General features: G+C 37.6%; 1 protein-coding gene across 1 annotated transcript; it reads right to left on the minus strand.

Moving 5' to 3' along the window:
- Positions 1-40,621: 40,621 nt before the first annotated feature.
- LOC129927830 (reticulocyte-binding protein homolog 2a-like) lies at positions 40,622-43,903 on the minus strand. Its single transcript, XM_056039356.1, has 2 exons — positions 41,195-43,903; positions 40,622-41,089 (listed from the first exon to the last, which is right to left on the minus strand). The coding sequence occupies exon 1, from the start codon at positions 43,901-43,903 to the stop codon at positions 42,800-42,802; it is 1,104 nt and encodes a 367-aa protein (XP_055895331.1). The 3' UTR covers positions 40,622-41,089; positions 41,195-42,799.
- Between the last annotated feature and the right edge of the window lie 28,186 nt (positions 43,904-72,089).

Genomic DNA, 72,089 nt, shown 5'->3' on the forward strand with positions numbered 1-72,089 from the left:
TTTTATTTGACTAAAAAATAAGATTCTACACATCCAAACATTAAGCCATTTTATTTTTCAAGACAAACAAAAACTAAAACACGAAATCTTTACTTCAGCACTGAAGACTTCCACAGGACACACATTTGGGAAAGAAGGAAGGACGTTAAAATCAGCACTTAAGGAGAAAGACCAGGAAAATAGGAAGGAAAAAAACTTAGAGAATGGATTTAAAAGAAGGAAAAAGAAAACTCAGACGTTGGTGACGATGGAAGGTCGGGGGGGGGGGGGAGGGGAAGGACAGTAGATTTCACTTCATACTTTCGTCTTCCACTCCCCACCCGTTCGCCCTCTTTCCGCTGTGGCCCATTCAGCTCCCAACATCTTTAAGAGACCTTTTCTCTCTTCCCTGATAGTGATGAAATATACGAGGTGAATAGATATTAGGTGTAATGAATAGTAACACATGTTAGACAGATACAAGGATAAACCATCTAGCCTATATACGATGATGTTATACAGACACAAGGATAAACCATATAGCCTATATACGATGATGTTAGACAGATACAAGGATAAACCATATAGCCTATATACGATGATGTTAGACAGATACAAGGATAAACCATATAGCCTATATACGATGATGTTATACAGACACAAGGATAAACCATCTAGCCTATATACGATGATGTTAGACAGACACAAAGATAAACCATCTAGCCTATATACGATGATGTTAGACAGACACAAAGATAAACCATCTAGCCTATATACGATGATGTTAGACAGACACAAAGATAAACCATCTAGCCTATATACGATGATGTTAGACAGACACAAAGATAAACCATCTAGCCTATATACGATGATGTTAGACAGACACAAAGATAAACCATCTAGCCTATATACGATGATGTTAGACAGACACAAAGATAAACCATCTAGCCTATATACGATGATGTTAGACAGACACAAAGATAAACCATCTAGCCTATATACGATGATGTTAGACAGACACAAAGATAAACCATCTAGCCTATATACGATGATGTTAGACAGACACAAAGATAAAGAATGACCATTAGCCAGGGGTCGCCTAACACCATTGGAAATTGGGGGGGGGGGCAATTTTTTTTTCGGAATTTGTTTTTTTTTCTAATGTGTTGTAACAAGCATATTTGTACCATAGTGGATATACTTTTACATTAGTGGTGGTAATAGAATGGGACATTACTCAAATTACATTATTACCAAACAAATTATGAAAAAAAGAAAAGTGGGGGTGACAAATATAAACAAAGACATACTGCCAGAGGATACAGCGGGCACTTTTAGTGAATGTTACACCTTTGTTTGAAAGTATACATGTTTTTTTTTTATTGTTCTTCTTTTTTTGTAATTTTGTCATTCAGACCACATCTCCTTTGTTGCAGAATAATTTGTTCAACAAATGAATTTACTGTCCATCATTGCGTCGAAACACCATTTTTTTGCGGTATAGTTTTACTTCAAGCAGGAATTCAGAGACCCCGATGCAGCATTTGTAATGAAGTTCTCTCTGTCGTATGTATTGAGGCCGAACAAACGTCCGAGCTTTGCCGATAACGTCATCCAGTAGTATAGTTTTGAATCCTGATGAAGTTCAGACTTTACTTAGATAGCCAGTACCATAATTAAAACATATCAGCCTATGAAGCTTCTTATTTTGAAGGCTCCCAGAGATCTGAAATCTCACACCATTACCAAGGAGTTCTTGTCAGCGGCCAAAGACATTGCTCGTTATGATTAATAATTTTAGTGCAGTTTGCATACCTGATGACTCTATTCACAAGGGATTGGTTAACATGTCTTCTGATATTAAGGAAATGATGTCTCTTCTTTTACAATATTTAGCATCCAGCTTGATAAATACACAGGCGTTGTAGATTGTTCACAATTACTAGTTCCGGTATACTTAAGATGTATACATAAAAGCGATTTTAAAAATTAGTTTATATGCAAACCTCTATCAACGACCTCTACAGCGCCTGATGTAATTGACAAAGTTGGTTAAATTTGAAAAAGTAAATTGGGAAAATATTTGTGGTGTCTGCACAGATGATGCTCTAAGTTTGCTTGGATGTCGGTATGGATTTCAATGTTTGGTACAGAATAAGTCATCATAAGAATCCATTGTAACTCATTGTATGATTCATCGACATATATTAGTAACGTCAATAGCAATGCATCTAAATATTTCTTTTCAATGTCAGTTACAAAACTCTGGATCAATTGTTTGCAGTCATTCTGTACTATATGAGTTTTTTTCTAGACTTTCTTTTCCATTTCCAACACTGTATCTTTGTGAAACATGTTTTTTTTCTGCCTGTCAGTTATCAATTCTTAATACAGACATAAACTTGATGTGAATTCCTAATCTAGTGAAATAAAAAAACAAGCTCAACCTTTGCACTAACTTTGGCGTGTTTGAAAATACTGTCCCAAAGTTATCCTGGATTAGTAATACTTTTTAAATTGTAAATTTTGTATGTAATGTGAATATTATAAACACGCAAAGAGAAGTAAATAAATAAAAATCATAAAATCTGCTTATAAAAAATTAAAGCACAAATTTATTTTACACTAAATAAATAGGATACGTTTGTAACAATTAAATTAACATCATGGATATTAGTTATATACATTTTGATAAACATTTTATATCATTAGCTAAATCACATTTACCTAGACCTATGCCAAAAAAAATTTACTAATGGGGGTCGCCTCATAGTGAAAAATTGTATTAGGGGGTCGCGGAGCTATAAAGGTTGAGAACCGCTGGTGTAGACATTATTCTTTAAATTGTTAATAATAAAAATGTAATTTAAAACATATTTATTATTACTTGTAATTTATTATATAAACATAATAAATGGGTATTTAAAAAATAATACTTAATCGAGGTGCATCACGTACCCCCTTCAAACTCTTCCCGTACCCCTGTGGGTACGAGTACCCCACTTTGGGAAACACTGATCTAGTAGAACAATTCTGACCTCTATTTCTTTTTCTCTAAAATAAGAAATAACAAGTTAAATATAACTCAATAACTACTTTTGTTTTTTTACATTTCCTCTATTTAGCTCGCAAATTCATAGACAAAATATCTAAAAAGCTAAAACCTAGGTGGGCACGGATCTCGAAAACGGCTCTAATGATTTCCCTAGAAGTATGACACTTGATGTACATATTTGGGGAATGAATTACTAGCTAATAGGCCATACTGGGTAAACTCTTTTTTGATCGTTATAATTTTTTAAAAGTGTAACAAAAAAGTTTATTTTAATTTGACTTAAAAGTCTATTATCTCACTTGTAGGCCTGGTATAGAGTTTACTATAACAACTAGACGTACAAGAACATTTAGCCCACCGTCTTCTAAGTCTATTATCTATTGGCCTATTTTTAGACTTATATATTATATACTCGGATTACATTTATAATTCGCTTAACCGGGATTTTTTTTTTCGCAGGGGGGAGGGAAATTTGGCGATTAAGAAATGGTCCATTGTTTTTTTAAATCTTTCGATCGTAAGTTATTAAGAATAAAATGTTCGCTTTTAGGAAACAGTCTTCAGCTTCATAAAGGAGGAATTGTCTTTAAAAAAAAAATTTCTATAAATATTTTACTTGTTTAAAATCGTTTATGTTGAGTGAACTCGAATCAATTACTTGAATTAATCGTGTCATCAATCATCTGGGAGGTTTTCATGCAGTATTTTCAAAAGCAATTTATTTATTTTTTAAGAAAAAAAGGTCTGCTCTAGTCGAGATTCGAACTTGGTCGTCCATGATGGAAGACAACGTGTTTTGTCACTGACCAGTTAAAAGACAAACAAAAGGAGAAGGTTTTATTAGTCTATTGTTAGTTTAAAATTATAACGAGCAACCTAATTCTCTACATTATTGTGATTATTGTCACGGGTTGGTTATTTATTATTATCAAAATCGTTGGACTAATCTTGGCAAAGCTTGGCATAAAATAAATAGAACCGGAGGATCCTAAAAATAGACAAAAGGTACCTAATTGTATCTCTATTAAAGAACGAAACTTTTTAACAAATCGGATAAACCCGTTTTCACAGTATGTTATATTTGATATGTATATGCCTGCTCAACGGGGAAACCCATTTTCGCACTCTTTTATTTTCGTCGCAAACATTCTCCATGTTTGACAGATCTTAATTCACTCCAGTAGATACGTAATACCCAAACTAAGGCCCGCAGGCCGTGGGTCATACCCAGCCAGTACCTTTTAAAGTAGTTGTGTATTTCTTTAAACGAAAACCTTCCAGTAAAGAGAACTGAAGTGAAAAAATTGCTGTCATACTATTTGCTGATATATAACCAATCAAACAACGCCAAGTTAATATCCTTAGACGGTAGGTTGACAGACACAACAACCGCGCAACATTTGTTGTCATGGAAGCTGACGAGAAGACCAGCCTATCGTCTGCTAGCCCGTCATCATCCATTTGGCGCTCAATATCGGGCATTTTCTCAACAAAGTTTCAACACTAGAAAGTTTTTTTTTTTTGTTTTATTGAACAAGTGGAGCAAACTAAGTAGGTACACGTAATGGAGCTGCTGAGTAGTTGTGTTAGCCAGGCAAGACATGGGATCTAGTTTAGTAGATAGACATAATATTGACTTGTATTAGCATATGAAGTCTAGTAATACAGAGTCTTATAGTGACTTGATTTGCCATTTCATTTCTTTCCATAAGATATAAATATTAAAGGTTTTTTTTACATGTCTGTGTGTTATGGGTGGTCGTTGACTTGTAGCGCCCAATTGCTGAAAACTAAGCTATAGGCGTATTGTATCTTAACCTATAAAAATTGAAATAATTTGAATAACTAATATATAGAACTTTATTACAATATATACAAAATCACATGATATGAGAATAAATAAATGTACTAGACTTAAGTATTAATAATTTTTTTAACAAAATCTAACTCACTACAATAACAGAACCTTTCAGTCTCAGGTTCTGGAGTCGACTGTCCTAAGGCCAATGACGACAATGCCGCCTATCTAGAACCAATCGCCAACCTTCTCCCATCATCATCATAGATACACACACACACACACACACACCATAACATTGGGATGTTCCTTTAGATATGAATATAATTACATCCTAGCCCAAACCTTCTGCAAGACGATAGGGAATGTCGGCGGATGGGGTTCTAACAGGGACACACGACCACAAGACCAGGCAGCCATCAAGTGTATATGAAATGTAGTACATGTTGTCATGTCTTCAACTCCGAAGATCAAAGCTGTGTTCAGTATTTCACATGGCTATGCAAACCCCCGACCTACATATTTTCCCGTATCTCTTGCAGACCGCCGACAGTGTATTTAAGTTTTTCTTTTCGTGTTAAGTCTTACTTCAGTAATTATATCAAGTTATTATCTAGACTTACTGTATAGTGTATACGTCCTATGTCCTGCTACGATTGATTTTGTTGACTTGTTAATTATTAGCTGGAACATGATCTGATGAACGTGTATTTAGTAGGTGTGTGCATGACAACTCTGTGTGTGTGACACCAAAAGGTCATAAATCACTTGCCTTTAATGGATGACGATGATTCTTTTAATATTAAATTTAGAGTTGTCACTACTAAAATGTTAAATTCAGAATATTTTTTTTAAAAGCTAAGTTAAAACGAGATTTTTTGGTTATCTGCTATCAGAGTTAGTTTCAATTTAAAAAAAAACACTTCTCCAAAATAAAAGTCTAAGCAAGATCACACGAGATAATGTTTGACAAGACAATGTGCTCTGTTCTGGGGATTTTCTTCCAGTGTGCTTGACTATTAAAAAAAACATTGAAACAAGCAAAATAGAAAAAAAAAAGTTTATATTAGAGGAAGAACCGCACAACTACTTCCATGTATATCAATGCTGCAAGATTTAACTCATATTTTGCTACATAAATATTAATTAAATAAAACCAATAAATTAACTAGATGTTTTTGTTTTATTTATGTATTGTCATCGACAAGGAATAATTATGCAAAATTTCAAATTGATCCGAGAATCATAAGTGGTAGAACTAACGTATACTACATTTGTACCCGACAGGCAGAGTGAGTTGATATATGGTTTGTAATAACAAGTAATAGAGAAAAAAAAGTAAAAAAAATTCAATTTCACTTGTATAATTCACACAATTTAAATACTAAGAAGATTAAAGGGGTGGGGCCTGACGAAACTTTCAAGGCACTTTCTGTTCACGAAAATGACGTCATTAAAATGGTGGTTATCGAACGTTACTCGGGAGAAGTGTTTCCGTTCTGACATGAATCTAGTAGACCCATAAATTGCGCTGAAAATGCTAGATGAAAAGAAACTTTTCAATTGATTTTATTGTTTATGTTTTTCTTACCACCTGCGAACAATGGTTATACTTGCCCTAGATATGGCAAAATATGCAGGTCACAGCTAGGGGTGCGCAGCCACGGGAAATACTGCATTCCTCACTAATCTGCGGACTCGAAGACAAGCCTTATTATTATTACCTTACCTGTCCCTTAGTCTGATGGACCGTTGGGGCACCGTGCAAGATTGGTCAACCGTCTTTCTCCATTCCTCTCTGTCTTTTGCCTATTTCAATGGCAGGGCCGTCCATCGCTTTCTCTGTCTGCCTCTTCTTCTTTTTCCTGGTACTGTTCCCTGAAGGAAGGTCTTCGCGAGACCCGAAGATCTTGTAATATGGCCATAGATTTTTAGCTCAATCGCTGCCGTAACCCTGTCTCTAATCTCCTGGTTTGTATAGCGGTCTTTAAATGTGATACCTAGGATCCTTCTGTACCATCTCAGTTCCATTGCTAGGATTCTCCACTCTAGCTCTGCAGTCAGCGTCCAAGACTCACAAGCATATAAAAATGTGGCCATGACCAGGGTGCGCATCAGTCTGATTTAGGTGCCGAGGGCTAAGCCTTTGTCTTTCAAAATTATTTTAAGTTTTGAAAGGGCTGCTGTGGACTGTGCTATTCGGGCCAGTAGTTCAGATTTCGTTTCCTCATCTGAGACAATAGCTCCGAGGTATTTGAAGCATGTAAGAATGTGGCCATGACCAGGGTGCACATCAGTCTTATTTTGGTGCCGAGTGTTATGACACCTAAATGTTTTTCTTAAACAATGGTAATAATGTCGTTTTGGGTTAATCAGACCAGCTTAACGTTATATACCGAAACAAATCCTTTTATATAGGTAAATATATTATATATATATCCGCTTATTTAAACAAAAACTACTTTAAGCTGACCTAAAAGAGAGGATAATTTTTTTTAAAAGCCCAAATTCGCATATGTGGTACTTCAACAGGTCGGAAATTCCGAAGAATTTGTATCCATGGATAACGAAATTTAATGAATCGATGAACATATAGATTGCGACCATTAAATCGCTGCTTGAATTGCATCTGGAAACCAGAAAAACGACGGTGATTCCGCCAATAAGTTGATTATCTATAATATAAAGTAGAGGACAAGGGGTATGTACGTATGTATGTATGGGTGTATATTCCGCATAGAAATCAAAACCGTTTCAACAATCTTGATAAAATTTGGCATAAATTTTCCTTGCGTACTAACTGGAACCGTGACATATGTATAGTAGCCCTAAAACAAACTAAAGACCCTCAAAAAAAAGTTGCCAAACTCTACGAAAGTATTAGTACTTCATTGATCTAGGCCACATGACAATACAAAATATAGTTTGTTGACTTCATTATTTAATAAGATTTACCTTCAAATTTGTGTTTCAAAAGCAATTTTACATAAATTCGTTCCTTATATCTGCGAATGTAGAATTCCTGACGTTCATTAGACAAGACTGAAATGTTACACATCTCTGTATTCCTAGGTCTAAAACTCTAATTCAACTCTAAGATGATAGAACTTCTCTTCGCAAAGATACCCTTATACTTTAACAAATGAACATACTAATTATAGTTCCTTCATTTCATATTTTGATTTAAGTAACATTCAAATTTGTTTTTCTAAAGCATTTTTCATACAATCGTTCGCTTTAGCTGCGAAGCCGTGTTGAGATACATTTTAATAGTTCCATTCATGAGTCGCGTAGATCTAGCAAAAAAGGTCAGGCATGCGCAAAGCGAAGCCTTCACGCACGCGCACAATGAACTCTATCCAAGCCAATATTTAACTCTAGATTAGTCTAGATCTAACTCAATATCCAATTCAAAGATGATATATCTACTTTATACTTTAACACATGAACTTACAAAATGAAGTCTATTCTTTTCATATTTTAATCAAATATATGTATGCCTGCAAGCAAATGTTTTTATTTGAAAAAAATGGATTGTGGTCGATTAGCTATTTTTAAGCTCCATTCATATTATTGTTACATTCACGCATTCGCTTTACTTATAACATTATTATTTCGTTCCATTGTTTACAAAACACTCTCAGTGACTATATCGACAGTGATATGCAAATTAATAGCCGCATATTTATTTATTTATTTATATAAACCTTTACATTTAACTTTCTTCTACTTTTAACGTTTGACACATTTATATATCGGTTGTTAAAAAAGAAACCTATTTTCGCTGGCGCCAAATTGACTAAGTTCTGATAGTATCGTACTCAATTTCTTTCTACCATTTTCTATCCCCAAGTTACATATAAACACACTAGCACTTGTCGTCTGCCAATCTACTCACTCAAACACTCAGCCAAGAAAAACACGCGCACTTAAAAGATCTGACCCTCTAATGTTAATCTAGCCTAAAAGTCAGCTTTTCGAAAAAAAAATCCGGCCAAGATGGCAGTTTGTTGAATATTTTATTCCGCTTGTCAAGTTCATCTCTTCTCGGGAATTCTAGCAGACGAGATTGTAAAGTCATTTTGGTAGGTAGTGGGTTAATGGCAAGAAAGAGGGGGGGGGGGGGAATTTAACACCTGTCAGTTGTGTACATATGTGTACAAGACTATTAGGACTATTTAACACTGAACAAATGTGTACAGCAAAGACTATTAAACTATGTACAAATTTGTACTACAAAAAAAAAGTTAAAGGAAAGAAACTTAGAATTTCAAATAAATACATCAAGAGAGAGAGAGAGAAAGAGAGAGATTTACCAAGGATAAAGAAATTAATTGTATTTATCGTTTACAGACAATTACTTCTATTGGCTAATACTTTTTTTCTGGAAGGAAAAGTAAAAAAAAAAAAAGAATTAAGATATAAAAAAAATTAAAAAAAAAAAGATTATCTAAGGGTAAAAGCTCCGCACTGCCGCACTTACAACTATAGTACTCAAGAATGTAGAAATTTGAGTAATAATTTAATGTTCTTACTGAAATATGCATCAATTAAAAATTAACCAATGAACTTTGTTGCGCTTATGCGTTTCGTTTCTTTGGTTTAAAGCACTAATTATAAATTGGGTCGGAAGTACCTTTTTCCTTATACATTGAATATCTTTTGTATTTTTTCAGTACTCTTTTTAAATTAAACTGACATTTTTATGCTATAATTTTAAGTGTGCCTGATAGAGAAAAAATTCTGCACAACAAATAAGAGAAGTTGGGATAAAACCCGTTAGAGGTTATAGAAATGAAAAGACCTGAAACAAGCGCTTGAAACTACACATTTACAGTACTTTATTTGACAAGTCTTTTACCCAAGATCTGTGTATTTTTTTTAAGACTAGCTTACTTCAATTACCCGGCATTTTCCGATACACAATTTCACTTACAAAAATAATGGTGGAAATAAAATTATTTGTGACTTTAAAAAATTTAAGGATTTTTTAAAAGGTGTTTTTAAAAAGGTGTTACTGTAATAATTTGGAATATTCGTTTGCTATTAATTTCACTGACTATTTTGTGTCTGTTTTAATTCCTTAATGTTTTCTTGAGTTAAGGGGTCTTGTTTTCTCCTGATGTTTATACCTGATTTCTCTTATCAGCCGTTGTGAGACATGGAACCAAAATAATGCTAAGCTTATAAATATTAAAAAATATGAATGAACTTGTTTTAGATGAAGACACATCTAGAGTAATCTATACTGTTGCTCCTTCCACTTTTCCTAGGGTCTGTGTTTTCATCTGCCAACTAGCCGTATATGACCTGCGGCATGCGGGCCTTAGTTTGGGTATTACTGATTAACTGGATTGAATTTAGAGTCATGTAAAACATTGGGAATGTTCCCTCCACATTTGTTTTTTATTTTGCCATGAAATTAAAAGTAGAGTAGAGTAAGAGTAGTGTTTACCCGTTCAGCAGACATATTCATAACAATTCATAACAAAACAGTTTCATTCTTTAATAGAAATACAATTAGGTACTTTTTGTCTATTTTTAAGGCCCTCCGGTTGTCGGCAGGGTTTTTTTTTTTTATACACTACGGTCTCCGCCATGATCTAAGGAGCTTTTATGTCAAGTGTTATCAAGAGTGGTAAAACGTTTTGATTTCTATGCGGGACATACATACATACATACATACATACGTACATACATACAAACATACATACATACATACATACATACATACAAACATACGTACATACATACATACATACATACATACATACATACGTACATACATACATACATACATACATACATACATACGTAAATACATACATACATACATACATACATACATACATACATACATATATACGTACATACGTACATACATACGTACGTACATACATACATACGTACATACGTACGTACATACATACATACATACATACATACATACATACATACATACATACATACATACATACATACATACATACATAACTACATACATACATACATACATACATACGTACATACATACATACGTACATACGCCTTACTTTGTGCTTTAGATTATAGATATCACAGAAAAACATTTATGAAAACTTTTAACCAGAAAACATTCAGAGTGTTATCGCTTGATACTTTCTAACACTCTCTCTTTATTTCTCTCTTTTTTAAATATCTTTATCAATATTTTATGAACTTTCAGGAGATTTGGAATTGTAGAAGACGATTTACTATTGACGTCCTCGTGAAGTGGTCAGTTTTAAGACTAAGACTAAGACTAAGACTAAGACTAAGACTGCTTTATTGATCCTTACGGAAATTTGTTGTGATTACAAGGACTCGTTTCTCATATAAAGACAACACAACAGAAAAATACACATAAATACAACAGACAACATAAAGAGTTCATTCAGCGACTACACACAGGTATCTTGGTGCATTTCATGTTCCCTGATCAATGAGTGGCGGTGATAGAGTCTGACCGAGTGAGGTACGAACGAGTTTTTGTACCGCTCCGTTCTTGTTTTGATTGACAGCAGTCGCCCACTTCGCGACGACCTGGCGTAGTTCTGATGGAGCGGGTGGCCGTTGTCTTCCAAGATTTTTTCGATTTTTCTTAGGCACGTTTGTTCAAAAAGTTCCTTTAAATGTGGTAATGTTGTGAGTGTAATTTTTGATGCTTTTTTAATGATGTTTTCTAGACGTTGCAACAGTTTAGATGAGGCGTTGCCTTGCCAACAACTTATTCCGTATGTTAGCAGATTTTGTACAGTAGCGCCGTAAAATGTCTCAAGGATCTTCTTATTTAATTTAAAACTGTTGAGTTTGTATAGAAAAAAGAGTCGCTGGGCTGTTTTCTTTGTCAGAGTTCCAAGGTGGTCTTCCCATGAAAGCTTGTTGTTGATGATAATGCCTAGATATTTATATGCCTTTACTTGTTCTATAGATGTAGTGTTTATTTGCAGTTCACGTATAGTTTGTTTTTTCTTTCTAAAATCTATTATAAGTTCTTTAGTTTTTGTTACATTCAGTTCTAGAAAGTTGTCGGTGCACCAGTTTGTAAACTCTTCTATCGAGCTTCGATACTGAGTTTCGTCTCCTGAAATAAGACCGACTATGGCAGTATCATCAGCGAATTTAATGAGTTTAACTGAGTCATAGATGCTTCTTATGTCATTAGTGTAAAGAGTGTATAGCACAGGAGAAAGTACACAACCTTGTGGAGCACCCGTACATAGTACTCGAGTTGACGATTTGGTGTTGTTGACTTTAACATACTGGGGCCGTTGGGTTAAAAAGTTTAGAAACCATGCTTGCAAGTAAGGGCTTACATTTAAGTTACTCAGTTTGTTTATCATTAGATGTGGCTGTATGGTATTGAAAGCCGAGGAGAAATCTACGAAGAGGACTCGTGCATATGTTTTGGGTATATCGAGATGCTTATAAAGCTGGTCCAAAAGCAATAGAATGGCATCCTCAGTTCCTCTAGCTGCTTTGTATGCAAATTGGTGAGGGTCTAGGCTGTTATTGACTTTTGCTACAAGTTGTTTAAGAATATATTTTTCAAAACATTTCATAACAATAGGTGTTAGTGCTACTGGGCGGAAATCATTTAAGCAATCTATTTTTGGTTTCTTAGGCACTGGTATGATTTCTGAAGTTTTCCAGATGTTTGGAATTACGCACGTTTGCAATGACTGGTTAAAGATATGACAGAAGATAGAAGAAATTTGCTCCGCACATAGCTTGATCAGCTTGCCACTAATTTTGTCCGGTCCACAAGCTTTTGTTACGTCTACTCTCTTAAATAACAATGTCACTTCATCCTCCGTTACAAAATTGACGTAGGGCTCTTGTTTTCCTTTGGACAGAGTGTTGAAAAGTTCTTTGTGTAGTTCAACAAAATCTTCTTTGTCAAAACGAGAATAGAAATAATTTAGTTCGTTGGCGAATTTCTCATCATCAGCCACTAAAATTTGTTTTCGTTTTGAGGCGCAGCCTGTTATTTTCTTTAATCCCTCCCAGCATTGTTTTGAGTTGTTCTTTGCAAAGAAATTCTCAATTTTTTCTTTGTATGTTTTTTTCCCTTCAATTATTGCTTTTCTCAGTTTATTTTTAGCATTTATAAACTCTTCGTTGCTAGCCTTATACTTTGTTTTCTTTTCAGTAATAAGGTGTTTGATTTTTTTGGTCATCCAGGGCTTATTGTTTCCATAGACTTGTATTGTTTTTGTTGGAATTGTTAACTCCTCGCAGAATGATAGATATGAGGTAACAGTTTCTGTTAGTTCGTTAATGTCTGGACAGTTCTCAATAAAGATTTCCCAGTTAGTTTTCTCAACGCATCCTCGTAGTTTTTCTACAGCCTCTTCAGACCACATCTTGACCGTTTTTATAACTCTCTTTGTAGTTTTAAGAGTAGGTTTGTAATTTGGTATAAGATGGAGTAATACATGGTCAGATTCTCCAAGTGGGAACAAACTTTTACATTTGTAAGCCTGCTTAATGTTTACGTAGCATTTGTCGAGCGTTCTGCCCTGCCTTGTGGGGAGGGAGACATACTGGCAATAGTTTGACAGTGTGTTGTCAATATTTAGGTTGTTGAAATCTCCAGTTACGATACAAACAGAGTCCGGGTGTTTTGATTGTACATTGTGTAACACATCAAAAATTATTTCCGACGCAGTCGCTGTGTCAGCCGTCGGTGGTATGTACACAACAACAACACACACCTGGGTGAATTCTCTAGGCAAGTAGTAGGGCCTAAGTGTGACACACATAAGTTCAATGTTAGGGTCACAAATTTTATTCCTGATGTTCACATTATTGGCGTTGCAGTATTCCTTGTTTATATAGATTGCGAGTCCTCCTCCTTTTGACTTTCCACTATTAATTGTTCTGTCTGCTCTATAAACGTAAAATTTATCGAGATCAACAGAAGAGTCGGGTATCGTATCATTGAGCCAGGTTTCAGTGAAACACATTAAGGAACACTCTCTAAATTGATACAAATGTTCACAGCAACCTGTTAATTCTTCCATCTTATTTTGTAAAGACCTAACATTGCCTGTTACGATGGGTGGTAGGAAGCCTCTTTGTCCTCTTCTTCTACACTTAACTCGTATTCCTCCTCTACGTCCTCTCTTCTTACGTTTTGCGCTAGGGATTTGTTCGGTTAAAGCCTTGGGCTTAGGCTCGTTATTAGGTTCCAAGATGGCGGGTGTGTTGTCCATACTGTCAAGCGTCTTACCACAAAACTCCACTGAAATACACGTTTCCACACAAATTAAAATCCATACCAACATTAGAATCCAAAAGACACAGTGTACATCCATTGAAACATTGAGTAGTAACAAATTACATGAAATATTAACAGAAAAAAAAATTAGAAAAAAGAGCCCAGTATAATCAGGTCGCCTGCTGTGCAGCGCCCCGGAAGTCTAGGGTCTTTGTTGGGCACTGACACTTAAGTGGTCAGTTTTATGGTCTTTGTTGGGCACTGAGACTTAAGTGGGGAGAGGATAAAATGTACAGAGAGGTGAGTGGCTTAGGGAGAATAGTAGGAAGACAAGGAGGAAGAGAAACAGAGGGGAGGGGGCGAATGAGAAGGGAGTTATAAAAACTCATCGTACCCTAAGACATTTCTAAAATTTATTTTGTGTGTGTGTGTGATGTAAATTGGCTTTTTGCTTGAAGGAGACAGACTGCAAAGAGAGAGAGAGAGAAAAAAAAAAGAGGCAGAGAGAAGCACAGAGCGAAATAGAAAAGAGTGAAAAAGAGAAAGAAGAAAACTGAGTCAGATGGATGAAAAGACAAAGCGATTTGAAGAAAGAGACAGTGTCTGAAAGAGACGGGTAGAGAAAGAGAGACGAGGAGATACAGGCTCAATCAGAAAGAGATACAGACAATCAGAGAGCAGTGACTCTCTATGTGTATGGAACTGATGGAGCCTGGCTGGCTAGCTCTATGTGTATGGAACTGATGGAGCCTGGTTGGCTAGCCCTATGTGTATGGAACTGATGGAGCCTGGCTGGCTAGCTCTATGTGTATGGAACTGATGGAGCCTGGTTGGCTAGCTCTATGTGTATGGAACTGATGGAGCCTGGCTGGCTAGCTCTATGTGTATGGAACTGATGGAGCCTGGCTGGCTAGCCCTATGTGTTGTGTATGGAACTGATGGAGCCTGGCTGGCTAGCCCTATGTGTATGGAACTGATGGAGCCTGGCTGGCTAGCCTTATGTGTATGGAACTGATGGAGCCTGGCTGGCTAGCTCTATGTGTATGGAACTGATGGAGCCTGGCTGGCTAGCTTTATGTGTATGGAACTGATGGAGCCTGGCTGGCTAGCCCTATGTGTATGGAACCGATGGAGCCTGGCTGGCTAGCCCTATGTAAGTCAAAGTGATTGCTCTACTTGTTACACACTGATGAATAGGAGAATTATGGAATAATTGACTGGATTTAAACTGGATAGTGCGGCTGATAGAAATGTGCTCTACCTATCTGGTACAAAAATGACAATTTAGCTTCAGATACCCGTTCCTAAACATTCGGTTATCACAAACAAATACATACATACGCACACATACACAGACGCACACACACACACACACAATACCATCCTCTTTCTGTTAATATCTGTTTCCCGTTTAACTAGCACTTAAATAATTCTCTGAAAAATTGTACTAGAGAAAATCATTCCCCCCGATTCCTCCCCTCCCCAAATCTCTTTGATGACTCCGTCCTACAAATATTGAAGGTCGTCTTGGGGTCGATTTTTTTTTTCATAACTAAATCTTTGTATTTTTTTAGTTCAATGAAAATCTTCTGTCTTTTCTTTTTTCTTTTCTTTTATTCATAGCATCGATTTAGTTTGTTGTTTGTTTTTAAATTTTTTTTTGGTCATAGCCGCTGTCCCTTTTCTCTCTCTGTCTCTCTCTCTTTCTTTCTCTTTCTCTCTCACTTTCTTTCTTTCTGTTTCTATCTTTCTTTCTATATATCTCTTTCGTTCTCTCTCTCTATTTCTTTCTTTCTCTATCACTCTCTCTCTCTCTTTCTTTCTTTCTTCTCTCTTTCTCTCTCATTTTCTTTCTTTCTGTTTCTATCTTTCTTTCTCTTTCTCTTTCTTTCTTTCTCTATCTCTCTTTATTTCTTTCTCTTTCTCTCTCTCTCTCTATTTCTTGCTTTCTCTATCACTCTCTCTTTATTTCTTTCTCTTTCTCTCTCTCTCTCTCTCTTTCTTTCTCTTTCTCTCTCTCTCTTTCTTTCTCTATATCTTTCTCTCTCTTTTTCTCTCTCTCTTTCTTTCTTTCTCTTTCTCTCTCTTTTTCTCTTTCTTCTCTCTTTCTCTCTCTCTTTCTTTCTTTCTGTTTCTCTCTCTCTTTCTCTTTCTGTCTATTTCTTTCTCTTTATTTCTTTCTCTCTATTTCTTTATCTTTTTTAAGATACTCTTTTATTTCCATGGCTATCACGAAGTATCTATTTCTTACACAGACAGTATTTCTTTCTTTTTATTCTTGACCTAACCCTATCTCTTCTGTCACTCTATCTAGCTCTGGCAATATTTCACTAGATATTTCTCTAATGCTAGTTAAAGAGAAGATCTTCATCTAAAAAGATGTATCACACCTTGGTTCCGCAACAGGCTTACATAGATTTGGACATTGTAAGCTTTGCTAAGGTCAAGCATACTAATAAAACAAAAGTATTTTACACAGAGGAACAGATAATAAGGTTTTGAAAGATCCGCAGTGCAAGGTAAATTGAAATAATATTGGAACTACTGGAAAGATGGCGTATGTCACTTGTAAACGTAATGTCTGAAACTCAAACAAAAGTCAAGTATTTGACAAAAGTCACGTCAGAACCTCAAACACAAGTCACGTCAGATAAGTAAACAAAAGTTACGTCAGATAAGTAAACAAAAGTTACGTCAGATAAGTAAACAAAAGTTACGTCAGATAAGTAAACAAAAGTTACGTCAGATAATTAAACAAAATTCACGTCAGTGGTGGTTGAGTGGTTAAGGGATTGGCTTCTGATCCTGGGTCCTGGGTTGGAATCTCGGTGAAGTCCCTGGGATTTTGAATTTCTGGATTTCTAGGACGCCCCTGAGTGGAGGCGACCTAAAGAGCTGGCTTTAGTAAGGGAAAATAAAAGTGGTAGGTCGTTGTGCTGGCCACACCGTTGGCCTAAGAAACAGATAACCTTAACATCATCAGCCCTACAGATCGCAAAGTCTGGAAAAGGGAAATTTACTCTTTTTTTTTTTACGTCAGATACTTGAATAAAATTCCCATCAGATGCTCGAGCAAAGTGCTACTCTTTTGATTAATATAGTAGTAAGACATTGTTATGTTGTTCCATCATCATCATCAAACTCCATTTGAGTGAGGGCTTCAGAGGCTCAATTCCCCTCTTGCAAAAGCCTTGGACAGAAACCCTGCTGTTTTGCGTAGTGCATATATGTCACCACATACAGGTCGAGAATTATGGTTTCCCACACCTATCGAGACGGAGATCAGCAAGTCTGGGCAGTCAAACAGAATATGAGGCACGGTTTCCTTTTCTTCCCCGCAGCGGTGGCACCGTGAATCAAAATTTGGACATAGCCGTGAGAAATATGAGCCAACGGGACAGTGGCCTGTCCTGCACTGTGCTGTAATAGCTTGCTCAGGCCTGGACAGCCTCCACCACGGGAAAGTTCTTGTCAGGGCGCCTCATGCGCTCCCAGACTCCACGGTCTTTTTGGGACTTGTCCCAGCACTCAAACCACTTTTCCATTGTTTTTTTTTTAATTATTGTAGCCAGAGCATGATGACAACTCAGAGCCTGTTCGGTGGGTGGTGTTTGCCGTTCTTGGTGGGCCAAGGAGTCTGCAATAGTGTTATTCCTTAACTCTTGTTATTGTTTCCCATGTAATGAACGCTCGAGTGTCTTCAATTTCTTCATCATCTATACACATCTCTTCACTTTCATTGGTTGTTTCCTGTCATACAAATAAATTTAACATTTTTGTTTACTTTTTATAGAATGTCATAGTTTTCAGTCAACTAGTTAGACAGTTAACAAAAGTACAACTCAGTTCAAACTATTTGTGTGATTCAAGAGTAAACTGAGACTCAGGCAAAAGTTTCGTGACGGTAATCCACTTGCACAATGTAATGCTATATAAACGTATAATATCTTATTTTATTGTAGGTTATAATAAACCTAGCTCAAATAACCCATAATAATCTATTGGTATTAAATAGCCAGCTGTGTGAAGGTATTCCACGACAGACTACAGTAGACGATGACTCAAACTCAAATTCAGGATATTTCGTCTGGAAACACTCGTCTCCTCGTCTGGGTTGATTTCTGGTCAAATAATGATGACACTGATCTTTCCTACAGTCAGTATAGTTTATGTGCATCATGGAGGTTTAGACTGAGATCCTAACCTGACTTAGGTTATATGCAAAGATATCAAGTGTAGATCTGTAGTTCTAAACTATGTTCAAAGATCGAAGCAGATTATAGAAGATAGGTCTGTCTAAATCCATTATCATCAGATTCATATAATTTTCAGGCTTAAAATTCCTCGTTAGCTTAGATATTCCACAATCTTCTGACACCGGTGTAACGGGACTAGTTTTATTTTTATTGTTGCCTGTAAACCCATTATGTTATTTTCTGCTACTTTCACTCTGAGCGTCGGGATCTATAGTGACAATTGGGTCTCTAGTATTCCAAATAATAAATCATTATCCAAATTAAACATCGTATAATCCTGTATGAGTGCTTTGTTGTAATTCGCATAATGAAACTTTGCTTTAAAAAGTACATGTTGTGATAACTATTCTTTACATATTACCAGAATAATAACTTTAAAAGTTTTGAATGACTTCCAAAAAAACAAATGGCGGTAAAACAATATCGTCTGCTTTTTTTAACGTCTGCGCGCACGATTTCCTTTTTTTTTTTAATGGAAACTCTTTGTTATGAACAAGTTTCACTTACATTGTAGACCAATGTATTATCATCCAAACGTAATATGTTACAGTTTCTATTTATTATTTAATTTCCCACATAAAGTGGAGGCGACCTTAAGAGCTGGTAAGTGGGACAACTGTCCAATGTTTAGAGGGAAAGAAGACCCAGAGATAGAGACACTGTCACCGTCAGCCCATGGTACTAATACACTCCTTCAGTCATATATATATAGTACTTTGATATGGGATAAATGTCATGCACATAGTACTTTGATATGGGATAAATGCCAGGTATGGCGATCTAACAGAAGGCAGGAGATCCGCTGGTCGCCCATTTCTAAGTTATACAGATGTATGCAAACGCGACATGAAGCTCTTCAAAATCGACACTAGCAGCTGGGGAAAAGTGGCACTGAATAGATCCACATGCAGAGAAAGCGTAAAGTAAGGGTCTCCGATTGCAGATGCCATACACAACAGAAGCAGAAAGAAGGGTGAAAATGCAACGGCGCCTGGTGATTATATATACCCAACCTGCGACCACAGCTGTGTATCAAGGATTGGCCTCTTTAGTCACACAAGAAGTTGCAAAGGGAAAACATCATCTTTCGAGACGTAAACTGCCACAGAAAGAACTGCCACAGAAAGAAATGCCACAGAAAGAAATGCCATACATGTAGAACTTTGATATGAGATAAATGCTATACATAGAGTATTTTGAAATGGGATAAATGCCATGCATTTCATACTCCAGCCAGTTCCGTTCAAACGAAATTCATGCTTGCCAATAAAAGAGGATTAAACGGATAACAATAGTACTACTTGAATGGTTAGAGCACTGGATATAAGGTGAACCTAGATGCACTCACTAAACTCTAAATCATTAGACATACTTTAATTTAATATTGGTGTAACTGTATTGTTGACGCGATTGTGTTAACTGTGTATGCGATCAGTAAGCGCATGTGACACTAGCCAGTAATACAGGTCAAAGTGCTGCTTAGCAGACAGCTGTTTCAATGGACAAGGAACAGTACTGGTGTGAACATTACACGTAAATATTACCCGTGATATGGTCATGTGGTAAGTAAGCGTACTGAGACGAGAGACTGAGCTTTTAAGAAAGGCAGTTAGTTCAGTACAGCAAGGCAACAGTTGGGTACTGTTAGTCCACGGTGAAATCAGTCCGGTACAATGTGAATCCTGGGGAATGCAGCAGTACAAGTCCAGGAGTAGACAGAGAGACCACTAGAGTTTAATACGACACTACGGTTATGTACAATAAAACATTCGCAGTTAGTGCATTGTGTAGCAAATTGTGTAGCAAATGGCTGTTATTTAATCGTTATTAAAGTACCCCATTGTTTTGGAACTCTTGTTGTCAACTTGTTGAGTTAAATGTTTTGTGTTGAGCCGAGTTGGCAGTCGTAACGATATGGTGGTTGGCCCCACTATGGTAGACTAAGTGGGGAAAATAATCGAGTGATCTTGTATTTACATGTACTATTTGGCTGCCCTTGAAGGTATTAGTAATTTGTTACCTTTTACAGGTATTGGTGTCATCCCAATTAAATCAGCTATGACATTTAGCTATTAATATGACATATAAATTCGACACATTCAAATACTTAACAGTGATTTCGTTTTTAGTCCTCAAAGGTTGCTAATAATCGTCGGCGCGAGAGCAGTGAACCTGTTCGCGTAATGGCTGATACGCCACTGTCGGTGTGTGTGTGTGTTAGGCTGTAGGATAAGGAGCAGACAATTGAACAACTTATCGAGTGGTAACGGATTACCTCGTTCTCAGTTTCTTCTTCAATTCTTTCTTCTCTTTTTCTGAAAATAAACTACAAAGAAAAACGAATATGTCTGGGAAAGGGAGTACTCGTTGGGGGGGGGGGAGGGGCAGATCACTTGAAGGAACTAGGAGAAAAGATCAGTAGAAGCTCAAATCGATATTATTGATTTTTAACGCCATCCTTCTAACTTTACACCCCCCCCCCCCATTCTCTCCAGGACACCATCGTCTTTTCCTTCCACGCCGATTCACTGCTGACCCCTTGGCTATACCATGGTTTTTAACACCATTGGAATTACTTCCGGTATCACAGATGTGGAGGCTTACACACACACACACACACACACACAACTACGTCCTCACACTCCAACCTAACCTAGGATGCAAGGATAAAGAAGAAAAAAGTAGTCGATGAGAAATACACACACACACACACACCACGACCACACGCGAAAACACAAAGAGATTGGTGCCTTCTTCTCATTCTCCGATCTCTTTACAGTCTTATCACAAGTGCCGCCTTTGATACACTTGCAAAATGAGCTATCGCCTTAAGGCCCCTGTCTCCCCTTAGCTCCCACCCCCCTATAAAAATAAACATAAAGGTCAAATCAAAGTTACTGTTGAAAGAAAATGCGTTCGATCAACTTTGTTGGCTCCTAGATAACTCCAAATAGTCTGCAGAGACACTGCCTTTGGATTGGTTCCTTGTGAGCGATGTCATGTCATTGTTTAACTTGCTTCCGGTGTTCCTCTAGATTTGAAGATTATTACATCCTAGCCCAAACCTTCCACAGGGGGGGGGGGGGGATGGCACTGGGCATGGTTTGACCCCGGGACCAACGAACACAGTCCAGAGTTCATAGCACACGATCTGGTGTAAAAGGGGGGGGGGGGTGTTATTTATTTATTTTTGTTTTGTTTTGTTTTTATTTCCTGTATGTCATTGTTCCTAACAGACGCAATATTTTTAATGGCGTGATACTCTGATATTAAATACTATTCAACTATCTGACTAATCATTTCACATATTAATTTTGGGTGAGTCTGGTGTGAATGTATATTTTGGTTTACTATAGTTGTAATGTTTTGATTGGTGTAATGTACAAATTGTAAGATCAATTTCACTATGGATAAATAAAGATTATTATTATTATTATGTTAGAAATGAACGAGTAGTCATTCTCTGGCGCTGCCTGTGTCGAGTTTAGCTAAAGAGAAGCAAAACTCATTGTAGTCCCTTTATAATGCTTTATTAATATTAATATCAGCACCAAACTATTATTAACTATTATTATTTTTAGGGTAAATGAACTTTTCCCATAAAACATTTAACCCTAACTTACGAAGACCACACTATCCTCTAACCCAGACACAAAAACACAAGTTTGTACATTCCAATGTGTATAAAGGCGCACTACATGTTCTAGTTCTAGTTCTGTCGTAGTCACGTGAGTGAAGCTTTGCTTGACAAACTACCAGACACCTGAACTTTACAGACACAGCCGTAAAACTAGCGAGATAAAAAGAAACAAAATATTTTCTAAATCTAATCTCATCAAATATCCTATTATAGAGTTTGAAAGCTGAAGTTCAACTCCAGAAAATGAAAACAAAACTCAAACGGTGGACAGATACAGCTGTAGAAACACGACATGTGGGTAGACACATGAAGTGGGCAGAAAGGTCAGGTGAGCAGAAACATCTTTTGCACAGAAACATCTCGTACGGGTGAACAAAAACATCACTTGGAATGTATTATCAGGTGAACAGAGACATCAGGTAAGCAGAAACATCCGGGGTAGAAACATAATGTGGGCTGACACATAGGTGGGCAAACGTGTACGGTAGGTAGATACATCAAATTGGGACACATCAGGTAAAGTACAACAGAATACAAACCCAGCGTCTAGCATTTGAATTCCCAGGCAGATTTACATATGGACAAAATAAGTATCGTTGGTCTATTCCATTGTCATCATATACATTTCTCGTTTAATGATATTTTCTGAAAAAGATTACATTAACTCTTTCTCACCTGAGCTCACTAAAATAAATTAAAATCCGTTTTTATTACATTTAATTTGTGTTATATATAATGAGCATGCATTTCTTCTATAATTCTATACCAAATGTAATGTTTTCCGATTACAAACAAAAATGTTATTGAAGTTTAATCATAACATGGTAGAATGTACAAATGTGGAAAATGAACAATTCTGTCAGAGCATGAAAAAATAATTAGGGAGAAAAAAAGTTAAAAAATGTAAAGAGAAAAGAACGAAATTAAATGTCCATAACAAAGTATGCACTGACATATATGAAAGAAGTGGAAAGAAATCAAAGCCAGTTAAAGGCCCGAATGATTTTTTTCCCAATTTCAACATATAACAAGATAAAAACAAAAAGCAGTTAAATATCTTAAATAGCAAGATAAAAGTGTCAATATAAATTTTAGAATTAAGAATAAAGATAAAAGTATAAATATAAAAGTATAAAGAAACAAGGTTACAAAGACAGTTTGTGTGGAAACACAAACTCAAAATCGGCCCCCGAAGTGGTCCACCCAGGCAGGAAAAAAGGCAGGTTTCAATATTTTCAGAAGAATATCGGTATTAATTTATATCAGAAGTGGTCCACCCAGGCAGGTAAAAAGGCAGGTTTCAATATTTTCAGGTAGAATATCATAATGAAATTCTATCAAAGGCAGATGACAGAGAAGAATGGAGAAAGAAGGTTGACAGATCCTGTGTGGTGCCCCAAAGGTCCAGCAAACCTAGGGATAGGTGAAATTGAATGTGAAGTTAGATGTGAACCTGGCCTAACTGATGTCTTATAATGAGTATCTAATTGATCTAATCGTTTTGTAAAAGGTCAATCTCTTATTCAAAACCTCAGAAAAAATTTTTCCGCAAAAAAAAAATTAATCCTTTAGTTTTGTACTCTATTGTTTTATGAACGATCTGCAGTTCACGCGATAATATGAAAAACTGCTTATTAATTGTATTAAATTCTGTTCAACTTATTTGCATAGTAAATAGATTTTTTCTCTTTAAAAAAAAGTTTTGAATGTGAGGAAAAAATTATGACTTTTCTTGTAGTTTAACGTATATTATTAATTTATGAGTTGTTAAACTTTAGGCAATCAATCACTGAGTATCGGGACTTTTTTTTTTCAAAAAAACACTGTATATATATATATATATCAAGATTCCTCCTGTCGTCCTGCGGAGGGTTTGGACTAGGAAGTAAACTATCTTCAACTCTGAAGGAACATCCGAAACATGTAAAACATTATAATTTTGAGTCTCCTAGTATATTCTTTGGATTTAGTGTCACTTTAATACTAAACTAGACAAAAAGTTTCGAATAGTTGTCCCCTCTCAGCCATGCTCAGGTCCCAATGTTTAAACATGAACTAAGGGGAACGGGGAGAAAATAACGACTTCGACTATTCCTTAAGATATCGTTTCCAATTGAGATCAATAATTCAGTTACCCAACATGCCGGCTGTACTGCCTGGAGCTGTTTCTAGCGCTGCTGAGCAAAAATGGTGCCACCACGTGGAGCACTTTGAAGTCTGGGACCAAGACAATATTTGAAATTGGTGGGAAATAAAGTGGGAGGGGGGAATATATCCGTTTGTTTTTTTACCGCTGGTTGAAGTTTTTATTTCCACTATCGCTGCTCTTTGAATGACATACAAAAAATATAAAATTTGATAAACGTTTGAAAAAAACGTGCTCACAAAAATGGTTAGTTTGACAACATCAAGGAGCCTATTGCAAACACACAACCGGAAATGATTGTTGACACTATAAAAGCTAGTCATCTATTTAGCTTCGTATTTTAGTTTCTCGAGTTCAAGACAGGGTTAGAGTTTGTTAAGCTCCTTTCACCCCCGCTCCCGCCTGCCTCTTGTAATGACAACGTAATGCACACTGACGCTGAGAGAATGTTTGAGTAGTTATAATAAGTTACAGGAAATCAGTTACATACACTGTAGGTTATATAAACTCCTGTCTAACATTCTTATAACGTAGATAATGGCAGTAAGTGGTGGTTTATTACTACATTCAAAAGGTCATTCGGCCCTTAACTTTGACTGCCATAGAAAAAATAGCGATATATATATATATGATTAGTAGTAGTTGTTTGTTTTTTTTCCTTCAATTTATTGTGGTTGTTTTTTTTTTACTTATGATAGACAAGAGTTGCAATATGGAATTAGAGGTTTTTACTGACTATCTATGCATGTATTGGTGAAGTGAAAGTATAATGTCTCACATCAATGCAAATATTTAAAAGTGTGCAACTAGACCTGAAAACGCTGACCAGCCACGCATTGGACATGCAGTCATACACTAGTGGAGCCTCCTGGTTGTAAGTCGAAACTTCTTCTGTAGGTTGTAGATGTCATTTGCAAACTGTAGTTTATAGGTTCAAATTAGTAGGCTGTATTTTGCAGATTGAAGTTTGTAGATTGACTTTCTGTTGGTGGTAGTCAAGAGCAGGGGCGTAGATAGGAATTTGCCATCATTTGGATGCCCGGGCGGCTTGACCTCTTTGGGGGCCCCTGCATTTTGCGTAATATTTAATATTTAATGTAAATAATTAGTAGGCTTAAGTTGTAGCTTTTAGGTTGTAGTTTTTTTTAAGTTGTAGGCTGTTGTTTAAAGTTTGAACCAATGAATTACAGTTGGGTCATCTCGTCGTCGTAATTGTAGTCACAGCGCCATCTGTACTAGTCACGTGATGTACAAATCGTCTGCTCAATAACAATGACAAAGATCTTATAATTATATTGTTTATTTCTATATTTTAATGAACAACCTACTTGTATTCTGTGCTTATTGCGATAATTGTTACTAGTTGCCAGTCTCCGATTTAATACATTTTATATATGAAACAAAATTAATACATTTTATATAAGAAACAAAATTAATACATTTTATATAAGAAACAAAATTAATACATTTTATATAAGAAACAAAATTAATACATTTTATATAAGAAACAAAATTAATACATTTTGACTAATCGTTTTACTACTTTTTTTTATATTCACGAGTTGTCATCGACAATGAACAATTGAGCGAAGCTTTAACTTGATCCGAGAGATGTGACGTGAGAGAAGTCATGTGTGTGAACAAGGCAGGCTGACTTCATAAAATAAGGCGTATCTTCAACTCCCAAGATTAATTAAGCAATGCAGTATTTTTTGCGGCCACGAAGGCCCAGCTACGACCTACATACTTTGCCACATCCAAGGCAGACATAACCATTGTCAGCCGGTGTTCGAATTACATTTTCTTTTCGCCGTCTACGTCTGTCCTCGGCAGTGGATTTTCGTCTGGCCTCAAATGTGTATCCCGCGGCCTTTGTGAGTGACCATCAGCTGTCTCGTTCTGAAGACGCATGCAACCAGGTGCTCTCTTCTATATCAGGTAAAGCAAGATGACGCCTAACCTGATCTTTATAGCGTTACCTTCGGGTTACCCCTGTTACGTCGACCACCTTTACGCTCACCGAAAAGGACTGCCTTTGGCATACGTTCGTCCCCCATACGAGATACGTGCTCGGCCCAGCGTAACTGTCGGACCATAAGAAGTCCCTCTATACTATCCAAACTAATGTTCGCAAGGATATCGCTGTTTGTAGTGCGGTCTTGCCACCGTATGTGCATGATGGAGCGCAAGCATCTTTGGCGAAAGCGTTCAAGAAGTCTTAGTTGCTTTCTTATATAAAACCCATGTCTATATGGACTTGATATAAGTTCAGTAAATAAGACAGCACAAATAAATGATTGACAGGGGAGAGAAGAATAAGTCATAGTATCATATAGCGTATGGTTTAAACTTTTGGTAATTTTGGAAGGCTTTTTAACCTTGCACGTCTTAAAGCCAAAATGAAAAGGCGTCGTATCTTGATAAGGGAGCTGCTGTTTGCCGATGACGCGGCACTCGTATCTCACTCACAAGGAGGTCTACAGAAGCTAGTGAACGCCTTAGCAGCTGCTTGTCAAGAGCTTAGCCTTACTGTAAGTCTCTCCAAGACCGAAATCCTGGCACAAGACGTCGCAGAAATACCTATAATACATGTTGGGAACCACACCCTTTCAGTGGTGCAGGGATTCACCTACTTGGGTTCAACAATTGTCAGTAACCTAGACTTAGACATCGAGCTGACAAAAAGGATAGGAAAAGCTACCACAGCATTGGCAAAACTCTCCAAGCGCGTCTGGGAAAATGATAAATTGACCACAGCGACCTAAATCCTAGTCTACAACGCCTGTGTTGTGAGCACTCTCCTTTATGGCAGTGAAAGCTGGTCAACATACATGTGCCAAGAGCACAGATTGAATAGTTTCCACTTGCGCTGCCTGAGACGCATAATGGGCATCTCTTGGAGGGACCATGTCTCCAATCAGGAAGTTTTGAGATTGGCCAATATGAACAGCATGTATGCTCTCCTGACACAAACAAGATTACGCTGGCTCGGACATGTCACCCACATGCCAGATGGTAGATTCCCGAAAGATATCTTATATGCTGAGCTTGTGGAAGGAGTCAGACCCAAGGGCCGGCCAAGACTAACATATAGAGATGCCTGCAAGCGAGACATGAGAGCCACAGGCATCAGCGTAAGTATGTGGGAAAACATAGCCAAAGACCGGAGTGCATGGAGACAGACTGTGCGTGCTGGGACAACCGTTACTGAGAACAAAAGAATTGAAGCGGCCTTAATCAAGAGGGAAAAAAAGAAAACTGCCCTGCCCGCTAGCCCTGAATCAGAGGCATACACATGTACGAATTGTGGCAAAGTCTGCCGTTCTAGAATTGGCTTCATTAGCCACACCAGATTCTGCCCCGTCTCAAGATAAAGCCAAAACCAGTGACTCATTTGGGTGCATCCATTGCCTTTCGAGACAAAAGGAGCCATGTATGGTATAAACTGTATAAACTATGACACAATGTTATTTGAGAGAGAGAGAGGACTTCGTGAAACTCAGAAAATTTGAGTTGATAAAATTTGGGTTGAAGAAAAAAATTACGCGTGAAAATTAATGAAATACAAACAAAGTCTACTATTTCTTTTAGTCAGTGTCGGCTCGATGGCTCAAAACCAATGGGGGACACTGTGGAATGAAAGTGAAAGTACACAATTCTTAAATAAACATTTTAAAATGCCGAGGGAGCGGGCTGGTTATAATTAATTTTTCTAAATTGTTTGCTCATTTAAACTGAAGAGTGTAGAAAGAGAGGATGGAGGTAGAGGGTTGATTAGAGAGGTGGGAAGCGGGGGGGGGGGGGAGGGGCGTGTGAATGAACGGAGAGGGAGAAGACAGATCATGGAGTGAGCAGAGACAAAAAAATCCCACAATGCATTTTCGGTCTTTGAAATAAATTAATCAATTCGAGGACTCAGTTCTTGAAGAAGGGACAGCTTTTTTGTTGTTGTTGACCCCCCCACACACACACACACTTACACATTTCACTACGACTCTTTTGTGAATCTGACAGTCTATTTGTTTGTGGGTCAAGAGAAGACAATTTCATATCAAAGAGAATGTTTCTAATCAACAGTTAACGTTCTCGGTGTTAAATCAAAAAGATATTTTTTTTTAGTTACATAGCCTACTGACCTCTTTTTCTATCTCCTCCCCCCCCGGGCCCTCTCCCTATATCGACTGTTTCTTCTAATATTTTTTTTTTATTTGTCCGCTGGACAAGCGTAGAGCATTTTAGTGAAAACAAAATTATGAACACTAAAATATATATTATATGAACGGCGTAATAGTAGAGGAACAATGACACTATCTAATGGATTATTTAACCTAAACATGTTAGATCCAATAACACAAACACGGGTCCTTGAGACAACTTGAAATTTATACAAAATTTGTAAATTTTTAAATATTTATACAAACATTTTTGTTATTTTCTAAAAATAAAGGTTTTAAAAATATATGTATTACAGAATTAAATTTCTCTCTCTTTCTTTTCTCTTTCTCTCTCTCTCACTTTCTTTCCTCTTTCTCACTTTTTCTCTTTTTTCTTTCTCTCTCTCTTTCGCTATTTCCACCGCTTTCGTTCTCTTTTTTTCTCTTTCTATCTCTTTTTCTCACATGTTTTCCGTTTCCTCCCCAAGTTTCCCAATCACAATTTTTTTTTTGTCTCTAAATGGTAAGTCTTAATTACCCTTGACAGTAGCAGCCCTTACATTAACAACCAAGATAAGATAACCAAGCACGTCCAAGGGTAGACAATCGTGGTTATCTTAGAATTAAACAGTGGAAGAAGGTCAGAATCAACACACACTCTGTAGACACACAGCCCCGTAGACTCGCACTCTGTAGACACACAGCCCCGTAGACTCACACTCTGTAGCCCCGTAGACTCACACTCTGTAGCCCCGTAGACTCACACTCTGTAGACACACAGCCCCGTAGACTCACACTCTGTAGCCCAGTAGACTCACACTCTGTAGACACACAGCCCCGTAGACTCACACTCTGTAGCCCCGTAGACTCACACTCTGTAGACACACAGCCCCGTAGACTCACACTCTGTAGCCCCGTAGACTCACACTCTGTAGACACACAGCCCCGTAGACTCACACTCTGTAGACACACAGCCCCGTAGACTCACACTCTGTAGCCCCGTAGACTCACACTCTGTAGACACACAGCCCAGTAGACTCACACTCTGTAGACACACAGCCCCGTAGACTCACACTCTGTAGACACACAGCCCCGTAGACTCACACTCTGTGGCCCCGTAGACTCACACTCTATAGACACACAGCCTCGTAGACTCACACTCTGTAGACACACAGCCCCGTAGACTCACACTCTGTAGACACAAAGCCCCGTAGACTCACACTCTGTAGCCACACAGCCCTGTAGACTCACACTTTGTAGCCCGACTCACACACTGTAGCCCCGTAGACTCACACTCTGTAGACACACAGCCCCGTAGACTCACACTCTGTAGACACACAGCCCCGTAGACTCACACTCTGTAGACACACAGCCCCGTAGACTCACACTCTGTAGCCCCGTAGACTCACACTCTGTAGACACAAAGCCCCGTATACTCACACTCTGTAGCCCCGTAGACTCACACTCTGTAGACACACAGCCCCGTAGACTCACACTCTGTAGCCCCGTGGACTCACACTCTGTAGACACACAGCCCCGTAGACTCACACTCTGTAGCCCCGTAGACTCACACTCTGTAGACACACAGCCCCGTAGACTCACACTCTGTAGACTCACAGCCCCGTAGACTCACACTCTGTAGCCCCGTAGACTCACACTCTGTAGACACAAAGCCCCGTATACTCACACTCTGTAGCCCCGTAGACTCACACTCTGTAGACACACAGCCCCGTAGACTCACACTCTGTAGCCCCGTGGACTCACACTCTGTAGACACACAGCCCCGTAGACTCACACTCTGTAGCCCCGTGGACTCACACTCTGTAGACACACAGCCCCGTAGACTCACACTCTGTGGCCCCGTAGACTCACACTCTGTAGACACACAGCCCCGTAGACTCACACTCTGTAGACACACAGCCCCGTAGACTCACACTCTGTAGCCCCGTAGACTCACACTCTGTAGACACACAGTCCCGTAGACTCACACTCTGTAGACACACAGCCCCGTAGACTCACACTCTGTAGACACCCAACACCGCTACCTTTCCAACACTTCAAGTCACTAACACTAATTTAAAACACTAATAGCTGTTTTCTTCGGGAAAGGATCATTTGCATAGTTCTTTAGGAACGGCTACATTAACTGAACCGATCTTTTCTTCAGACTAGAGAGAATATAATGTTACTGTTTCAAAACAATTAAACCAAGAGAAAGAGAATGTTACTGAGTTACTGTTTTTAAACAATAGGAAACTGTCCACGATTTATTTCAATAATATCATTCTAACTCCAATACCCCAACCTCCTCAACAGACTAACACCATTGTTTGTATCATGTTGTTTTCAATTCACACTAGAATCCATTACTGTCAATTAGCCAAATAGAAAGTGACTACGTATTTTCTAACTTTTTTTTCTGCAAATTTAAAAGTAGTATCTAGTACTAAAATAAGAAATACGAAGAAACAAATATCTAAATTTAAAAAAAAAATTAGAATGAGAAATAGAAATGAAAACATTGTCAGTATGGATAATTAATAAAATCATCTTAATGGACAGAAACATCAATTAACAAAATGAAAGAAGCGCCAATGTCTTGAATAAAACTTTTTTTAATCAACGCCAATATTATGAAAATCGGTCAATTCTAAAGTACAAAAATTGAGTCAAAAATGGAATAATCTATATTTGAACAGCTCTATTTTTATGGAATCCATTTAACTGTATGAAGAGTTTCACTCATTATGTAAGGGTATGTCTAATTTTAATTTCACCAAGTTGGCATAGCAGCTAATTTCAAAACACAAGATGGAGTGCCAGTTTTTTTTTTTTTTTTTTAAAATCCAGACCACATCACGTGATCTATTTGTTAGAACAATCTCGAGGCAATAAATCAATTAGCATACTTAACCCTTATCTTTTAATCACTGACCCCAATTACAATTCTCTTGCGTCCCTTGACAATTGAACGTGGGATAAAGGAGGAGTAATGGCGCATGATTTGAGAAGCAAGGGACATCACCAACACATGGAAACCCGCAGAACTTCGTTGTAAACCTTACTTCCCCTCAAGCACGGAGACTCCATGACACCCCCTCCCACCAGCTTATTCATTTGCTTTTTCCTCTAAAACCACATCATTGCAAAATAATAATAATAATAATTCTTTATAAGAGCAAATTTGTGAATTGTATAGATCTCACTTACAACAGATATGCTACATTAAGACTTTACACCAGTGATTCTCAAAGTGGTCTAAATAACACTAAATGACGACTTCCAAGGAATTTATGATAGTGAAAAATAAATTGGGAATACATGAGATGTAAACGGTAGTCCAAGATTGTGTGCCATGTTATTTAGGCTGTGATCTTGGTTTGTATCTTTCACATATGGAATGACCTCATACATACAGAATTCTATTGCTACTGCTCCTACCGTTTTCAATTTTTTAATTACTTATTTAAAAAAAAAAAAAAAAAAAAAAAAAAAAAAAAAAAAAAAAAAGTAATTTTGTCTAGAGGTAACTATAATTTTTAACAAACTAAAAAAAAAAGGTGGACAGTACAGTGTTCATTGTTAAACTTTTGGCTTCCTTCCTTGTCAAACAAGCAATGGCTTATGTCCCTTTTATGTAACAAAGTTTGATGTAACAGATATGTGAAGCCCCTTAAGCAGCAAGAACATTTGAGACCCGCTCTGATAAAATGGATAAAAAATGGAAACACTTTGGAACACTAAAACAAAAATTGATTTTACCTGGAGGTTTCAAAACTGTTTTCATTTGATAATAATGTCTGTGATTATTTGTTATTTCTTCTCCAAAGAGATTAAAGTTCAAGCAAGTCTACGATCAAAGGTCAGAGAGAAATAGTTCTTCGAAGGTCAAAGGTCAGCAGGAGTCTCCAGTCTACCTCTGTTATAACTAAGGCTTTCATGGGCGTAGCCAGGATTTTTTTTCGGGGGGGGGGGGGGTTTGGGGGGGTGAATTTTTTTCTCCCCCCCCCGAGAAAAAAAATTATATGTATTACATTCTGACCCTTCATTCTTTCGGAAGACGTTTATTGGGCCCTAGAATAGGTTCTTCCATGAGTTAGTGAAAAAATTGTAGATTCCCCGACATTACTAGCAAAGGGGTCTGGGGGAGCGCTAGGAGCTACCACAGCGCGGGGCTAAGCCCCGCCGCCAATCACTATTTCTGATATTGAAAACCAACAAAATGCATATTCTGAGGTATCTACAGTGCATTTTCCTGCTATTAAAAAGTTCTATTTCAAAAACCTAATGTGCTCTTCTTACTGACTTAGACCCTCCCTCGTCGTTCGGCGCATTTGCCATCAAGCTGTTTCCATAAAATTGTTGACTCCCCGCCATTACTAGCAAGGGGGTCTGGGGAAGCGCTAGGAGCTTCCCAGCGCGGGGCGAAGCCCCGCCGCCAAGCACTATTTCTGGTATTGAAAGCCAATAAAATGCATATTCTGAGGTATCTACAGTCCATTTTAATGCTATTAAAAGTTTTATTTCAAAAACCTAATGTGCTATTCTTACTGACTTAGACCCTCCACGCCGTTCGGAGCATTTGACGTCAAGCTGTTTCCATAAAATTGTTGACTCCCCGCCATTACTAGCAAGGGGGTCTAGGGGAGCGCTAGGAGCTTCCCAGCGCGGGGCGAAGCCCCGCCGCCAAGCACTATTTCTGGTATTGAAAGCCAACAAAATGCATATTCTGAGGTATCTACAGTCCATTTTAATGCTATTAAAAGTTTTATTTCAAAAACCTAATGTGCTATTCTTACTGACTTAGACCCTCCACGCCGTTCGGAGCATTTGACGTCAAGCTGTTTCCATAAAAATCTGTCACTGGTAATGTCTGAAGCCTCTTCCCACCTACCATGAGGACCTTCATGAATGAGTGGCGTCAAGTTGTACTAGGATATCATTGCAACTTTTCTTATGCGTAATTCATTTTGTCGGAGAACATATCCCGCAAACCTCATGCGTCGTTCTCTCACAATCTTACTAAGGGGTCGACTCCCAGTTCGGCATAGGATTTCCTTGATTTAGATCCGATCTCTATAACTGACTCCTAAAATCTGTCTTAGCCATCTTTGTTGAGCCACATTTAGTGTTTTTCAATTTCGGCAGATGACTATTCACTGCAGTTTATTAATGGAGCCCTGCCACTGGTAAAAATGTGTAACCTCTCTTGAATACGCTCTTGGAATTAAGTGACTGTAGTTTGCTTTAGATTTTATATCGAAAAGAAAAGTTTTATCGTCAAAATCTTCTGTTGGGGGTTTTCCAACTCAAAATGCTCTGTAGGGGAATCTTAGACATTAAACCATCTGGAGGGGTTTTAAACTTTAAAAAAAAAAGCCATCTGTAGAAGAAACTCAAAATCCCCGATTGGCTTGGCTACGATCAAATAATTTTAGTGTGTAATATGCTTTTTTTTTATATTGAAGATGTATTTTTAGCACCAAAACCCTCTGAATGGGGGTTTAAACTCAAAACCCCTTTCGGCAACGCTCATAGCATTTTGAGTGCGTAATTTGCTTTTTTTCTTACACTGAAGATGGCGGGGGGTTTAAACTCAAAACTCCTTTGACTACGCTCATAGATTTTAGAGTGAGTAATTTTTTTTTATTTATATTGAAGAGGCACTTTTTAGCTTCAAACTCCACTGGAGGGGAGTTTAAACTCAAAACCCCATAGACTACACTCATAACATTTTTAGTGTATAATTTTCTTTTTTTTTATTATTAAAGAGGTATTTTTTACCTTCAAACCCCACTGAAGTGGGGTTTAAACTCAAAACTGAGTCAAAACCCATTTAGCTACGCTCATAACATTTTGAGTGCGTAATTAGCTTTTTTTATATTAAAGAGGGGGTTTATCGTACATTTTAGACGGGGTTTTAAAATCAAAATCTTCCTTAACTGTGCTCTTGGAATTAGGGGATTTTCGTTTGCATTTTTTTTGTTTGTTTTATAGAAGACTGCAAAAAACCCAGGTAGGGGGTTGAAAACTCAAAACCCCTGGTAGGGGGTTTTAAACTCAAAACCCCTAGTAGGGGTTTTTAAACTCAAAACCCCTAGAAGGGGTTTTTAAACTCGAACCGCTCTGGTAGGGGTTTTAAACTCGAACCCCCCTGGTAGGGGTTTTTAAACTCGAACCCCCCTGGTAGGGGGTTTTAAACTCAAAAGCCCTTTGGTTGTGCTAGGGCAAGTGATGGTTTAGTATTAAAATCTCACCTAAAATAAACAAAATCAAAGCAAAAAATCAGTCACTAAATTCCGACTCCCCCCCCCTAAGGGGGGGATTTCATTTCGGGGGGGGGTTTGAACCCCAAGAACCCCCCCCCCTGGCTACGCCCATGAAGGCTTTTGTCTTCGAATCAGAAGAGCATAGCATATTTCACATGGCTACGCGGATTCACCTTGACCTTCATATTTTTCTAAATCCTGACTCTAACAAATCAATTACCATTTAAGTTCACTTTAAGACTTCTGCGCCTGTCTTAGGCGATATTTCTGGCTCGTCTATCTCGTTACACCACACCAAATTAAATAACACAATTATCATCGGTCAGACCAGAGTTCGAACCTAGGTGCTACCTTTAAATCAATGACTCACATCTGTATGGCCACAAGTAGCGTCTCCCATAATACTGCTCAGTCGTTATTGGTACTCTCTCTCTCTCTCTCTCTCTCTGAAGTACTACTTAACTTTGTAAACTTTAAAATTTAGTTCATCGCGTACCCAGAAATCAAAGTTAACAAGTTCAATAACCCCCAAGGGACAAAATTGTTTTATTTAGTACTTCTAGCGTTATTTAAAAAAAAAAAGAATCTTTCACATACTTTTTTTTCCCTTCCGACCCGTTTGTCGCTACCCTTATTGCTGTTCCAAGTCTCGCGCGAGCCTTTAAATCTCGCGCTAATTAGCTCACATTCAATGAAATCAATTGCATGACTTAATGCCAGATTCATTTGAATCATCATGCACACAGATGTATTGACGGGTGTTCCTGGCCCTCGGGCGGAAAGAGAGACATGAGAAATCTTGACACACGAAGCGTGAAGCATTCTAGTAAATCAGAAACTGTTTAGAGAGGGTAAACAAAGAATCAGGGGCAATAAACCCTTAAATCACACCTGGTATGCTGTGGATTTCACCCGTGCCTGAATAGCCGTTTACTGATAGTATTAAATCATTATTTATTAAAGTAGTAAATTAACTGAATGCAAAAGTATCTAAACCCGAAAAGATTTTTTTTCGCTATTGGTAATGATGGTCCCGCGTTCTAACCCTGGCCGCCATGGATGCTGGCCACCATCATCCCATTTCGGACAAAAAGAAAAGAAAATTTTACGACAGAGAGAGTAATAGAGATAAAGGATGCGATTCGGAAAGAGCGAAAACAGTCAGAGACCGAGAAAGAAAAAAAAAAAAGAGAGAGAGAGGTGGGGTAACGTAAGAGAGTGTATATGTTTGAGGTACTTCGTCCGTCCAAAATGTCTTTCCATTTCTATTCTGCAGTTGTCGTTGTTTTTTTAAATTATACTTTTTTCTTTTGATTTAATGGACGGCAAAGAACATAATTGAATAGTCTCTAGTTATGATCAGCTATGCTGTAGAGACGCTTTGGCTCTTGAGATACAAGGAATATTTATGACATCTTAGATACAATGTTAACTGATGTCAAGGGAGCTTCCTTTCAAACAACATTGAGGCATCGTGTCTGTAGTCAAATGCAATCCACGTGACCCGGTGACGTAACTTCACTTTCGTGACTAAAACACAATAAGCACTTAGCACGTGTCCAAAACATTTTGACTTGAATTAGCACTTAGCATGTGTCCAAAACATTTTGACTTGAAGGCGCAGTATGCTTACAGTAACTTAGCAAGGTACCCTTGGGTCCGGGTTCAAGAATATGAATATTCCCCCCTCCCTTTTTTTTCCACATGTAGAACATCGAAGGGAGATAATGGATTATTACAAAAGTGCCATCCTGTAAGTAGCGAATATTTACAAAGATAGATCCCAATGCAAGTGTGCTTTCTTCAAAGTAACAGACCCCATTAGTCAATGGTACGGTCGTAATACCGTCGTAATATACCCTTGTTCCCAAGCCAATGTCAGGATGGCAAAATAGCATAACAAAATAATACTTAGGTTTCAAAACAAGCAAATTATATAAAATCCTTTTAAAAATAACAAAGTCTTTCTAAGGGGAAGAACCCCGCCATTAAAACTATATCTATCAATAATGTAGAAGTATCTTCGCTTATTGGATAAAAAATAAAAAATTAGCAATAATGAATGGACTAATTGGGTAATTTGTTTTTCATTGATTTGTGTTTTGTTAAAGTATCAACTTGATCGGAGAATGGGAAGGGAGAAATACCGTTAAAAATTATCTAAGGGAGCTAAACCCAACAAATTTGGCCATATCTGTAAATACCGAAAAATTAATTTCCCTTGTTGTTACCAAAAAAAAAAAATTAATTACCAGTAATTAATTGACTAATTGGTTATTTTTTTTTATTATTATCCCAGATAGGGTTTTGTAGAAATAACGTGTGCACACTTTTTACCAGACAGACAGACAGAGTGAGTTGATATAAACTTTGTAAAAGGAGTAGTTAGAATTCATAATCCGCAAAGAAAGCTTCTCACTGCGATTAATTCCCAACGACTATTATCCTAGCACAATGATATGGTAAGTCCAATGATAATGCTTCAACAACTTCAGCCTGCCCTTGAGATAATTATTTATTAATGCTGTTGTCTTTTTATTTATTTACTTATTTGTACACTCCAGTGATCTATCGTAACGTCAGCTGCAGCTCAAACACAAATACATTTCTTCCAAAGAAAACATTTAAAAAACAAATCAGCAAAGCTTTGCCCGGACAAATTTGCGTAATTGTAACGATGGTCCGGAAAATGAGGACAGACAAGAGGAAGAGCTGAACGTTTATTCGAAGCGAAAATAAATTCAGATGGGAATTTCAGACCCTTCGGCTGCGATGAAACCTTATGTGGAAGACTGTGGTGGCCTGGGGGGAAAGGGTCTCTGTTACCCCCTGCTCCAGGGACAAAGGGTTGGCGCCAAGTTAAGTTTGTGCAGAGGATGAAGAACGATAACAAAGAAGACATTTGGACATTGAGAATTAAGAAGAGCAGAGTTAATGATTACATGGGTGAATACATCATGGACATTTTCTCATTGGCACTAGCACGAGAGAGTCATTGGATTGAAACACCGGTCCTGCGTTTTGACTGAAGGATGCAGTCCACCACCCCTGGCAAATGGAATAAATATATTAACCCTGTAACAAAACATACATTTTTGTTTCTCTCTGGGCGGCAGGTACCTTTAAAAATTTGAAGCAATCAGTGGCTCACGTTTAGCCTTGTTCTACCAATTAGGAATGGTTAACGCTCTTTGGATTGGGTGTGGTGGCGGAGTGGTAAGGCACTTGGCTTCCGAATTGAGAGAGTCTCGGTAAAGACTTCGGGATTTTAAGGTCACCCAACTTTAATGGCTACCTGACATATGAGGGGAGTTTTGGCAGGGGGTGATCTTATGAGCTCTAAATCAGAAGTTTAAAAAGGTCTAGTGTTAAATCAAGATCTTCATATAATGAACATACCAATAGATAATCGCACAAGTCTGGCAGAATCAGAAACATCCTACGTTGAAGCAGTGTCATGGTGTCTATACCTTGTTGGAAACAAATATTATTTTAATTGTTATTTAAAATTATTTGATTATATTTAACGTTTAATAATGGAGGTCATGTCTTTTGAAAGAAAATGTATTTTTCTTGTTCTCTCTCTCATTTTCTTATTCACTTTTTGTTTGGTCTCTCTTCTTCTTTATGTCACTCTCTTTCTCTATCACTCTTTTTCTCTTATTTTTCTCTCACTAACTCATTGCCTCTCTCTTTCTCTTTCTTTTTCTCTCTATTTCACTACTTTGCTCTCCCTTTAACTATTGTTATGTCTCAGTCTAGCTTTCTCTCTCTCTCTCTCTCTCTCACTCTCTCTCTTAATCTCTCTTTCACTCGTTCCCTCTCTCTCTCTCTCAATCTCTCTTTCACTCGTTCTCTCTCTCTCTCATGTTTCTCTATACCGTTCTCTCTTTCACAATGTGCCAGTTAATATAAGGTCGTTGGGCTGTAGCCCCGAACAGCTAGTACACCCAAACCATAGTAGGGGTTTTACTCTCTAAATGCCAAACTTAAAAAAAACATTAACATAAACTTTCTATTTATTCTTCCATGTAAGCCTTGGCACTCACCTATTTACAGTGCACTACACAGCACTGACCTTGACATAGGTAACTGTGACAGTGAGGGTAAGCAAACCGAACAAGAAGACACGATCAGACCCTAACTACGGTTCAAACAGATAGATCAATGGATTGACCTAATATAGAATGGTAGTGAAGTGTCATGGCTCGTCCACTAGGGATGACCTTCAATTTGAACTTTAATCATTGACCTTAAACTGGGACGCACGCGCAGTCCGTGACTTTGTCCTCCGTCTGAAGGGTAAGTGCAGGAGAAGCACGCGCAGACAAAAGGATAATCCTGTCACAACATGATTGCCGGGAGAAGGATTAGCTCCGGAGAGAGGGGAGAGGGGTGGTGGTGTTCGCAATTTGCCTGGTCCCTGACTCTGAAGATAAGAGGGGTCAATTCTGCTCAACTCTTCCCAAGGGTCACGAGTGACTTCTGCTTTTGTTACAGGCTTCCGGTTTCATTCCTGACACAGAGAGAGTAGCATAGAGGATTTCAAAATAGGAATAAGGTTTTAAAAAAAAAAAAGAATTTGGGGTGCACGGAAGACCGACGACTGATGTTTAAGCATGATCAGAGCCAAGCGGTCAATAGCGAGGGGACATTTAGACATTGAGGGCTGAGCACATGCCAGCCGATGACGCCTGGCATATGTCACTTCCTGGCGAAGGATCATCGCCCAGTTTTAGATGTAACACGAATCCTTGAACAGTCGCGTGGCGTTGTTTGTTGTTATAATGTCATGGGTGAAGTTTGTTGTTATAATGTCATGGGTGAAGTTTGTTGTCGTAGTTGTTGTCACTACAGTAGTTGTTGCTGTTGTTGGTAGCTCAATGGTGTTGCTTGTGGAATACGAGAAAAACCTTAATGTTAAACGCCTCGGGTTCGAATCCTATGTGAGCAGTTAAGAAATATGTCTTAGGACTTGACGACACACTACCGAATGTTGTAAAACAAACAATTTCATATCTAATAATTTCGCAACCGCAGAAACAATTGAAATTATAGGCGGCAAAAAAAAAGATGTGGGATTGAGAATGTTTGGATGTAAAGGAAAAAATAAAATATAAAATAAATGTTTGTGTACTAAATGCATCGATTATAATCAAGTGCTAATGTACTCGTCTGTACAACTTATACTAGCGTTATGATACAATGTTCATTATTAAGTCACGGACCACAAAGAGATTGATACGGCAATATTAGATAAATATCTTTTTAATTTGTCTGGTCTTTTGATTTAGTTGTTCTATAGCCGATTTCTTTAAAAAAAAAACATCGTGTTAAAAATCATATTTTGAACAGATATCTAAACATGTATACTAGACACAGTGATACTGACCTTTAAATACTAACCTTTGCCAAGAGACTTATTCATTGGGCCGTTGTTGGCCATGGATAGAGTACACGCTCTGCTTACCCGAACTTTGATCATCACGCAAGTCAAAAAGAAATGAATAAGTGCTTCATTATAATCGATGTATAATCTCTAAGATATTAAAGATAAGACACGCACCCCCCCCCCCCAAAAAAAAAATAAAGGACGACTTTTAACGCGACAGAAATAGGTTTTATTTTAGAATATCACTAATGTAGGATTATGTAGTCAGCAGTAAATTATTCTAGAGCATTCAAAGCAATAACATCTAGTGATGGACAGAGAAATTACTCTGGATCTAATGCTATGCTATTAAAAGTCATTGTGTTTCTTGTTTGGAATATGATAGTTAAACGTCGAATAATTGTCAAAGAACTTGAGCCACGTAAAACTAAGGTGTTTTTTTTTTATTTGTTTTATTTGTTTCAACTTCACAAACAGGTTTACATTTCTAGAAACAACAGGAAAATTTTCCAACTAAAAATAGCCGAGGGAATAAAAAAATAAGCTGCGATGTTTTCAGTAGAAAATTATGGTTCTTTCTCGTCTATTGGAGAAGCTAAGCGGGATCAGTTAAATAAGTTTTAAGCTTCATGATAAGTCTACTTTTGTGAAATTGTTTATTATTGGTATAAAGATAGACAGTATTGTCAGGTTTAGGATTTATTTGCGTTTTCAACTAGCTGTATACTGTTAAGGTCCCGGGGTTCAACCTGACAAGAACATCACTCACACACAGTCGTACATACAGTAAACAACTAGGTGAATAGTTTAAATAACAACAAAAATAAATGAATTTAATTGTATGAAACATATATGTGTATGTACAATGAGGATGACAAATAGACAGTATATATATTAGATATATATATATATATATATATATATATATATATATATATATAATAGGTATATATAAAGATATTATACAATAATTAATTTAAGCACCTTTGCTACGGCTATTAACTTGTCACCCTGGCTTTATGGTCCACCAGACTCTGACCGACTGGCGTCACAACACTGCCAACCTCGGTAATAGTAAAGTTTGACAATGACAATGAAAAAAACTGCAATATGTATTTCTGAGACGGCAAGCGACGCCCACAACTCCAACACTGGCACCCTATAAACGAAATAAACACAATACTCTCAACTTCTACACTAAAAATAGAAATAGTGACAACCTCATACAGCATACAGTAATAGATATCACAAACGAATAACTCACCCTAAACAGGGGTCCCAAAAATCCAACTGAATAATAAGTCCGAGAAAATGGTACAGACAAATAACGTTTTACGGGCCAACACACCGTCCGTTACAACCAAACTCAGAGGGTGAACTGCCTCATGACAAAGAATGACCCATAGATGTCACCGGACTTTGTGACGTAGCAAAACAATTCAAAACAAAAAAAATACAAGACACTCTCGCCCCGTACACGTACTACCAGTAGAGGAAATAAAAAAAACAGTTAGGAGAAAGAAATAGACACTTGTCTATACTACGCGACATCCCCCCTCCTCGACGAACTGGAAATTTTGAAATAAATTCCAGTAATCAAAAATCCTTTCGAAGACAAAACTTTGTAGAAAGAACAAGGAAGAACAAAAAGATCATAAGTGCATCTATGTGACATTTCAAAATGTAATAATGGAAGAAAAAAATGATGGGGAGTCACCAATTAATGAACCAAGGAGACACAATACACGTCAAGATAAAGATCCAATAACAAAGAAAAGTTGGTTACCTTGACTTTAAAGGTGACCCATATCAACTTGGGCCAAGAACCAAGTTATATTACAAAATCATATTTACAAATACAACATTAATATAATATACCAAATTATATTCATGGTAAATAAATACACATTATATTCTTGAAATTATTAGCATTTGCATAATATAAAACACAAGTTCAAATGTTATAACACATAGAGACATAATATAAATGGCGGATGGAAGTCTATATCAATCTTAAACAAAGATCAGCCAGCAGATTGTTCTCTCCCTTTACGTGGGCAACGTCAAATGAGTAGTCTTGTAGCATCAATGCCCATCTTGTGATACGTGCAATGGTAAAGTTTGTGCTCCTGAGATACGATAAGGCCTTGTGATCAGTCAGCAGGGGAAATCTTTTACCTGCTAAATACCTGTCCAGTTTCTTTACAGAATATACTATGGCTAATCCTTCCCGTTCAATAATAGAGTACTTCTGCTCCCGAGGCAACAATTTACGGCTTACGTACTTTATGGGATGTAACACACCTTTGATACACTGACAGAGAATGCCAGAAATTCCTTTATCTGAAGCATCTGTCTGAAGAAAAAAAAAGTTAGAGAAGTATCAGGTAAACGAAGAATAGGATACTTACTCAGACAAGTCTGCAGCCTATTCAATGCCAACGCACACTTGCAGTTCCAGTTTACTTCCATAGGTCTAAATATTGGAACGTTTGACCAACAAAGCAAATATATATATAAATATATATATATATATATAAAACAGAGAATCAAAGTTATCATATCGTTACCCCCGCGCACTTATACGATGTGGGACAACTACAATAGTTCTACCTCCAAGTTTGGACTTGTCTAAATATTTAACTGCTCTCGCAACATCGGCCAGGTTCCTTAACTTTACATGACCTACGCCCATCGACTTCCCGTTTGCCATTAAAACCTCCACAAATCCCACTAAACCAACATCTCTAAATCTATCTTTTAACTTCTGCCAGTTAACATTGAATGGCAAATTTTGAACAGTTACTGTGTAGCGATCCGGCACTAACTTATACCCACGGCGACCATCCGAATCGCGACGATCCGCTAGTCATCTATGTCTTGACCTTTGATCTTGATCGCTGACAATATCATTAGAGTTCACATCTTCAACATCAATCTCGTTAGACGGGAAAACACCTTTACGGCATTCGGTTGAATTATGCCCCTTTTCACCACAACTGAAACACACAATTACCTTTCTTTTACCCACAGGTTCACAACATGCTGCCGCCACATATACACTCTCTTCCTTACAAATCGGCTCATCTGACCCAGCAACCTTAAAGCCTTCTATAACTTCCAGCATGTTCTCTACTGTTCTGTGCTTGCTCAAAACCAGTTGCCTGTATACACGACTCGATACGCTTTCTAAGATCCTATCTTTGATCAACAGATCTTTTAACTCCTCCACTGTTTTACCGACTTCGGCCATCTTGCACCAATTGTCTAAGGCCGTTTTCAATTCTTTTACATATCTCCTAAAGTCGTTTTGACTTGGTCTCACGAGATGGAATCTTTTGCGGCAGGTTTCCGCGTTGATATCTGCATGGCGAAGAAGTGCAGTCTTGACTTCTTCATAATTCTCGCTAAGGAACAGACTGTCCCTTAGCATGAAGTTTCTGAGTGCGGTGGTCAGTTTATATGACAACAGCAAGGACCACTCTTTTCTCTCTATTTTGCACCTTGTTGCAACGGCCTCAAAGTGTGTTAGGTAAGCTAGGAGGTCGTCGTCATCTTTCATTCCCTGGAAACTCTTGTCAAGCCTGTCTAAGACATTCTTGTATCGCACATCCCCTGACTGTCCTGCCGCCCCGCGTGCCTCTGGCGCAGACTTTTCTTTAAGCCTAGCCAGTTCCAACTCCTCTTTCCTCTTGATTGACTCCTTGGCATCTCTTTCCTTCCATCTTTCGTGCTCCTCGCGTTTGGCCTTCTCATCACGTTCAAATCTCTCTTCTTCCTCTTTCTTCCTAGCCTCTTCTTCTGCCTTCGCCTCTTTCTTTCTAGCCTCTTCTTCTGCCTTCGCCTCTTTCTTCAACTTCTCCTGTCGCTCAAACCTAGCCTCTTCCTCTGCCTTCGCGACTTCCTTATCTCTATCATATTCAGCTTTCCGTTCCTTCACATATTTCTCTAGCCTTTCCCCTTCGTACCCCATAGCACGGCCATCACTAATAAATTGTGACGTTACCGTTAACCTGGTTTCCATGGTCTAAGTGCCTTACTGTGTTCAGCTAAATCAACTAATACTATTATTATTATTACTATGATATACTATAATATACAGACATAAGATGTAAACTACAACCTATGAGTGTGTCGTATGGCAAAGAAAGAGAAAACCTATCTGAGCAGTATCCAACGTCGGAGAGAAAACGCCTCACTCCAGGCCGATGCGTAGAAAGGTAGCTGCTACAGGGACTTCCAACACACCAACACAGGAACGATGGCCTCTAACACCGGTATCAACGGTCAATCCCCACACACTTGTCTGTTGTCGGGAGCGAGAAGACACTCGTCACTCGGTCATAAGTGAAGCACAAAATTACATGAAAGAAAAAATTAAATAAATGAATATAAATCACAATCTTGAAATATCAACACCTATAGTCATATGATGATGAGTTCAAAATCATAAATGATGAATTTAGCATTGGTACAATCCTCAATATCAACAATCAACACATAAAGTAATATGGCGGTGAATTCAAACAAATTAATGATAAATTTAACAATGTTTCAAGCCTCTGCTACTTTTGATGTCCAAACAATTATGAGAAGTACACAAACAATTTTTTTTTCTTCAGCAAATTGTACCCAATACATCAAATATAAATACAATAAAGGGGTATTAGGCAGTATATTTTTTTTTTATTTTAAAAGATAAGACTAGATAAGACAATCTATGACCTAGTAGTCACAGCCGGACTCTGAGCCCCCATTTGTCAGGTTTAGGATTTATTTGCGTTTTCAACTAGCTGTATACTGTTAAGGTCCCGGGGTTCAACCTGACAAGAACATCACTCACACACAGTCGTACATACAGTAAACAACTAGGTGAATAGTTTAAATAACAACAAAAATAAATGAATTTAATTGTATGAAACATATATGTGTATGTACAATGAGGATGACAAATAGACAGTATATATATTAGATATATATATATATATATATATATATATATATATATATATAATAGGTATATATAAAGATATTATACAATAATTAATTTAAGCACCTTTGCTACGGCTATTAACTTGTCACCCTGGCTTTATGGTCCACCAGACTCTGACCGACTGGCGTCACAACACTGCCAACCTCGGTAATAGTAAAGTTTGACAATGACAATGAAAAAAACTGCAATATGTATTTCTGAGACGGCAAGCGACGCCCACAACTCCAACACTGGCACCCTATAAACGAAATAAACACAATACTCTCAACTTCTACACTAAAAATAGAAATAGTGACAACCTCATACAGCATACAGTAATAGATATCACAAACGAATAACTCACCCTAAACAGGGGTCCCAAAAATCCAACTGAATAATAAGTCCGAGAAAATGGTACAGACAAATAACGTTTTACGGGCCAACACACCGTCCGTTACAACCAAACTCAGAGGGTGAACTGCCTCATGACAAAGAATGACCCATAGATGTCACCGGACTTTGTGACGTAGCAAAACAATTCAAAACAAAAAAAATACAAGACACTCTCGCCCCGTACACGTACTACCAGTAGAGGAAATAAAAAAAACAGTTAGGAGAAAGAAATAGACACTTGTCTATACTACGCGACAAGTATATTAATTCTGTGTGTTCACTATTTTCGTGATTTCTTTTTCAAAGATTTAAGTGTTTTTTTCTTCTTAGAGCTTAGAGAAGAATTCTGTTATTTCAATAAATTAGCAAGAATCCCTGGCATACATTGGGTCATCAGATCCAACTCCTGAAAATACGAAAATATATTCCTTACCCAATTCCATATAACACCTAGTACTACCTTTTTACAGCTATACTGCAGCGCCATCTCACACCAACAACAAGCGTTATTACAAAAGTACACATTATTGTTTTTTTTTGTTTTTTCTATCCTTCACCAACCCTCCCCCTCCCCCTTTTTTTTTCTTTTATATTTCCATACACACACACACATTTCTCATTTTATATTTCCAACACATTAAACAAAGAAAATGGTCAAAAGATCAAGAAACATTGATTGGTTGCTTATGTCCCTTGTGACCTCGTAATGGTTTAGTCTCTTGCCGCCAGGGGGCGCGGTGCTTTGTTGGAGTAGTTTGATTGGTTGGTATTTTATTCTACTTTGTCTCACGATCAATACCTATGAGGGGCAAGACAAGGACATTTTTTTTTTCATGTTCCTTGCATCGATTCAATACAAAGAAGACGTTCTGTTTGGGAACAAAAAGTAAAAAACACTAGCTAAAAATGACAATACAAGAGACTCTGGTCACTGGTTATGAGTTTACGCAGACATAATAGTCTTGACTCTATAAGCATCGTCTTGAAAAAGGAGAAAAAGTTCTCACATTGTACGTTCAGAACATCCCTATAATATCATAACATATTTTTTTTTTTTCTTTATCATGGGTGATGTATAGATTTACTTCACAGAAAATGACATTTGAATTTGTTGGGACTCCTTCTGTCCTGGAACGACTCTAGATCATAGAAATGAGACAGAAGTCTGGACATTAGTTAAAGTCGGAACGATGCCGCCCAAACATCACTCCACCCCCTCTCAATGCAGCTGATGTATCGGTTAAAAATTGTTTCTCTGTCCTGATGTTTGAGATCAGAGGGGTCACAGTACCCTCTCTCTCTGACATCCCCTTTCGTCCTTAAGGAAGTTCGGACTAGGGCATTTCAAGGACAAGTCTGCAGTGAACCTGCACCTAGTAAAATAAAAGAATAGTTCCCCTTTCAGACCTTACGATCTATTGGTCAGATTATGTTTCTTTGACCAACTGTTAACTAGCAGGTGTCATGTGGCCAGCACAACGACCTACCGCCTTTACTTCCCCCCCCCCCCAACTAAAGCCAGGCACCCATTATTAAAGGCTGGACTCTGGGGAGCCCTAAAAACCCTGAAACCTAAAATCCCAGTCTTCATCGAGATTCGAACACAAGACTCCAGGTTCGGAAGACAAGCGTTTAGCCACTCAGCAACGGCGCCACCAGAGTCCCCCCGTAGGCACAATAACTTTCGGTAAAGTTGAGGTAGATATAACAGGAGCACTTAGGAAAGAATGATTGTCTTAATACCCCATACTTTCTACATCAAACAACAATCTTTGGCTATCGTCAGCAATACCGCATTTCGTTTTATTTATTTATTGTTTACTGACTAATACAGTCATAGGGGCTACTAGAACATATATTCAAATTAGATTAATTGAATAGTGGTGAATGTTCATTTCATTTTATCTGGTCGTATACAAAACCTTGTTTAAAACATGTTCATGGTTTCGATTGGAAGCATCAAAGTTTTGGGTGTACTTCATCCTTCTAATTGTTTGTCCGTTACTTTGACCGCAGAGTCTGTCTTGATTTCTTTGCTTTTTCTTACTTGTATTTCAGATATGGAGAGCTCTCTGAATAGGAAGCCACTTCGCAGTTCATCTCATGTATTGGTCTAGTCATGTGAACACTCCAACATAAACCTGAGAATGAGGAAGAAGAAGAAGACGTTTCAAACAAGAAAATCTTTTTTAAATACTTTAAAAAAAAAAACAAAGCTTATATTTAGCATATTTATATCAATTAGTTTGCATCAGTCATGTAATTAAATATGATATAGATCTAGACTAGCAATAAAAAAGCATTTATAAAAAAAAAGGGGGGAACGACCTGATTTCGAACTCATGGCCTAAGGCTTCTCAAGCCATTACGGTAACAACTCTGCTATTGGAGAGCCTATGAACATGGAAGATTGTAAAGTTATCTATTGTTTCTATAGTCTCGTACAAATTTTCATGCTGTGTTCACTAAGACTAAGACTAACACATATAAAGGGAACTAATTCAGCGTATACAAACACTTCAGTCAAGTACAAATTCTTTCCCGTGTTTGAGATGCCAAACAAAACAATTAATAACCAATAGTTAATTTAATCATTGTGGTTTCTTTTATGATTCTTGTGTTGTCAGGTAAAAGAAATAATTGTTCAAAATTTCAACTTGATCCGAGATTGGGTGTGGGAGAAATAACGTGTACAGACTTTTTACCAAACAGACAGACAGACAGAGTTGATATAAATTTTGTAAAAAAAGAAATTACGATGATTTGGATTATAGTCCAAAACTACTGACAGACGCTGAGGAAACCCGATGTCGAGGTTCGAACAATCAGCCTAAGGCTGAAACCACTCGACCATGAAGCCATGTTGTCTTGTATGACGACGAAGGAATGAGCGATCTAGAGTACTCGTCTAGGTAAATCTCAGAAATAATCTGCTTTCGTTTTGGGATTATTTCTAAATTTATCAAGTTGTAAATTTATTTTTTTTTAAATATTCAAAATTAAACAGAAATGTATGCTGACCTTCATCTATCTTTAGACTGTTGGACCGTTGGGGCACCACACAAAATCTCATGACCGTCTTTCTCCACTCACTCCTCTCTGCCTTTTGCCTTGAATAGAATCTCTTTCAATGTCAGGCCCGTGCATTTGTTTATGTTGTCTTCTCAGCGTTCTAATCACGCCCGTCAAAGCTGTATACTTTAGGAAGAGGCCGAAACTGGCCCACAACCCCCTTTGAAAGACATACTTTAGGAAGAGGCCGGAACTGGCCACAGAACACCATTTGAAAGACATACTTTAGGTAGAGAACGATGAAGTTGAAACAACTAGAAATGTGATTTTTTTTTTCCTGTTGCTCCATATTTTTTCATTATTTAAACTGTTACATTGCATCTTATCAGTACCTACAACAAATACCAGCGACGAAACTGTAGAATTCGATGACCATGACGACGCGATTGGTCTAGGGTGACCGAAATGACAAGAATGGTCATTGATGACCAACACAACACCATTAATTCTAAAGGCCTAGAACACGGCCGTTAATCATAAAGTAAAAAAAAAAATATATATATGAAGACAGCGTTTTTTTTCATGATTAGCAGAGCTCAAGCTTTATCCTATTCTACGTGTGAAACTAATTCCTAGATATTTAGGTCAAGGTTAAATTAATTTTACAAAGTAAATAAATACACTGCAAATTAAAAGGTTAAATTAATGAACAGGAAATTCGCTTCTACTATGACCGCTGAGGATACTTCAAGTCTCTGGGTTGTTAAGGCTTGTCAGTACGAGATAACTCTTTCAACAATTAACTTTTTACTGGCAGACGATTTAGTTAAGTCCTTGTCTGCCATCTTGAACTTTGACCTCCAGCCTCCAATTCCCCACCTACCCCATTCCACCCCACCCCTCCATCTTTTGTCTGACTAACTCTAAGTGTTTGTCCGTCCCCGGGGTATTCGCTTTGGTGCCGTTTGTCCAAGACACTGTCAACATGGCTGTCCATTAACTGTCCACCGCGGCGTCAGATTTCCGCCGGACGTTGTGGATGCAAACAGTCCTGCTCCGAGAGAGAGGGGAATCCCTTGAGGGACAGAACATCCGTGGGGATGACCACCGTCGACTATGGCCAGCACGCTTTATCAGAAAACACAATTCAAGACTTGACCTCTCGGGATATGGATGATGAGGACATCAATCATCTTTAAGACTGGACATTTATACAAAGTGATTATTAATTTATACATCTTCTACATTGGACGTTTATATAAAGCAATTATTAATGTGTACATCTTGAAATAAAATACAAACGAAATGACAGTTTCCGTAATCGAATGCGCAGAAGTGATATTTCTTGACTGACTTGTCTTCTCGTAAATCTATTCTGTTCAAGAAGAGTTTAGCTTGATACGTTCAAAAGTAGCTTATTTAGTAAAGACACAGTAGACATGTTACTTCCTAACGACTAAGACAAGTGATAATGACATTGTTCATATTACAAGTAAACATATTATTCTATATACTCTGGTCTTTGGAATAATGTAGACCTGTATGTCCCAATAAGCTCTACGGTACAGCTCAAAGAACTATTCCCAATACACAAGTAGAAAGAAGGTTGAGAATGCTTTAGCGTTTGATTCCAATGAAAGCCCAACTTGTGACCGCAGATGTGTATCTAGGATTGGCCTCTTTAGTGAAATGAGAAGTTGCAAGCAGAAATGTAAAAGTCAGGACACGTAAACTGTTACAAACATCCTCTGTTACAGTGGTTGTCAAACTAAGGTCCGAGGACCCTGAGACGTTCGAAAGGGTCCGAAGAAAGGTGAACATTGTATACAATTGAAATAATGTATTCGTTAAAAGCCATTTTATCTTATTTGTATAATTTCTATATTAATAATCTCATCATTCACTACTGTTTAATATGTCTATTATGATGTATTCTATGACGACTGAAACAAAGGATTTGAAGACATTCTTTACTTTTCCCGACTGGATATTGATACTCTATGACGCGTAGACAAACTCTGATCTCAATCACAGATTTATCCTTTCTACTACCTGAGCATCTGATTGAAATATCCTCAAACGAGAAACTTAAAACCGACGTTAATTCAAAAACAACACAAATTCTGGTTTAAAAAAAACCTGATTCCAATATCATTTCCTTTATTACGAGTCATTTATACCTTAACGTGGTAGACCACTTCACATATCTGGGTAGTATGGTATCAAATGACGCCTCACTTTTAAGGGAAGTTGATAACAGTCTGGCCAGGGCCAATGGCGCTTTTGGACGCCTTCAGGCGAGAGTTTGGCAGAATAAATCGCTCCGCCTGCCTACAAAAATCAATGTCTACCAGGCGGTGGTTCTCTCAACCCTTGAATATGGATCTGAGACATGGAGACTATACAGAAAACAACTTAGACTTGAGCGCTTTCACCAAGGGTGCTTGAGCTCCATCATGGACATACGGTGGCAAGACCGCCCTACTAACAGCGATGTCCTTGCGAACGCCGGTATGAACAGTATAGAGGGACTTCTTATGGTCCGACAGTTACGCTGAGCAGGACACGTATGGGAGACGAACGTATGCCAAAGGCAGTCTTTTTTGGCGAGCTAAAGGGTGGTCGACGTATAAGAGGTGCCCCACTGAAACGCCTCAAAGACCAGCTTAGGCGCCAACTTGCCTTAACTGACATAGAAGAGAGCACCTGGTTGCATGCGGCTTCAGAACGAGACAGCTGGAGGTCACTCACAAAGGCCAAGGAATACACATTTGAGACCAAAAGAAAATCCGCTGCCGAGGACAGACGCAGACGGCGAAAATAAAATCTAAATCGACCACCTGCGGACAATGGTTATGCTTGCCCTATGGGTGACAAAATATGTAGGTCACAGTTGGGGCCGGAAAAACTGCATTCCTCACTGATCTTCGGACTCGAAGACAAGCCTTATTATTATTATACAGAAATTGTTGTTTTCCCGTCTTTTTGTTTGGTAGAACGTGTCTTCAGTGCCTGGACATCTGTAATCGTCATGATTTGCGGTTGCCATTTACAAACACTGTCTTAGCAAAAGTGTTTTTTTTATTTGTAATTTATATACTATGCATTTATGTATCTTTTTCACGCAGGGGTCCGTGGGCTAGTTTCGTCTATGTAAAGTTCAAAAATGTTTGAGAACCTCTGTTCTTTTACCCTTGTATATCCTTATAATCAAAACTGTAATCTATATCATAGTTATATCTAAAGTATAAATTGAAAACGATTTAGTTGTATGCTACACTTGTAGTTTGCCTATTTAGTCAGTATAACATCAAGCTGGAGCTTTTCCAAGTGACTATTTATTCAAGAATGTGTCTCTAACACTAATTGTGACTAATAACACTGACTAAAAGTAAACATAGGTCTACTACGTGAGAACAAAACTTAATCCTATAATTTATTAGACACCAACCCATTAGGGCTATATATCTCGGGCCCTCTAATGGCCTCCACACATCAAATTCCAAAAGAAAAACTAAATTTCGATCTAGGTTAATAAGTCTTTTTTTTTCCTTTTCTTTTTTTTTTTTTGTTTTGTTTTTTCGGAATATACCCAGACAGTCGTTTTAATTTTCTGTTTGGATAATGGCCGGAGCATATGTAGACACAATGTTGCTTGATTTCAAAATTTAATCACTAGTTTTGTTTTAAACATGGCAATATTCATGTTTTTGTTGTTGCTTTTTTTTTCAGCAGTTGAATAAAATCCATCTGATATTGTCTGGGTGATTTGCAGGTCCGCTCTTCGGCGGACTTGACAGTCTGGTATTTTTGTCTTCATATGAATCATTCATAATTTCTCTTAGGCAGGTCGTGTGGAAGTGAATAATTTTTGTGTGTGCATTTTTTCTGTATGCTGCCCATGTGTCATAGAGCAACGTTGGGTTGATGACAGCCCGATAGATTCCTAGCTTGGTACTTGAAGTCATACCTCCTCTGTTGCACACACGTCCAGACAATTTACTGTAGGATGCTCTGGCAATTCGTAAGTCGATTTCATTATTGATATTGCCGCCTGGAAGACGACAGCACATACTAAAGCATCGTTGCACTGCGCTGTTAAAAGTGGCGCCAAAACTGCAGAGGACAAGAAACCAGCGCTGGCAGGAGAAAAGCGCCTAAAAAAAAAAAGATCTAGGCCACTAACACTAGCTCCAGCTGGAATAACCTGCCTAACGTACAGCCGAACATTTCGGGCTCACATAGGTCTCACCAGCCTAATAAATAGGCACAGAACCGCAAAGCGAATTATATTTATTAAATCTGTTTTATCTTATCTTGCCTTTCTTATTTTATTAATCTTATCAATCCTATCTTTATTCATTTTATCTCTATCCCTTCCTAACTGCATTATTTGACTCAGGAGAAAATATAGGAGATATATTTAGATTTGTTTAAGTTGTGTATATGTGTGTGTGTGTGTGTGTGCGTGCTCTGGTCTGTTGTTTAAACTTCTAGAATGTCTTCCAAAAGGGTTTTAAAATGTTAACCTCCCCTCTTTTTATCAACAATTGTCTCCCTCACTCCAAATAGACACACACACACACATACACACGCTCACACAGTCTTCTTATTGTCACAGAAACTTTCCAGCGCGGTGTCGATTTCGTCTTTCGGCATGTCTTCAAGAGAATGAAAATCCAAACAAATTTGTCCAGGACTTGTGCCATTCTTAGCAGAACCAAACCAGGGCTAATTGAGACACACTGAAAGATGTGGCGAAGCAGGCCTCCCGGACGTGCCTGGGCATAGTCTCCCGCTCCGCCAAACCTTCAGTACGGTAGCATTTCTCTTCTTCCCTCCCCACACCTTAACCACCGGCCACACACACACACACACACATTTCCTTCTCCCCCTCGTCAATTTTCTTGAGAATTTAGAAGAAACTGAAGAACTTTTTTCTTTTTTTGCCATTCATTTTTAGAACAATTTTTCTCCAATTCTGCTTCGTGGACTTTTTTGTATCAGTATTGTATCATTCTCTTATAATAGGGCAGAGGATGTAAAGGTCATCTGTTCCTGTGGCCTACGGTTAACGAGCGTGTTATGTGGCCAGAACAACGACCAGCCGCCTTTACTTTTCACCAACTAATTGCAGGTACCGATTAGAGCTTGGTGGAGTCAGAGGTGCCCAAAAATCCCAAAATTTAAATCCCAGTCTTCAACAGGATTCAAACCCAGGACCCCTGGTTCAGAAGCCAAGCTCTTCGCCGCTCATCCACCGCGCCTCTTCTCTTATAAAGCTTTTTTCTTATTTCTTTCAATGAAATTATTGCTATTTAATTCATGCAGTTTGATATACAGGAAATACAAGTGAACTGTATATTTTGGTTTTTCTGAAAAACTAAACTATAACTGACTTCTTGAAACAAGGTCAAGGTTTTCTCTCTGTATCTTTAAACCAGTGATTCCCAAAGTGGTCTATATAGACCCCCAGGGGTCTACGAAGACTATCAAGGGGTCTACGAAAGTGAAAAAACAAATTGGGGGTCCATGAGATGTCCAAGGGGGTCTATGATAATAGATTTCATATAAGCAGGTCGTGACTTTAATTTTTACATCCCATTAATGTAATTCTTCACACTATATATAATTTGTAACTTAGTTAATCATTTAAATATTTATCCTGCGATTCAAACGAAAAATTGTTGTATTTAATTTCTATACTTATTAAAATAACTTAATTGGCGTATTCATGTAAATAATGTTTAACAAAAAGAAATGTAGACTGTCTAGCGTTGATTATATAAAATTGTTCATTCTTTCTTTGTCAATCAAGCGATTACCGATTGCCTTTTTTATGACGATATGAAACTAATTACGCTTGAGGATCATCTGCGACAATATCACCCAGATAAAAAGATATAGATTTGAAAAACTTTTGAACATTCAAAGATAAAGTTCAGAATAGACCCACAAAATCTCTATTCAACATCATGTAGAGAAGATGGTGGTTTATGAGTCTTACAATATCTGTTCACTTATAGCAAAATAAGGGTGTGGTGGTAATGGTTAAGCGCTTGGCTTCCGTAATTGGGGTCCTGGGTTCGAATCTTTGTGAATTTTGAATTTCAGGATTTTCAGGGCTCCCCTGAGTCCACCCATTTCTAATGGGTACCTGAATTATGTTTGTAAAAGTAAAGGCGGTTGGTCGTTGTTCTGCCCACACGACACCCTGCTCGTTAACCGTTGGCCAAAGAAACAGATGACCATAACATCATCACAATGTCTAAAAGGGGAAATTTACTTATTTATGGCAAAATGCGGAAAACACCATAGGTAAAACATTGATTTTTATCAGCCATTGTAGTTTTAAAACCTGTTTTACACAAACCCACATCTGATATTATTATAAGAATTTCTTTAAGCAACAATACAGTTCAAGGTTGCTTCGGTGGCATGAGTTATAAAATTAAAAGCTTCATATGTAATTCTTTGCAAACTACATATATACTTTTGGGCTCAGCAGCGTCACAGGTTCTGACAGGATGTAGTGGTGTGTGCTGCAAACTGCATTATGGTCGCCGGCTCCTTATTTTTCCTCAGGTTAACCCACAAAACCTTTCCCATGTTTGAGTTGCAAGACAGGAGAGTTTTGAATTCAGTTTTACTTCTGCTAGGTGGGTAGCTAGCCAAGACTACTGAGCCCTTCATGCTCGAAGCTTACTGGTTTAGGCGACAGTCACTCGCCTTCGCTCTTTCTCCCGATAGTGATAACATCTTCGCGCGGACACAATATTTGAGCAACTCGTACAAATACACAAGAAACTGCTCTTTGCGAAAACTCTTAAAATGATACTTAAGGCCATTGTGTTTGAAAATTCCAGCAATACATATTGCTATTTTAATTGGTTTTGAATTTAATCAATAAAAAAGAGAGATCTCTAAAATCTCTAATATGTAGCTTTAAATTACTTTTTCACTTTTCAACTCTCTACAGATAGAAATTAGGAGGTGTTTTGGTTGAGCGGTAAAGTGCTTGGTTTCTGAACCGGGGGTCCCAAGTTTGAATCCTGTTGAAGACTTGGATTTTTAATTTCGGGATCTTTTGGGCACTTCTGAGGCCAGCCAGCTCTAATGGGTACCTGAATTAAGTTGGGGAAAGTAAAGGCTGTTGGTCGTTGTGCTGGCACATGACACCCTCGATAATCGTAGGCCACAGAAACAGATGACCTTTACATCATCTGCTCTATAGACCACAAGGTCGGAGGGGAGCTTTACTTTTTGTACAGATAGAAATTAGTTTTAAAAAAAAATTTGAATTTGCAAAAGTTAAGCAGGGGGTCTACCGATAACCAGAAAACATGGCAAGGGGTCTACGAGACAAGAAAGTTTGGGAACCACTGCTTTAAACATAATTAATTTAGAATCTCACAGGAATTCCTAAAGAATGTATTTATACTCAGTTTTCTCGACGGCATATTTGATATTGTTTGATATTGTTACTTTTCTAGACTTCTTTGGTAAAACGAAAGATCTCAAATGTTCAGCAAATCACGCGCTAACCTTTTGCTTTGTTTTACATGTAACGTAACGACATTCAAAGGAGCATTACTACAGAACCAGAGGTCCCTTGGCGTAAAAAGTGGGCCTGGAATCAATTGATTATTAAAAACTTACAAAATACTTAGTATGTCTTTCAATTTGAAATCAACACATTACCTTTTACCTATCATCAAGTGCAACAGCTTAGAGGTAACACACAATAACACAGCCCCAGACAGGTCACAGACTACATAAAATACGAATACAAATATAAACAAGCAAAATATAAAAATCTATTTCTTAAAAATTTAAAAGTTATTTCCCTTTTTCGATATCAAGCAAAAAATGTTCATTACCAATAGTTAATTGACTAGTTGTTAATTTTGTAATTGATTCATGATTTTTTAGGTACAGTGAATAATTGTTTAAAGTTTCAACTTCATTCGAGAAAAGGTGTGACGTGTTCATACTTTTTATTAGTCAGACATATGGACAGACAGACAGACAGAATGAGTTTATAAATACAAGCACGATTACAAGCTAAAGAAACACGGAGGCCAAGCTAAGTTCATGACTATTCCACGGTAACATTTAGTGTTGTAATGAATGACGGCTTGGTTTGCATCAAATGTGACAAAATATTCAGGTAGCCGCTGGGCCTGCGTGTTACACGCCATGCTGCAATCATCTTTCAACTTCTAACATGAAGTCAATGTCTAACAATATTTGGTCTCATTGTTTCATTGAACAGAAGTTGTCCCAGTGCCGTGGTGTCCTTCAGAGAGAGAGAGAGAGAGAGAAAGATAGATAGATAGATAGATAGATAGATAGATAGATAGATAGATAGATAGATAGATAGATAGATAGATAGATAGATAGATAGATCGATAGATAGATCGATCGATAGATAGATAGATAGATAGATAGATAGATAGATAGATAGATAGATAGATAGATAGATAGATAGATAGATAGATAGATAGATAGATAGATAAAGATAGAGATTGAGGGAGAACATTTATACATCCTACTCGGGAGAAAGAGAGAAAATGAAAAGTCGACTTGATAGAAAACTCAAGGACAAGTTTTGGTCCAAAGACATGACCGAAGAGAGGCTGAGGCTTTGAATGGTGAGACCTCACCGCGATCACTTGGAGGGGTCAACTCTTCGGCAGCCTCAGTGAGCTTTTAAGCTATCGTATGTCCAGTATTTGATCTGCGTGACCGGTGCGATGATTAGCCTGCTAATGGATGGTCTAAATGACCTGAGATGACCACTCTCTGAGGACCTCGGGGATAATTTGATATTTTTAAAACAATGATCCACAGCTTTGGAACGTATTACTGGACACGATAATCTCGAGGACATGCACATGTGTGTGGGTGTGTGTGCGCGTGGCGTGTATGCGATGACCTCATTTTGGGAGCACCATTTCCCCATTCGTGAGCTCGAGTGACCTTTAGGACGTAGCGGCAGCGGCTTGTGGTCAATCGGACAAAGCCATTAATTAATAAAGGTGTAATATTTGGCCAAGCATTTTGTGATTAAGAGCAAGCGTAGCCAAAGCTATTATAGCGAGGTCTAAAGCTCACTTCTCCCTTTCCCCCCAGGTACCACCCTTTGTTTTTCTCTTTAAATAAACCAACACTAGTAGATGTACTGATGAGTTAGACTGAAGCCAATCTTTGACTTCTAAGTTTTAGAAGTTCCTATTGGACCTAAACAGTTTAAGAAATTTTTGTTAGACCTAAACAGTTTTAGAAGTATTTGTTAGACCTAAACAGTTTTAGACGTTTTTGTTGGACCTAAACAGTTTTAGAAGTTTCTTTTGGACCTAAACAGTTTTAGAAGTTTTTGTTGGACCTAAACAGTTTTAGAAATTTCTGTTGGACCTAAACAGTTTTAGCTTCTAATTCAAACATCTTGGAGAATGACTGCAGGAAGGGTTGGACCATCGTACCGACAGTACAAGGCTCTACCATAGACTGCAGGAAGGGTTGGACCATCGTACCGACAGTACAAGGCTCTACCATAGACTCAGATAGCCATCCTTGATCTCAGTGTGCACTCTTATCATATCTTATACATTGCAGATTTCTTAACAGAAGATAATTACATTCGAACATTGTTGCTTGCTCATTGCTTAGTTTTCCGTGTAAATATGTTTGTAAAATGTTTCAAATGTTTTGGATGTTCCTTCAGAGTTGAAGATAATCTACTTCCTAATCCAAACCGCCCGAAGAATGACGGTGGATGGCAGCGGGCAGGGTATGAGCCCGAGGTCACCGAGACGACCAAACCAAGTATGACCATAAAGCCATCAAGGTCTAGAGTAATCTAGCTGAAATAGTTCGAAACCAAGCCTACAATAAAATTACGTGATCTATGGAAAAATTTTCTATAATGTACTGACTACACAAATAGATCTCTCTTAATTACATGTTTTATACTCTCTTCTAAGCCACATCGACTTCGTGTCTAATTTAAATCGTAACAGTTTATAAGTTACTTCTTCATTGTTTTAAAGTTACTTCTTCATTGTTTTAAAGTTACTTCTTGATTGTTTTAAAGTTACTTCTTGATTGTTTTAAAGTTACTTCTTGATTGTTTCAAAGTTACTTCTTAATTGTTTCAAAGTTACTTCTTGATTGTTTGTCGCTATGGTTACTATACACTGCTGGTTAGTTATTGTTTTTTTATCCTTATAGTATTTTTTATCCGTGTCTGCTTTAAATAATCTAACATTGTGTCATTTCATTGTGAGCTTGTGGTGATTGAACTATATTAACGGCACCACCAAATCGGCTTTTGTCAGGTGATTGTGGAGAAAATACAACACAGCTCTCTCTATAAATATAATCGTGACAGTAGGAATTATTCGAAATGGCGAAGAAATAAAGACAAACCTTGATTTGAGAATCCCGACACGTTGACTGTGGTTGACCACGTTTTGCAGAAATATTGACAAAGTTTGCATCTGTAAAGACCAAGTAGACTAGTCAGGATAGGATCTGTTATTTTAGCGGCCTAAGGGACGCAACCATATAAATACAAAACTTTTAAAGAGTCTTTTAGAAGTAGAAAAAAATATTTCTTTATTTAAAAAAAAACACATTTTACTGACATGTTGAATACACTCTGAAAACGAGAGAGAAAGAGGGAGAAGATAGTGAGAGAGGGAGGGAGGCACTAGCGGATCCAGAACTTTGGAGTGGGGGGGGCGATTTTTTTCCAAACCCTAACCCTAACGCCCAGTAAACCCTAACCCTACGCATAAACGTGCATACAGCGCGCGCGCGCGCACACACACACACACACACGCACACGCACACGCACACATATATATATATATATATATATATATATATATATATATATATATATATATATGAGAATAAAAAAAGCAGCATTTCTCAACCTTCGGCGAAAACCAAAACAACTGGGGCAGCGCTATAAGGTTCTCTGGTGAAGTTCGGGGCGAAGCCCCGACGCCATAAGCGTTTTCTTGCTTTTTTCACTGCAGAAACGCATTCTCCTGACAAGTACAGCTCATTATTCATCAATGGAGTTCGGGGCGAAGCCCCGACGCCATAAGCGTTTTCTTGCTTTTTTGACTGCAGATACGCATTCTCCTGACAAGTACAGCTCATTCTTCACAATGTTGTTCGGGGCAAAGCCCCGACGCCAAAAGCGTTTTCTTGCTTTTTTCACTGCAGAAACGCATTCTCCTGACAAGTACAGCTCATTATTCATAAATGGAGTTCGGGGCGAAGCCCCGACGCCAAAAGCGTTTACTTGCATTCTTCACTGCAGAAACGCATTCTCCTGACCTGAAGCTCATTATTTATACTATTAAAAAACGACCTTTCGAATAATGTTGTACTTGAAAAATATTCTAATTTGAATTTATAGACCCATAATACATTGCAAATAAAACCGATTTGTTCCTTGAAAAGATAGGATACCCACGTATTTAGATTTTTGCTTTGAGGATCGCCGCCGAAAAAAAACTTATTCGATAAATAGTATACAAGAAAACTCTAGCATAAATTGTGAGTTATAGTCCCAAATTTATTTAGCTAGAAAAATATCAGATTGTGTAAAGGTTGGGAAAAGGCGACTATGAAAACGTTATTTGAGTCTAGAACTCATCTCAATCATGACTCTTATACTGAAAAATTTCGTTTGAATTCTAAATTTTCCAATGCAAAGTCTTTCTTAAAATACTTATGATAACTTCATGTGAAATTACAAAAACTCTGTCTGGAAATGGGAATGGCGGTAGAGTGAAAACGATTTTCGCTCCTTTACTAATTTATGCTAAAGATTGCATTTGGCATTAAAGAATAGGTATGGGGCTACTCGATATAAGAATTTAATTTATAGTATATATAAATTATATTAGTGACAGATTTTTTAATTTTGTAATTTCTTAACTATAATACAAAAAGAAAAAGTATTGATTTGTCCGATGGGGGAAATGCGATTGCATGTATCGCCCCTCCCACCTGGTACAACCCTTTTTCATTTAAATTTACTAATGATACAATTTGAGATTAGAGTGTGGTACGACATATTTACAATGGGTCACATATCAATACGTAGTTTATATTATATAGATATTCAACTAATTTTATTCACAAACTATGATTCTCCACAAAAATAGGACCGCCCCCCCCCAGCACTCAGAGGGCTAGCGTGGGGAGGGCAGTACTTGCAATCCCCCCCCTCACCCCACCGAATCGGCCAAAATACCAGAAAGGGAGCGACATAATATAAAATTTATATATTAATTCAACTAATTTTGTTCACAAACTATGATTTCTCAATAAAAACGGACCGCCCCCCCCCCCCACTCAAAGGGTTTAGGTGGGAAGGGCAGAAGAGGTATTCGTCCCCTCCCCCCACCAATCGGCAAACAGGGAACGACATAATATAAAGATCGGTTAAAATATCAATAACAAGTTACAAGGATATAGATATTAAATTGATTTTGTTAGCAGGCTGTGATTTCTACCAATAAATTGGACCGCCCCCCCCACTCGAAAGTTAAGGGGGGGGCGGGATTGATACCATCGCCCCCTCCCGACCCCACCAAATCGGCCAACATACTAGAGGGGGGGGGCAAAATAATCTAAAAATAGGTTGAAATATAAATAATTAGTATATATTTTTAACATAAGTAATAAATTCGTATACAAATTGTGTGAATCCTATACTAAAGTTCGTACGCCCCCCCCCCGGGGGGGGGTCGGCCGAGTGGGGGGGCGATCGCCCCTACCGCCCCCCCCCCTGGATCCGCCAGTGGAGGGAGGGAGGGAGAAAGAGAAAGAAAAAGAGAGCTTAGAGAGAGAGAGAGAGAAAGATGGGAGATAAAAAGAAAGAAATTGATAGTGAGGAGAGAAATATAAATATGTAGGTATAGAGTGCGAGAAGATGTAGAGAATACCGTGGTTTTACAACAAAATTAGTTTGTGATTCAAGTTAGATGAAACCTTATTATTTTTTATGGACATGTGATAACATCGTTTGCACGGTGAGCGACTTCCTGTATCACAATACCAGTGGTTCTCAACCATTTTAGTGCCGCGACCCCCTAATACTATTCTCCCCTACGCAGCGAGCCCCAACCGTAGGTATTGTATTTTATATTTTCTTCCATAGGCCTAGGTATATGGGAATTGGCTAATGTTATACAATCGTTCTCGTTATGTGTCTATATGATCTATGTATGTATTTTCATTGGTAGACGTTGAACAAGGAAAAAAAACGTGATGTAATTGTACATAGTATTATAACCGCACATTGCATACCGCCACCCAATGTTAATGTCGCAGGGCTGAACCGAAGGCTCTTCGAGCTCTAAGTTTGAAAAAAAAACCTGCTTGGACGCCAAACAGTAAAAAAAAAAAAACCTGTGTGAACACACAGTTCTGTTTGGGAGAGACCCTAGACAATGCCTATGTAAGGCATTGCTGTTGACCGATGCGTTTGACCCCCGACACGTGGGCTAGATACACGGCCGAAGGCCGAGAATGCACCGGGATCTTCTGCCATTTTCCTTCAATGTACCAAGCTAACTGTGCGGGACCAGCCATTTATGTAACGGTCCCTTTGAGGAACAGCGCATGGATTGGTGACAGGTTTGTGGGGACTTATTTACAACTCCGCCCGTGCAATGAGTGGACTCTCGTCTACCCGTGGGCATCCCCACGGGAGTCCTGTGTTGCTACCCATTTAGCCTAGCCACTTCCTCTAGTGGCCGTTTCCACGCGGACGCCACGATGAGGCAGGGCAACGTGCCCGCGCACCGCCACCCAAGACAGTGCAGAAGGTGCGCACTATTAGTGACTAGACTAGGAAGGATGTTGACATGAGAGAGAGAGAGAGAGAGTACGATTTCCGCCCAAGTCTAGAACCAATATGAAGATGCTGTACTCAAGGCAGATGTCCTTTGTGTTTGTCATGTCTCCATGTAAATAAACATCTATGTCTCGTTGAGTTGCCTCCCTTCAGTTATTACAATAGTGTAAAATAAATGTTTTACAATTATATCGCTAAAAAAAGTTTATCTTTATAACTTGCATTTCTTAAATTTTCTATTGCGTATTCACATACTCATGTGCATACTTGTGTGACAATGTGAAAAGTATGTCGAAACATGGAGGATGATATGAAATAAGGTCAACTACATTGTTACACATATGTAAATACGCCACAACGTTATTGGGGAGGTTGGATTCTTGTGGGAGTCTTTGTAAGAGCACAATGAATGTCATCTTCATCACCAAGTCTACTTCTCTATTTAGACTTGATAACTAACAGGCTGGGAAACCTTGCTTCACAAAGATATAAAATGGATAAAAAAGGCGCAACACAATCTCCAAATGAGACTTGTCTGTCACATTCCAGCTAAAGGTGATCCAGAATTGTGTAACTGACGTTGAAGAGCCAGTGGCGTAGCATCCATGGCGCGAAGGGGTTCAATGAACCCGGGCCCACAACCATTTAGCGGCCCACACCCGATGGTGTACAAACCATAGGGCCAGGGGCGGATTCACCTCAATGCAACATAAGCTCTAGATTAGGTTATCCAAGAAATATTTAGTAGCTACATACAATAGTAATTGAACATAATTAATTAATTAATTATTATTTTGCTATTTTTAATAATAATAATAATAATAATAGTCTTTATTGTCCATATGGAAATTTGTCTTACAATTTGTGTTTTACACCAAACAAAAAAACATTATAACTATAAGAAACCAAAGTGTACATTCACACCAGACTCACTCATAATTTACATGTGACAAAGTTTATACCAGGTTGTTCTTATTTAATGATTTGATTGCCAGGGGAACAAAAGAGTGTTTGTGTCTGTTTGTCTTTACTATCGGTGTCTTGTATCTGTTTTGTGATGGTAAAATCACAAAATCCTGACACAAAGGGTGATTCTTTATTTCGAGAATCTTGTTAGCTTTTTTATAGATGTTTGTATCAAACAACTGCCCAAATGGGGTTAGTTTTTCGCCAATGATTTTTCCAGCAGCATTTAGGATTCTATAAAGTTTATTTTTATTTTTAATGCTCAGATTGCTATACCAGGCAGTGATATTGAAACTTAAAATATTGCAGATGTGAGCGTGATAAAACATAGCCAAGGCCTTTTCGCTAACATTAAACGAGGACAGTTTTCTGAGTAATCGTAATCTTTGCTGCCCTTTTTTTGCTGATATAATCAGTATTTGGAGTAAAATTTAGTTTATTGTCTAGGACAGTACCAAGGTATTTAAAGGTTGGCACAATTTCAATAGTCTCTCCAGCTACAGAAACATAATCTAGAAAGATCTAGGTAATCAATCTATTTAAAAATGCTACTTTTTTATCAATAGACTGAATGCAACACAAAATTGTGATTTTGATTGTGTTTTTTTTATGTTCAATTACTAGATCTAGATCTAGGTTTAAAAATTAAATTATATGTTACATAGGTTAGGGTTGAAAAAAACAACAACTTGACTTCTTTGAACTACTTTACAAAACAACGCCTTGATACAACTTTCTACACAATGTTCACGATCGACCAATCGCGGATTAAAATGTATTTCCGGTTTCCAGTCTAGATATAATTTATAAGTATATGGTTGTAACTATCAATGGAAAAAAACATGTCTACCTTCAAATATTGTTGTTACACTCACTAACTTAAAGTTCCATCTATATCCACTAACAAAATATCAGTGTTCTTACATGTGTCACCATCATTTTTCCGATCAAATCTTTGTTTTTGACGGTCGTTTCATAATTTGTAAAATAAATATCAGAATTGAAAACGGTACAAATATGCTTGTTAGAAACGACCACAAAAAAAAATGTCCGATGGTCTTTGGCGACCCCTGAAAAATGGTCGTTCGACCCCCAAAGGGATCGCTCTCCGCAGGTTGAGAACCCCTGCCCTATACGATAAAATTCTGGATCTCAATCCACCAGGGTACCAGTAAAGTAAATACTAATAAAGTTCCACTTCAAACCTTGCGATCTAGATGGTAGATGATGTTAAGGTTTTCTTTGGCAAAGATTTGTTCTCTGCAGTGACCATCGAAGTCTTTGGGTATAGCTGCAGTGCAAGGCAGCAGAAGTTTGAGTTCAGAGTTTTCCTTCTCATAGGTCGGTATTTTTTGTCACTTCACCTGAATGTGACAACATGGTCGCTAAGCTCAAGTACTAAATCACAATTAGAGGTCAGGTGCTGGATTGATTGTTTGGGTCTTCGTGTGAAGTAGGTCGTTGGTGCCTACAGGTAGTACAACTCCCGATTATAATAACCTTAAATGAAAACATTTTATAACATAATTAGTGGTAATTTTTATTTGGATACAGTTAAAATTTTAAAACTGCTTGTCACAAGAATGCTTTTGTATATGTTTTTTTTTTTTGTTTTTTTTTTTTTAACCAAGGGAACTAACTCCTAAAAATAAGTTTACTTTATAAAAATGTGTTAATGCCCTTCGTTACAAAAAAAATGATTTTAACAAAAGAAAGAAAAAAAAATTACGATTGGCTACAATCGATAAGGAATATTCAAGACATGGTCTTCTTAGGATTCTCTAAGGTAACAAAAATTTAAGAATCATTTTACGTTGCTATTTTTTCATTCAAAACCAACTCGACCAACCTTTTATAGCTCTTCCACGACAACAAAGGTAAGACTGAACTTATCAAGAACAGGCCCGGGGCATAAAGACAATAGGCATTAATAAATAGACTTTGGACATAACATGCAAGCAAAATGGCTTCTACTCATTCCACTAACTAGCATTTGATTACCCAGAGGCGTAGTCAGCAAAAGGTGCGCTTGGGGCAAGGCAAAAAGGCATGGAAGTGGCGGCGTACTGAAGGAGCTCGTGGCAAGGATACAGTCTTCAGATATGAACATAAGCAGTATAGAACGTACAACGAAGTTAACAATCGAACAAACCGTAACGGCAGAAATATATGACATTTTATTTCGTGTTTTGGTACCAGTTTTAGGCGCCCTTCGCTCCGGTTCCAGGGGCGTCTGCATCCCACTCCCATCCGTATGGTATGGTGCAGTGTTTATCAAACTTTTTCCTTAGCGGAACACTTGCACATTCTCAATATTTAGCTGAGAACTTATTTTTTTTAGAGAGATTAATTCACTTGGTGACCAGCTTGTTAACTCTTCCAGTAATTTGTGAAACACCAATTCAGGATTGTCAAATGTTTTGTTTTGCGTGTTTCGGATGTTCATTCAGAATTGAAGATAATTTACTTCCTAGTCCGAACCTCCGCAATGCGACGGGGGATGGGAGAGGGCAGGGTTTCAACCCGGACCATCGACAAGTCCGACCGACTGTCCAGCGCGCAAACCGCACGACCAGGCAGCCATGGCTCGCGGAAAACTAGGGTGCCGAGAAAGACAGTTTGGGAAACAATGATTATGTCGGGTGGGCTGGAAGGTATCGTAAATAAAAGTACAAGTGATGAAATAGTAAACTTTGTAATAAACAAAAGAGAATCACATCCAAAGATAATTTCTCTGTCAGGTAAAGATGAAATTCAAAAAGAAAATAACAGTAATAAAAATGTAAAATGAAAAGTAACGCTTGTAAGTAAGCTACAGTTATAATAATACATTAAACACTAATGATGTAACCATAATTTATGAAATAAAAAAAGAAAAAAAAGCAAAACAATGTAGAGATATAATAAAAACAACATAGTATTATTCTAATGGTTACTTCTTACTAAAGCTACAGGTTCTTTCAAAACAAACACTCGGCCAGTGATGTTAGAGCGGCGGCCTGTAAACCGTGGCCGGACAATTCAACGTTTAACCACAGTGCATTTTATAGACGCAGAGGCTCAAGTCCATTAGACTCTGAAATTGAAATTGAACCCAGACCGAAAAAGAGTTGAGCATCACTGTCTATCTTCTATATCATCTTTTTTTTTCTTGGAAATATTAAGTACACATATGACAAAGTAAACATAAAAAATCTAATCATGGATGGGGAGTTAATTGATTATGGGTTTTTTATGAATATATAGTTAGTGTATTTTTATATATGCGTGGTCGACACAGTGTTACGTACAAAATCAACACAAGTTGGGTAATATGTAAAGGTTGTGTAACGACTATGTGTTATTAATTTATTTTTCATTGCCCAACATTTGAGCCCTGAGAACATTATAGTTCGGTCATAGAGTTTTACGTTTTTGTGTTTGTTCAGTAGTATTCAGGGCCGCCGCCAGGGTTGTGGCCGCCTGCGTGCTAAAAATGATAAAATGCAACATTCGGCACAAGTAAATAAACTCAAAAAAAAAAGTTTCATCTCTTGAAGTCTTAGGGTTTCTCTTTAAATGTCCTTCAAATACATAGGTTTGGAAGGCCAAAAAAGAAACTGAAAAAAAAAAAGATCTACGTGACCTTTATGAAAACTCGGTTTTGGGTCCCTAAGTAGTAGTAAGCAGGTCATAGTGGGATGTAATGACTCTTTTTATCCTGTTTCTAATTTCTTCATTTCTGTAACATCTCCATGTTAGGATCCTCCTCTCTGGATGTACAGTCAGCGTTCAATGTTTTACCTGCATGGGATAAAAAGATGAATTCCACAACATTTTAAGTTTCTTAAACTACTTTTACTTTTTAAAAAAAAATATCTTTTCTCTATAAAGAATGATAACACTACAAGTAAACAGATAACTACGGATCAAACATCAATTAGTACATTTGTTAAGTAACAAATACTCCATCTAATACTCCCGAAGGGAGATAAGATTTTAGAAGAGAAATGAAAAAGACAATTGCATAGTTGATTCCCTTTGTATGCGCAGGGATAGATAATTTTTAAGTAAAAAAAAAAATTATTTGTTAAAGGAACATAGTCTAAAATGGCAGAAATGACTAGTTTATAATGTCTGTCTTAGGTCTAACAAATAGTCATTTTCTTTTCTCTTATCAATAAAGCTTTCCGAATTTAGATAGGTTCAGTATATTTAAAGACCTATAACTTGTATATTCAGATTTCTATCATGCAGTTTGTAATATGTTTAAAAATATGCAACCAAATATACGTCTGTTTCAAATCCACAGTACGTTACTAAAAAACAACTAATGCCTTGTTTGATTATCACTAACTATCACATCGGTTTAAGAATTCCAAAATTTTAACATTTTGAAATCTAGTTTGTTTATTTTTTCCGAATAACTAACTTTAACTTACCTTAAATAAATGAGATGAGTAAAACTGTTTCTATTTTAAGCGGAAAATCATGCTAATTTTGTACTTATATTTAAAAGACTTGTATAGAGTAGTTCAGAATGGAACTGCAGGGGTAATTATTGGCATATAGGTAAATATTAATATTTTATGTTTAAAATATATTTAAATTTCGAATATTGCATTATGTTGAAATTTATAAGATATAAATGTGGATATGTAAGTTTTATGGTTCACGTGCCAGTGCTACTAGAGCAAGGAATGGGTTGCCTGAGCTAGCCAGGAAAACCAGTGACTTATCAGAATTTAAGTCATTGATTAATATGTATGACTAAATGCATGACGCGTAGGACCTAATCATCTTCTTTTTTCTGATTGGTATCATAAGGTGTTAAGATAAGAAAAGAACATGCTCCATATAAACTCAATCACTGATAAATATTTGGTACATGTTATTTCTCCCACACTCATCAATAGATTTAAGTGAAATTTAGCAAAATTATTTCTTGCACCTGACGAAACAAGAATCAATAAAAAAAATTAGCCAAATACTTTATTAATTTTTTGGTAATTTATTATTTTGGTTGGTATTGAACAAGGGAAAGAAATCCTTCTTGCCAGATGTGCTGGTATAGGCTGAATTAGTCCCCTTGAGGAGGCTTGGGTTTTTTTTTATGCATTTCTAAAGCAATGACTATAACATTCTCGTAGAGTGTTTCCTCTTGCCTTCTATCTCTACTGGTCCAGGCAAGTGATATAATTAAGAAAGCTAAACGCATGAAGTTTGGCTTAACAAAAAGAATTGGTAAAAATATCTCTAATCGAGAGATTTACATGGTTAGCTTACACCTATTACAAATTAAATTACATGACTGGTCCAAACTAATTGATACAATTACACATAACATACACTTTTTTAATAGTATTTTTTCTGTGTATTTCTTGTTTTTAAATCTCCTAGAGAAAATAAAACGGAAATGCAAGTAGTGTACAGAAATGGCCTCCAGATACTTGAACTTTGACCTCGCCATGTGGTTTTAAGCTGGAAGACTTCCATCTTCATGAATTAAATAAAAATATTTGAACAATGGCGCTACAAAACCACGACTTCTTGCTGGCAAATAATCCTAGAATATAGGCATAAAGTAACTTAATGGCAGACATAAAGTAACTTGAGGACAGATATAAATTAGCTTGAGGGCAAAGTAACTTGAGAGCAGATATAAAATAACTTAACAAGAGACATAAAGTAACTTCAGGGCAGACATAAAGTAACTTGAGGACAGACATAAAGTAACTTGAGGACAGACATAAAGTAACTTGAGGACAAACATAAAGTAACTTGAGGACAGACATAAAGTAACTTGAGGACAGACATAAAGTAACTTGAGGACAAACATAAAGTAACTTGAGGACAGACATAAAGTAACTTGAGGACAGAGATAAAGTAACTTGAGGGCAAATATAAAGTAACTTGAGGACAGAGATAAAGTAACTTTAGGGCAGACATAAAGTAACTTGAGGACAGGCATAAAGTAACGAGGACAGAGATAAAGTAACTTGAGGACAGACATAAGGTAACCTATGGGCAGACATAAAGTAACTTATGTGACGCCTTTGTAAAATTAATTTAAATGTTCACTAAAAAAACAATCACACAAACTTAATGTGAAACAAATGTTTATTTATGACGGCAGCTTCGTGCTACGCCACATCAAACTAATGGCCAAATCCCTTCAAAATGTTTTAAAAAGAGAATTTTTCGAACATCAGCCAATGAACCAAAGCGACAGCAAATCAATAAGGATTTTACTTTGTGTTCACATGTTGTATAGTCTTAAAAGTTTGATGTAGTGTTAAATGTACAATTCACCTTGATGGATGGGTGGCTGTTATAAAAAAACAGAAAGACGTCATTGGAATCTTACTTTTTATTGTATCACATAGTTGTTTTTCGAGAAACTGCAAGCAATCTATTTACTGTAAACTTTAAACATGTAGATAGGCTGAAATATAAACCGATAAGTAGATAAAATAGTTAAGTATTAAAGTAAATAGACAACTCCAGACGGAAACATAATTTCATTCACAGGGTATTCATGTCTTCACATTCTAGCAGAGGTTATCAATATATGCATAAACTCTTCTACCAAGATCTTGACAGACAAAAGACTACATCCGGTATCAAAGAAAATTGTGTTTACTCTCCATCTCGATAGAAAGCATCTGAAAAGACTCCCCCCATTACAATTCACTTTAAGAGCAAACACTCAGAATGATCAGTCTTCAATATTTACTCGGTATAGAACGGATCAAATTGGGCCGGGCTGCTGCACGCCACGTAAGGAACTATTGAGCGGGAGCTAATCGCGTGTGCATCTCAAGTTGAGCAGCACAGATGCTCTTTATCAGCATTCTTGACTAGTTGAGCAAATATTTCAGCCTTTGCTGATTTCTAGTCTTTCAAATGTCTCTCTCTCTCTGATTGGCTGGATACGTTTTCAGGCTGACCAAAAAAAACTTTACTAGACATCATTTGTGTGTGAAGAATTGGAGGAGGGGGGTGTTGTTATTGTTTTAATCTTTTGTTGTTTAGTGCAGTGGCGTAGCTAGGGTGGGGGAGGAGGGCGAGAATTTGAAAATCCCCCCTCGGGTCCCAACTTGAGGGGGGGGGGGGCACAAATCAGTGTTTTTTACATTAAAGATTAAATATTACCAAAAATGCAGGGGCCCTCAAAGAGATCAAGCACCCGGACCCCCAAACGTTGGAAACTTTCTTGCTACGCCCCTGGTTAAGTGTAGACAGCCGCTGCGGCGATCACATTTTTGTACTGTGAACAAAGCAGAGATCAGAAATTACAAAATTTTAACGTATTTATGAACAAGTTTGAAAGTAACAAATAAGCCAACACAAAGTATTTCTCAGACATTTTCTAAATACAGATATCCACATCCATCATACCTCAATGTTTATGTCTGGACAGACTCGCTTTTAACATTACAACTAGCTTCTTAAAAGAAAGAGTATTATACTTAACTTTGTATTAATAAATCCAATATGTAATTAGGTGGCAGTCAGTTATCGACATAATATTATTATTAATTGGTTGATACCAGGTTTGGCATACATTGGTCTAATACTACTTCATGATCTCACTCAGTGTTTCTCAAACGTTCTCTTGAACGCAACACTTCTCACATTCTAAATATTTAGCGGAACACTTTGCTTATTTTTTAGAGAGTTTAACCGCGTGGTGATCCATTAGGATTCCGAGGACCACAGTTTGGGAAACACTGATCTAACTTTACACAGTTACACATACCCGTGGCTTTGAAAAGTTTCAATGATACGTCTTACCAGTCCACTTTGTCTTTGTCACTTTGTGAAAATAGCATGAAGAAAATGTCGAAACCATAAGTAGAGTAACTGCCCTTGGTATTGCTTTTGGTTTAAAAAAAAACATTTCCTGGAAATCCACCCTTACGAAACATTGTTCATGAGGAACGTTATAAGTCTATTAAAGACACTTTGAAGTACTTGCTTTTCGAAAGAGGGGTTATTTTTGGACCATACACACTTTTAGCGTAACCTAGACAGAGAACGAAGGCGCAGTGGCTGAGTGATATGCGCTTGGCTCCTGAATCGGGGGTCCTCGGTTTGAATCTCCGTGAAGACTGCTGTTTTGAATTTCGGGTTCTTTAAGGCACCTCTGAGTCCACCCATTAGTTGGGGAAAAGTAAAGTCGGTTGATCATTATGCTGGCCACATGACACCCGTGGCCACAGAAACAGATTACTTTTACATCATCTGTTCTGAAAGGGGGAACTTTAGAAACAGATCGTTTAAAAAAACTTTTAATTTCCTAAAAGTCCAGTAGCGCAAGCAAAGAGAAACAAGTGTCAAAACTTTATTTCGTTTGTAAAAACCCAGACTGTGATACAATCGTAATAGATATGGATTCCCTATTTTCAAGTCATGACCTTGACTATTAGCAATGAGCATCTAAAGTTGAACTCCGCCATCTGCCACCCTGTTAAACCACAATTGCTACAGAAACAGCAAACTTGACACATCTAAAGTTGCACTTTACTTCGGAGCTAATGTGTTTCTCTTAACAAAACAAAGATAGGTAAGGTTTGAAGCTTTAGTGCTGTAACCATTGCTAACTCTGCATTATAAGTGGCATAGAATAGCAGCGCTAGAGTACAGCAATGTTAGACAGAAGAACATGTTAAAGCAAAGGTATTATAATAAATCTGACCTACACAGGCGCTTATGGTGCGCACCTGTGCACCATTTAACGCCAGACTTAGACTGTTGGTAGAGAAAGTCTTCATTTCCGTCTGTACTATGACAGTTCAGGATTAAGTTCTGTACAATCGAGCCGGATTGTCGTATTTGTGTATAAGTTTAAAATATCGTTAAGATCCTGCTTAGAATAAAGAAAATCGAATTTTCTTTCCAACTTTTCAAAAGAAAAACGAAAGTAAATTTTGGACAGACTAATTG

Source organism: Biomphalaria glabrata, chromosome 8, assembly GCF_947242115.1.
Source record: "Biomphalaria glabrata chromosome 8, xgBioGlab47.1, whole genome shotgun sequence".
NCBI lineage: Eukaryota > Metazoa > Mollusca > Gastropoda > Planorbidae > Biomphalaria > Biomphalaria glabrata.

What these genes read in the sequence shown, in the direction of transcription:
- LOC129927830 (XM_056039356.1), bottom strand. Translation starts at nt 43,903, where the DNA reads ATGGGGTACGAAGGGGAAAGGCTAGAGAAATATGTGAAGGAACGGAAA.